Genomic DNA, 70842 nt, shown 5'->3' with positions numbered 1-70842 from the left:
CCACCAGGGAAACCCTGTGTGTGTGTGTGTGTGTGCAATTTTTCTAGACTGTATGAGAGTCAGTCGCAAACCTTTACCACTTAATACTTCAGTTCTGGTTCCGTTTCAATGTGTTCCATGAATATCAGTTCCATGGGACTATCTTCCCAGAGGCAGTGGCGTACCAAGGGGTGAGGGTAGAGGGAACAGTCAGCCCGGCAGGAGTAACATCTTGCCACTCAGCATTGTGATTATAGAAAGCGGACCACTTCTAGGTGGTCTGATAACCGCTTTACCTTTCTTCGCAATTATTGCCATTCCCAAGGCAGACTAGTAAATAGTCAAGTGCCAACAACAACAAAAAATAGGCTCAGGACGACAAAGGAAATAGCATTAAGTTGGAGAAAATAAATGAAAGAACCCAGAAGGAGTGAAAAAATGACAATTGTTCATGCATGTGGGTGAATCTTTCTAAGTTCATCACAAGGTGAGTGAGAAGTGTTGGGTGTAACCACCAGCAGTCATTAGACATGGGGAAGGGCACAGAACACAGGGTGCTGAGAGCATGTGGTGGGGAGTTTGGCATCAGTGTGGGCACGATTGTCGCAATGTCAAAGATGGCCAGGAGTCAGCACTTCAAGGCAGGATGCTAGAAGATTCTGTGGCTAAAATTCTTTTTTTTTTTTTTTTAATGAAACAAAGCTTTAATTTTTATTTTATATATTTATACATAAAACTTTCAAGGAACCCTCTGAATCCAACAAAATGTTAATAGCACATCTAAAATTGAACTTCAGGTAGTCAACATTCACAAAATGTTGAAAACTGATTAAAATATACATATAACAGAGAGCTACAACTTCACTAGGAGGCAGGCATGCTTTTATTTGACTTGGATAGCACCATCATTTACAGTTCTTCTTTAAAACTACAGTGAAGAATGACAGCAGTCGATCGTAAACTACTGCTCCAAGTCAAAATCTCTAAACAAATAAAAATAAAGTTAAAACCCCTCTCTTGGATTAACCATGACTCGTGGTGGTGTAAGTACTGTACTTTTTTTGGTAAAAATATAAATTCTTGTAGCAAGTGATGTGGGCTTCTGTGCCAGGTGAGGATCTGGGTTTGCAAATATCAAAACTGGCTCTGGCTAATTTAAGCAGGATTTCCTGAAGACCAGGATTTCCTGAAGACCCCTTGCAGCTGAAAGGGCTGGTGGTGTGGCAACATGAGCTCCAGGCTGGGACCCCATCCCTACTTTGAGGCACTTGATGGACCCCTGCCCAGGGTGACATGCCGGATGCTATGAAGTTGGATCCTAACCCAGCACCCTCACTGTTTGGGAAGGCGAGCCTTCAGGCCCTCTGCAGTGGAGGAAGGAGGATTCCCCACGCAATGGGGCAGCCATAGCTCCTGGCAGACAGCACAGATGCCAAGCAGCCAAACAGCACATAAGTAAGGAAATGGCAACCTGCTCCAGTATTCCTGCCAGGATAATCCCACGGACAGAGGAGCCTGGCAGACTACAGTCCATGGGGTCGCAAAGAGTCAGAGGCGACTTAGCAACCGAACAACAAATCTGCCAGCCAGGGTTCCCCAGGGAGCTCAAGAATCTGCCTTCCAATGCAGGAGACTCAGGAGACTTGGGTTCAATCCCTGGGTCGGGAAGATCCCCTGAAGAAGGAAATGGCAACCCACTCTAGTATTCTTGCCCATGGACAGAGGAGCCTGGTGGGCCACAGTCCGTGGGGTTGCAAAGAGTTGGACATGACTGAACAACTAACACTGCCACTACTATCTGCCAGCCAGGGGTTCAAGGGCTCTTCAAATGCACCAGCATGAGAGAGGGGGGCTAGCAGCCCAGCAGAGCCTGGTGCTGGGTCTGAGTGGCTTGTCCCAGTGTCGACGAAACCTTTTTGGAAAACGATGCCCAGGAGAACATGTGTCTGCCAAGAAGATAAGAGATTCCAGTTATTTAAAGTAGGAAGCACAGGTCACACTCCTATTCGAGGGAAGCACATCTGGGAACTGAAAGTTTAACCCTTTTTGTTAGTCCATTTGGACTCAAAAATAGCAGACTTATAAACAGCCTGCCCTCAAGAAGAGAATGTCACTTCTCCCAGCTGCCTTGAGGTGGAGATTATAACAAATTGACTTTTAACATGTGGAAGCAGGGAGCCCACGATGTTAAATAACTTCCCCAAGGTCCCCCAGCTAAGCACTAGAGCTGGGATTTGACTCTAAGTTTATCTGAGTTAAAACTTTCCCTTTTATTCTACAGTTCTAAGCCTGGCTCTCCCGTTTTTAAAGCGGGTCAAATTTCAAGAGTCTAGGCTTAAAAGAAAAGTTCATATGTATATTTACCCTCTCAGAGACTAGATTTGTATAAACATGTCTGACATAGTTCCCCTCCTTTTTTAAAAAAATATTTATTTATTTATTATTTATTTGGCCCTGTCAGGCCTTAGTTGCAGCTCACTGGCTTCTCTGGTTGTGGCATTATTTGCCCCGCAGCATGTGGAATCTTCCGGGTGCGTCTGCTAAGTCGTTTCAGTCACGTCCAACTCTTTGCAACCCCATGGACTGGGGCCCACCAGGCTCCTCTGTCCATGGGATTCTCCAGGCAAGAATACTGGAGTGGGTAGCCATGCCCTTCTCCAGAGGATCTTCCCAAGCCAGGGATCGACCCTGCATTTCTTATGTTTCCTGCATTGGCAGGCGGGTTCTTTACCACTAGGGCCACCCACAAAGTCCTGGTTCCCCTTCTGAAGCCCATTTACCTTTCCCTCACTGGGCTACGAGTTTTCTCCAAGAGCTGCCTGGGTGCATCAGGGTTCTTTAAGGCTCTGAACTCCTTGGGTCGCCAGCTGCCATGGGCTAGCCTGGCACCTCTAGCCCAGGGACAGTTGTTCCATGGGGACAAGCCAGGCCACTGAGTGCCTTTCTCCAGAGTGTTGGTACCCAGTTCACTCTGGAACTTTTGGTAAAAATGCATATGTTCCCTAGTTAGGTCTTGGTGCCTTCCAAGGGGTTATAACGCGTGGTCCCAGCTCAGAGAGACTGTTAGATGCATTTCCAGGGACACAAGTTGTTTTATCTTCATCCTTTGGCTGTTGGAGATATGATGCTTAGGCTCTCTATGCCTCAGTTTCTTCATCTGTAAAATGGGAATGACAACAGAACTGCTTCATAAGGTTATTATGGAGGTTAAATGAAATAAAGGATGCAGAGTTTCCAGGAAGGCACTCAGCCAGCATTTGATAACTGTTTTTCAAATAAATCAGGGTAGGTGCAAATCTCAGAAACTTGGTACATTTTCTGAACACAAAGGAAGTGATTTTTAATATTTTCCTTCCAAGGCACTGACAGAAAATAATAAAGAAGTTTCTCTCTTTGTTTCCTGGCAAGAGGGGCTCGTGGAGAGTGAAAGGGAAGAACACAGAAGCTATGGACTGGAGGCAGGCCCCATCCAGAGTCACTGTCCACCCTCAGGTGGTCTCTCTGGGATCTTGCCTTCCTGTGAAAGCTCTCAAGTTCCCAGAAATCTCTCAAGTGTGTTTGTGTGCAGGCGCTGTAAACAAGGACGGGAAGAGGGGGCTGCAACCAGCAGAGCTTTATTAGGGCATAACCACTTCAGTCAGGCTGGACCCCTGCCACAGCAAAGGTTCCAACCTCACGGGGCCCCAAAGGACCCAGGAGGACCCCAGCCCCCACGCTGCACCAGGCCCCCAGCAGGAAGTGGGCAGGGCCTCCTCTGTAATGAGGGAGGGAGGCTGCAGCAAGGGCAAGGAGAGGCTGTGGACCAGCTTGGTGACCTTGGGTAAGTAAGTCCATTCACTCCGTCAACCTCAGTCTCCTCATCTGTAGAATGGGGACATGTATGCCCCTGGGGAACGAAGCAGACGGGATCCATCCCAGGCACTGAGCAGTACTCAATCCTGAAGCTGACCATGGTTATCTCCAGGGAGCAGATTAGGGTAATTGTTTGTTTTCTGATCAAAAGACTTTTTCAGCAGTCAACATTCATTCATTGTATAATAATATAAATATATAGATGCATTTTTCATTTTACTTTATTTTTTTAAAATATTTATTTATCTATTTGGCTACACTGGGTCTTATTTTTGTTGTTCAGCTGCTAAGGCGTGTCTGACTCTTTTTGACCCCAGTGAACTGCAGCACACCAGACTTCCCTATCCTTCATCATCTCATGGGGTTTGCTCAAACTTTGTCCATTGAGTCGGTGATGCCATCTAACCATCTCATCCTTTGTCATCCCCTTCTCCTCTTATCTCAACTTTTCCCAGCATCAGGGTCTTTTACAGTGAGTCAGTTCTTTGAAGCAGGTGGCCAAAATATTGGAGCTTCAGCTTCAGCATCAGTCCTTCCAATGAATATTCAGGGTTGATTTCCTTTAAGATTGACTGGTTTGATCTCCTTGCAGTCCAAGGGACTCTCAAGAGTTTTCTCTAGTACCACGGTTCGAAAACATCAATTCTTCTGTGCTCAGCCTTCTTTATGGTCCAACTTTCACATGCATACATGACTACTGGAAAAATCATAGCTTTGACTAGATAGACCTTTGTCAGCAAAGTAATGTCTCTGCTTTTTAATACGCTGTCTAGGTTTGTCATAGCTTTTCTACCAGGGAGTAAGCATCTTAGTTGTAGGTTTTTTTTCATTTTAAAAGGCAGTTCCTTTCTTAAACCTGATATCTTGTCTCTGCTCAAGCCCTTTGTTCAAACCATCATTAGGGTCATGGCTAGTCTGGTGAGAAGCCTTCGGAGGACAGCTCAGGAAAACTTGGGCACAGAAATGCCCTCCAGTTGGTCACAAACCCTGTGCCCCCGAGGCCCCCTCCATATCGCTGCCATTTTGTCACCCCAGCTGTCATGCCTTCCACTGTGTCACCCCTGCTGCACACCCAAGTTTCCCTGGCCCTGTGTGAGAAGCCAGGAGCCACACACCCAGCCTGTTCTGCACTCCTCGCCTCCAGGTGCGGAGGCTTCTGCCCTCCTGATCCCGGTGCAGGGGCCAGGATGGAAGGGCACTCTCTGCCCAAAGCCTGCCAGGGGCACACAGGGGCCTCCAACCAGGAGCCTGGACCAGATCCTGCCCCCTATGTGGTCCCCAAGCGGGCATAGGATCCATCACACCTGACAGCATGGTCCTCTGGGCGCCTACAGGCTTTCGTATTATTTCTGTGAGGAGGGCATCACTGGCTCTCTCTCCCCCTGCTTCTCACTCCCCCTGCAAAGCCCTGATCCTGACGGACCACATTCCTCACTGAAAGCCCTAAAAAGACTGTGCAGGCCTGGCTGAATCCCCCACTGCCCCAACTGCCTGTGTGAGTCCCAGGGCCTCATTCCTCTCATCCATCAAGTGGCTGCTGCGAGGATTAAGTGAGATAATTCTTATAGACTCTGGGGAACATGCAGCATTTTTAATGACAGAATACATTCCAGAAAAATTTTGCGAGCATAGTACATCCTGAACCTTTTGAGAATAAGCTGCCGGCCTGAAGCTCAGTCTCCCTAAATACTTGACTGATTTCCTGGCAATGGGGACCCTCTCCTGCATCACCACAACCTTGCCATCAATGTCAGGACTGACACTGAGGCACGCCTGCTGGCCAGCACTCAAACGTTTTCAAGTTCTGCCAGTTGTCCCAGTCTGCAGCAGTTCCTCAATCATCCCTTGACTTCATAAGCTTGGCATTTTTAAAGATTCTAGGTCAATTAATTTGTGGGCTTCCCAGGTGGTGCTAGTGGTAAAGAGCCTGCCTACAATGCAGGAGATGTGAGAGACTCAGGTTCGACCCCTGGGTCAGGAAGATCCCCTGGAGAAGGGAATCCCACTCCAGTATTCTTGCCTGGAGAGAATTCCATGGACAGAGGAGCCTAGCAGGCTACAGTCCATGGGGTCACAAAGAGTCAGACACGATTGAAGTGACTTAGCACGCAGGCCAGTTCTTTCACAGAATTTCTTTCAGTTAAGGCTTGATGTTGTTTCCTTATGAGAGATTCAGGTTATACATTTTGGGTGGCTATATCACAGAAAGGGAGATTTGTTCTTTTCATTGCATCCTATGAGGCAGCCACTGGCTTTGATTGGTCCTGTTACTGAAAATGATCATTTTATTCCCTTGATTAACATGGTATCTGCCAGGGTTCTCCTCTGGAAAACTACTACTTTTTCTTTGGGAATTAATTTGTATTTCATGGAGGGTACTTTGAGATTGTGTAAATATCCCATTTCTCATCAAACACCCACTAATTTTAGCATTTGTCTATGATTCTTAGATAAATTAATTATTGGTTGCCAAATGGTAATTCTAATTCTATCATTCCTTCATTGATTAGTTTGCACTATACTGTAAGATAAAAATTTGTCCTCTCACTCTTTATTTATATCTGTGTGGATGCAGGGTTTCTAATTGTATTCAATGAGTAATAATTCATTATCATTATTTACCATGTTTAAATTATCCCAGATTTGGCCAGTGGGAACCTCATCAAGCTGCCTCCTGTATCCTTTCCATGTCTTCATCATAAACATTTCTGTGTTTTCTTGCACAATAAGCTATTACAGAATCCTCATGTATTTCCCTGCATCAGTCTGAAATCAGCCATTTTCCAAGGAGATCTGGTTCCTTTTAGCAGAGACTGGGGTCTAGAAACAAAGATCTGGGTGCCTTGTATGATCATTACTACTGGGGTGTTGCTGCCCCCAGGCCCTCTCAGTAAGCCCAACTAGGAAATATAATTTTCTGTTTTACATAATTAAATACAATACACATATATGCACACATCGATATTTATTTTTTATTTTTTTCAAATTTATTTTTATATCTGTCAATAAATATTGAAAAACATGAACTGACAGCAGTCCTCTAATTCCAATCCAACGCCACAGCATTCACCCTTCCTCTCCTTCCCTGAGAGTGAGAAATGTGTCTTCTGTTTGCAGCATATTTACTTACTGGGTGGACCCCTCCTCTTCATTTTGTTTTTTCATCTTGTTCTCCAAGGCTAAACTTGCCTGTTACTCCAGGTATATCTTTTTTTTTCTTTTTTTACTCCAGGTATATCTTGACTTCCTACTTTTGCATTCCAATCCTGGATGATGAATAGAACATTCTTTTCAGGTGTTAGTTCTAGGAGGTCTTCTAGGTCTTTGTAGAACTGATCAACTTCAGCTTCTTCAGTATCAGTGGTAAGGGCATAGACTTGGATTACTGTGATGTTGAATGGCTTGCCTTGGAAACAAAGCTAGTACTTTGGTCATCTGATGTGAACAGAAGACTCATTGGAAAAGTCCCTGATGCTGGGAAAGATTGAGGGCAGAAGGAGAAGAGAGTGACAGAGGGTGAGACAGCTGGATGGCATCACTGATGCAATGAACATGAACTTGGGCAAACTCTGGGAGATGGTGAGGGACAAGGAGGCCTGGTGTGCTGCAGTCCACGGGGTCACAGAGTCGGGCACAACTGGGCGACTGAACAGCAACAAGGATTAACCAATCTTGTCAACCCCTCCTAACCCACACAAGCCTGACTCTGAGCTGTCCCTGCCCCCTCCCCACCTCTATCTGGGAGGCAGGCAGGACACCCTACTCACTTCACTCAGCCTCCCAGAGAGAGGGAAACAGTCTCCCTCACCCAACATAGATGAGAATCATTACATTTCTGGAGGACAAATTGGCCATAGCCACCAAACAGTGAGGTTTATCCCTTCGGCCCTGCAACTTTACCTCCAAAAATTTATGGAAAAGAATAGTAGCTCAAATACAGAGATAAGTGTAAGAGGCTACTTGTTATAACTTTGTCTGTAATAATGAAAAATTGGAGACAACCTAAATTATCTTAGCTCCTGAAAGCAGAGTGTCCTGGGTAAAGTATTCTTTACCCAGAGTCATCTGCCTGAAGGACCAGACAACTGGTTTCTAATTGACGTCGCTGGAGCTCTTGGCTCCCCCTGCACTTCCTGACTGTGTTTGCACAAGAGTCCCAAGGACTCCTGTGTGTCAGAGAAGGTCTTGGAGCAGAAAGTGGACAAGGCAAGGCCTGTGTCTGAGCTGGGGTCCCCCTCCCTCCCCAGTGAGGCTGAAATCAGAGTCACGTTAGGGGAGAAGACAGAGGGCCCCAAAGGCATCTGCTATCTCCGTCCATCAGTTCAGTTCAGTTCAGTCGCTCAGTCGTGTCCGACTCTTTGTGACCCCAAGGACTGCAGCATGCCAGGCCTCCCTGTCCATCACTAACTCCCGGAGTTTACTCAAACTGATGTCCATTGAGTTTGTGATGCCATCCAGCCATCTCATCCTCTGTCAGTCCCCTTATCCTCCCGCCCTCAATCTTCCCAGCATCAGGGTCTTTTCAAATGTGTCAGTTCTTTGCATCAGGTGGCCAAAGTATTGGAGCTTCAGCTTTAACATCAGTCCTTCCAATGAATATTCAGGACTGATTACCTTTAGGATGGACTGGGTGGATCTCCTTGCAGTCCAAAGGACTCTCAAGAGTCTTCTCCAACACCACAGTTCAAAAGCATCAATTCTCCATAAATAGGGGATGGGAAAACAATTGGTGGGACATGCATATTAAGTAGCACTGTGCATGCATGTGAAAAATGGAGGCTGATTTACATATGTTGTCCTAGAGAGGCACCCAGGCAAGATATGTTGCCAAGAGAAACCTGTAAGGAACATAATAGCAGGGAGGGTTGGATCCCAGGCACGTAAATGACTAGGTGTTTTTTGCTTTTTTTTTTTTTTAAGTAGGTGGGATTTTTAAAAAATTTTTTTAATAATTTGAATTTTGCCTTCTGTTTTATTTATTTTGGCTGTATCAATTCTTAGTTGGAGAATGCAAGCTCTCTAGTTTTGGCACAAGGGCTCAGTAGACCTGCAATATATGGGATCTTATTTTCCCGACCAGGGATCGAACCCACATCCCCTGCACTGGAAGGCAGATTCTTAACCCCTGGACCACCAGGGAAGTCCCACTTAGGTGGGATTTTTATGCCCAGAAAATTATTGAAGAACATGTGTCAATCAAGCAACAGTGATCATTTCTAGAGTGAGATTATAAGGGACTCCTACTTCCTGGTAATATATTTTTGTGTTGTTTGTATTTTCAGCAATGTGTATTGCTTGAAGTGAAGTGAAATGAAGTTGCTCAGTCGTGTCCGACTCTTTGCGACCCCATGGACTGTAACCTACCAGGCTCCTCTGTCCGTGGGATTTTCCAGGCAAGAATACTGGAGTGGGTTGCCATTTCCTTCTCCAAGAGATCTTCCTGACCTAGGGATTGAACCTGGGTCTCCTGCATTGTAGGCATACGCTTTACTGTCTGAGCCACCAATCAATTAAGTATTTAAAGAAGCCTGTGGAATCTGCTGAAATAGCTGTTGACCAACTAAGGGAGGAGCAGATAAGAATGGTCAGGCAGCTCTTTGCCGCATCTACTGCGAGAATGAAGACCATTCTCAGCAATCAGACTGTCGACATCCCAGAAAATGTCGACATTACCTTGAAGGGACGGACAGTTATTGTGAAGGGCCCCAGAGGCACCCTGCGGAGGGACTTCAATCACATCAATGTAGAACTCAGTCTCCTTGGAAAGAAAAAGAAGAGGCTCCGTGTTGACAAATGGTGGGGAAACAGAAAGGAACTGGCCACTGTTCGCACAATCTGTAGCCACGTACAGAACATGATCAAGGGTGTTACACTGGGCTTCCGTTACAAGATGAGGTCAGTGTATGCCCACTTCCCCATCAACGTTGTTATTCAGGAGAATGGTTCTCTTGTGGAAATCCGAAATTTTTTGGGTGAAAAATACATACGCAGGGTTCGAATGAGGCCAGGGGTTGCCTGTTCAGTATCTCAAGCCCAGAAAGATGAGTTGATTCTTGAAGGAAATGACATTGAACTTGTGTCAAATTCAGCTGCTTTGATTCAGCAAGCCACCACAGTTAAAAACAAGGATATCAGAAAATTTTTGGATGGTATCTATGTTTCTGAAAAAGGAACAGTTCAGCAGGCTGATGAATAAGATCTCAGTGATCCTGCTGCAGAAACAAGATAGCAGATGGTTCTGTGGACTCAATTGTGATATTTTAAAGAGACAATAAAAACTCTTGATTTGAAAAAAAAAAAAAAAAAGAATGGTCAGGCAGAGGAGGGGAGGGATGTTCGAATGAGGGCAAGTGTTGGGGTGGCAGTGGGCCTTTCAGCAAGGAAGGAGGATACAGGAGACCTGATGTGGGATGGGTTTGATCACCATAACAGACCAAATCAGCACCCTGCTTTTATCTCTTGAAAGCATCTGCAAATTCAGCAACTACGCACTAACAGTTTCCTTAATCTCTGTCTGCCTGAGGGCGTTCTTCTGCATGTTAGTGTCTTTAGGATGTTCAGGTTTAGGTCAGAAGTGTCAGGGACTTAACTCCCCAGGAACAACTCTCCTACAGAAGGGTGGGAATGGATGAATAAATGCCCCATGTGATAGGCAGCCTCCAATATGGCCCCAGTGAGCCTTGCTTCCTGGTATTCACATCCCAAATGGGTATATATGTACAATGGAATATTAATCAGTCACAAAAAAGGATTGAAGTACAGATACATGCTATGTATAGCTCGACTGACCCTTGAAAAATGAAAGAAGCCAGTTATGAAAATCCACATATTATATGATTCTATTCATATGAAATGGCCAGAATAGGCAAATCTACATATACTGAAAGTAGATTAGTGGTTGTGTAGGCTGAGGTGGGGTGGTGGTAGATAGGGGTTAAATGGGTGCAATTCCTTTTTGAGGCTCTGAAAACCTTTTGAAATTGACCATGGTGATGGTTGCACATATCTGTAAAAAATTTTTAAAAACACTGAGTTGTATGCTATTAATGGGTGAATTGTATGGTGTAGCTGTTATATCTTAAAACTTAAAATAACAAATACAGCACAGCTTCCTTTCCCCCTGGTGAAATAACTGAGGCATGTTCCACAGAGCCTATCAGAGGGTTCCTAGTAGGACTGAACCCCAGTTTCCCAAAGCCAGAAGTGACTTATAAATATACACCTGTGATTTTCTTTCCTTTTGTTGTCTCATTCTTCTACCCCATGCTTTTGGGGATCACATTCCAAACAAAGTACTTTACCCAATTCTCATCTCAAGGTTTGCTTTTGAGGGAACCCAAACAAAAGCAATCATGCTCTTCAGGTTGAAGGTCAAGGTCCCTCAGGGCGGTGCTGATTCTGAGCTCCATCCATAGGGAACTCAGCTGGGGGGGTCTGTACCCTGGCTGACTGTCCAGGGCAAAGGCTTGAACCAAAGTCCAGAATAGTCACAGAGCTGGCCTTCAAACCCCCAACATGCTTGACATGACCCTGGTGTGATTTGCACACATGCTAACACACGCACACAGTTTAAGGCCTGGGAACAGCGGTGAGACCATCCAACAAGCAGGGCCTATCTCTGCCTTTTATTGGAGGCAGGATGTGTGGGAGTCTTCCGTTTCCCCTTGGGCTTATTTTGCCTGTCTGTGTGGCTGGGTGTCATGTGACCACACAAACCACCAAGATGTAGAAGCAGGAGGTTATGAAGGGCTGTGGGGTCAGAGTTCAGCAGACTCTGTGGGAAGAGTCAGATCCTCCATTGTGATCTTACAGTATCTGATTAAGAAAAAGCCAAGATTGCACAGCCAAGACTTACAACTAGGGAGCCAGTAACTCCTCTAGAGGCCCCACAGCCAAAGGGGCCAACAGCGTGAGGCATCTCCTGCCCAAGGAGGCCCAGGTCACTTCGGTCGTGAACCTCGCTGATATTCACTGAGAACAGGCTGAGAGTCAAACAGCAGAAGGGAGCGGTCCAGGCTCCATCCGCCTTCTCACACCAGCCTCCAGGCCTGGACTGGGAAACAAGTGCCAGGAATTTTATTCTTTCCCAAATTCAGACCTGCTCAGTGTCAGTCAAATGCCTTCATTTTCAAGCAAAAGTTAGGTGATACCCCCAAAACACACAGAGTTGCCCAGAGCAAGAGTCCAGGTTGGCTTACAGGTTTCATTATCATTCTATGTCTCTCTCTGATCTATCTATCCATCCATCTACCTACCTCCCTGTCTATCATTTACTTCCTGTTGGTTCTATTTTCCTAGAGAGCCCTGATTGATGCATCTACTGTCAGTGGAAGGCAAGTTCGAGAGGTGCTGAATGGCACAATGTCAAGGATGAAGGGTCTACCATTCAGGGGGTACGAGAGTCTCTCCTGGAAGAGACAACCCCCCAAGGTCATAGAGAAGCAGGTAGGAAATTTGCTGAGACTTGTTTTGCAGCTCTGCACGCATAAAATAAATCCCACTGTCAGTTTAACCAAGTTGGCCAGAAAACCAAAAATAACACTATCCCAAGACAACACTGCAAACGGAAAATTACAGAAACCACTCAAAGGACTCACAAAGTTCAGGTCCCATAGCCGGCTTCCTTATAAATCAAACCAGATCATGCCACTGTCCTGCTGAAAATCCTGTTAAGGCTCTTAGAATAAACCCCAGCTTAAGTCAGCATGCAGCTCAGCTTCGCTCAGCTGTGTTCATCTTCTCCTCTGTGCTTGGCTGGACCACTCCCTGAGACCTCAGGGCCTTTGCACATGCTCTTTATTCTACTATAACTTTCTCTCCCTGGTTCCTTCCCTGGCACCTTCTTATCTTTCAGAGCTCTGAGATGACCTCCCCAACCACACATTTTGGCATGCCCCCCTCCACTCCCAAACCTTCTGCTACATCCCCTATTTATGCCCTTCATGGAACTTACTGCAGCCTGAGACAATCTTATTGGTTCATTTTCTTGTTCATTGCCTATCTCCTCAATCTGGTCTGCAGGTTCCAGGAGAACTTGACCATCTCATTCTCTTGTATCTTCCTGATACCAGGTCATAAGAGACAGCACCTGATATTGGGTTTTTTGGTCATGCCACCTGTCTTACAGGATTTTATTTCCCTGATCAGTGATCAAACTCATGCCCCTTGCAGTTTTGTTTTGTTTTTGTTTTTGTTCACTCACTCAGTTGTGTCTGACTCTTTGAGACCCCGTGGACTGCAGCACACCAGGCTTCCCTGTCTTTCACTATCTCCTGGAGTTTGTTCAAATGCATGTTCATTGAATCAGCGATGCTATCTAACCATCTTATCCTCTGCCAGCCCTCTTTTCTTTTGCCTTCAATCTGTCCCAGCATCAGGGTCTTTTGCAATGAGTTGGCTCTTCACATCAGGTGGCCTTGTAGTAGAAGCATCACATGCTTACCACTGTACCATCAGGGAATTCCCCTGATACATAGTTAAGAAATGAATGATCCCTCAGCTTCTAAGCTCATCCATGTTCAGGCAGGAGCCCTTCTCACGTTCCGACAGGGGCTGACCCTATCGGGTCCTTGGGGGTTGACAGTAGAGCAGTGGAATTCAGTGGTGCAGTGGTTTGGGTCCCTGACTGGAGGGTGGAGGGCTTGATACGGTGAACAGGGTTGGACCTAAAAAGAAAGGCTTGCTGCTGAACAAGATGGAACTGAACTGAGCCCTGAAGAGTATTCCAGGCAGAGCGAACAGCAGGGGAAGGGCCGTGGAGCAGTGCCCTCTGTAACTGAGAGGAAGCCAGATAGCCTCCCCTATGAGCCAGGAGGACAGCAGCGTGAGCCGAGGACAGGGAGGAGGGCAGGGTCCGGGAGCAGACTCTGGGACCGGGGGAAGCGTCTTCAGCAGGAAAATGTCGCGGTCTGGTTCACAGGTAGAAAACCCAGAGATTATTTCTGGGCTGAGCGGGTGGGAAGTAGGGGTTAGAGGGAGGCTTATTTTTCACTGTATTACCAGCTACACTGCTAGATTTTTTTTTTTCACTCTGTAAAGAAAGTGCCTTAAAATTTAAGCAAACAATCACTCTGGCTGCTACATGGAGTCTGGACTGGAAGAGACAGAAGGGATTTGGGTTGGGACCTGCGACAGAGACTCAGACTGCCCACCTCATATACTTTCTTCTTTTCCCCTCTTTCCTCACTCACAGATCCTGGATTCTTTGCCTTTCCAATGACCTTGTTTTTTAACTTTTTTTTTTTTTGGCTACACCAGGTCTGAGTTGAGGCATGCAGGATCTTCGTTGCCGTGTGCAGGACCTTCCATGCGGCAGGCCGGCTCTTAGTTGCAGCTTGTGCGATCTAATTCCCTAACTGGGGATCAAACCCAGGTCCCCTGCAATGGGAACACAGAGTCCTAACCACTAGACCACCATGGAAGTCCCCCAAGTGACCATTTATACAGCATGTATCCAGCTAAATGATGACATTTCCTAAACAGGAGCTACTCTTGAGTAGAAGTTGTTGAGTGAGACTCATGAGAAAATCCCCCCCCCCTTTTTTTTTGGCTGCACTACAAGGCATGTGGGATTTTAGTGCTAGACCAGAGGATCAAACCCATGTCCCCTGCAGTAGACATGTAGGGTCCTACCTACATGGGTCCCTACCCACAAGGGACCACCAGGGAATTCCACTTTATTTTATTCAGCGTCTCCATGTGTAATCATTTCTTATATGGTCTTACGTTCTTGTTTCTCTCTAGCACACAGTTTAACAATTAACTGTGTACCATTTCTTAAAATTACCTCAGTGTGTATATTTTATCTCCCCGTGCATGCATACTAAGTTGCTTCCTCGTGTCTGACTCTTTGCAACCCTATGGACTGCACCCTGCCAGGCTCTTCTATCCATGGGATTCTCCAGGCAAGAATACTGAATACCGGGGGAATCTTCCCAACCCAGGGATCGAACCCGCATCTCCTATTGTCTCCTGCACTGGCAAGCGGGTTCTTTACCACTAGCACCACCTGGAAAGCCCCCAGCTATATGTACTGTTCCCTGTTACAGGCTGCATTGTGTCCCCACAAACTTCATCTGTTGAAATCCTAACCCCCCAGTTAGCATGACTAGACATGGAGATAGGATCTTTAAAGAGATGGTTAAGCTTAAATGAGGTCACCGGAAGGCCCTGATCCAATATGACTGGTGTCTTTATGAGAAGATGAGATTAGCACACAGATGGAAGACCACACAAAGACACAGAGAGAAGATGGCCATCTGCAAGCCAAACGGGAAAGCCTCAGAAGCAACCAAACATGATGACACCTTGATCTTGCACTTCCGGCTTTCAGAACTGCAAGAAAATTAATTTCTGTTGTTCAAGACAAGGTGGGACCGTCTCCACCTTGTGACCTGGGCCTCTGCCTGCCCTCTGCAGGCTCATCTGCTCACTCCCCAGGAGTGGTCCTCACCAGTGTTCCCTAATCCCTTCCACGAACAGCATCCAGGCTTAGCCCTTCCCAATGGCCTTCTGGACCTGTCCACTGGCTGGAGTCCTCCCATCACCTTGAATATGAACAAAATTTTCATATCTCCGGCTCCAGGTACCAGGCCTGTTCTCCCAGCTGGCTGGGCTTTGACTTCTCCCTGTCTTCAACATCCATCAGCCACCAGGTCCTGTTGATTCAGCCTTCACACTGTCTCCCACATTTGCCTTCTACTCCAACCCCGGCGTCCCCACTCAGGCAGGGCCCCTTCTCCCCTGAATGTCCTTCTTAGAAGAACTTGGGAGGGTTTGCTGAGGAAGTGAAAAGAAAGAAGGGCAGAGTAATGGCTCCAAGGAGAGCAAGGTACCCCCTCCACCATCAGAGGGCAGGAGGGGGAGGGAGAGAGGAGATCCATGGGTCTGAGGGCAGAGGGACCCATCTCCTGTGTCCTGGCAGTGCCCCTGGGGAGCAGCAGGACCAAGAGAGGGAGGGCACTAACTGGGTGCCCCCCGGCTGAGGGGCCCAGGGTGGCATCAGGTAGCAGCCCCAGCTCAAGCGCAGCCGCACGCTGTGGGAGCAGCCACCCTCCAGGGTTGCGCAGAGACAGGAGGAGCCTTGCAACCACAGGCTGGGTTCTTGCCGGAAGACCCTCAGCTCTCCACCCCCAACCCACCCCCAGCTCTGTGGCATGGGGTTGGGGTGAGGCCTGGAGTAGGAAGAGAGTGGGGCAGGGAAGGGCTGAGCTGAAGCCCGTCAGGGTGGGGGTGAGGAGCTGAAACCAGACAAGCAAGCTGAGCTTTATACCCTCTAAAGCTCAGCGATGAACTTGATTTGGAAATTTCTGACATTCGTAGGCTTTTCCCTCCCCACCTCACCCCCCATTTACTTCCTAAAGGCGAAGGGCTCCGGTTCCAGACCAGACTTCGGGCAACTCCGGGCCCGGGTCAGGGCTGCAGAGACCTCCCAGAGCAACCAGCCAGGCCCCCAGCCCCGCGTGCACACGCTCGCCCCTCAAAGGGCCCCTCTGCTCAGATCCGCGGCAGTCCGGCTGGAGGTGGGGGCGTGGGGCGCAGTGGGGAGGACCACGGGGGACCAGGGGCGCCTATGTCCGGCTCCCAAGTCGTGTTTTTAATGGCCCCCACATCACTGAAGCCGGCGTTGGGGGTTGGGGGGTGGGTGGTCAGGGCACACGCCCCTTCCTGTATCCATCTGAGTCACCGAACTGCCGATTGTAACCCCTGAGTTTCTAAGCTCGCAAGGCCAGCTTGGGGCCCAAGGAACCAGTGTTTCTAACAGGGTCCCATGTGAGGCGGATGCTGCGGGCCAGGACCGCTCTTCCAGGACTGCGGCTGCGGAAGTTCGGTAACCTGGGTTCCAATCGCAAATCTGCCCCCTGCTGGCAAGTGGCTGCCCTGCTGCTGCTGCTGCTGCTAAGTCACTTCAGTCGTGTCCGACTCTGTGTGACCCCATAGACTGCAGCCCACCAGGCTCTGCCGTCCCTGGAATTCTCCAGGCAAGAACACTGGAGTGGGTTGCCATTTCCTTCTCCAATGCTTGAAAGTGAAAAGTGAAAGTGAAGTCGCTCAGTCGTGTCCGACTCTTCGTGACCCCATGGACTGCAGCCCACCAGACACCTCCGGCCAAAGAAATCAGTTCTCGAGCTTAAATTTCTTCTCCACTAGGGAGATAAATAATAATATTTACCTCCTGAGGTGGTGGTAAGTTGAGATACCCTGGGTCAGTTGTTTAGCACAATTCCTGGCACGTGGTAAGACTGGAGATAAGTTCTTTCTCAGTTGATTGAGGTGTGGGAATTTGGCTAAAGGAAGCTGCTGTTTAGGGAGGTGGGGGTGGGGGGAGTGTTTTACAAACCTTAAAGAATTGTTTGACTTTTAAAAACATGTACCTGTGTGACCTTGTTTAAAATGAAATTTTAATTTGAAAAGTTGCATGAGATTTAATATCATTAAAAAAGAGAGCGTTCAAAAGCAGTTTAATAGTTTCAACATGGAAAACCTCTGCAGACAATTGTATTATTGTTCCCAATTATTCACGCTCCCTTCCTGAAGAGGATTATACAACTCCACCCACTGCGTGTGACCTGTGGCACCTTCTCTGGCAGGACTAGTGGCCCCACCCCACTGACCTTGGCCTTGACCCCATGACTGCCTTTGCAAATGGCCTGTGTGAGGACAAAACTTGCGGCAGAGACTTTAAGAGTCATTGCTTATTTCCACCTGCTCACTCCCCTCTGTCTTCTGCCACAAAACTGACGTGTCCCCAGGGCTATTCCTTTGGCTTGAACAGAGAATTAGAGCCACAGCCAACCCAGCCCATAGGAGCGAATCCTCAACTATGCTGTGAAGGAAATATAAGAAGGACAAGAACCGAGCCTTGATAATTATGAGCCCCTGAGATGTGGGGATATGTTGTTACTGCAGCTATACCTAGTGAAAACTGACTGAAAAACATCCCACACAGGTGCCTGGTTAAATAAAGTACAGTGTATCTAAATGATGGGAATGCAGCTATTCAATGTAAAGTTATATGTTCAATTAAAATTTATATTTAAATATATTCAGCTATTAACATTATATTTAAGGCTATAGGAAATTGCTTAAAGTATCATTTTAAATAAGTGAACAATGGAAAAGCTTCAAATTGAAAGTACAGCAAGACCCCAATTTAAAAATATAAATATATGTGTGTGTGTGTGTGTGTACCACACATACTGAGGTAAGCTGTTGTTCAGTCACTAAGTTGTGTCCAACTCTTTGTGACCGCATGGACTGCAGCACACCAGGCTCCCGGTACTTCACTATCTCCCAGAGTTTGCTCAAACTCATGTCCATTGAGTCAGTGATGCCATCCAACTATCTCATCCTTTGTCACCTCCTTCTCCTCCTGCTCTCAATCTTTCCCAGCATCAGGGTATTTTCTAATGAGTCAGCTCTTCTCATCAGGTGGCCCAAGTATTGCAGCTTCAGCTTCAGCATCAGTCCTTCCAATGAATATTCAGGGGTGACTTCCTTTAGGATTGACTGGTTTGATCTCCTTGCTGTCCAAGGGACTCTTAAGAGTCTTCTCCAGCACCACAGTTCAAAAAGCATCAATTCTTCAGTGCTCAGCCTTCTTTCTGGTCCAGCTCTCACCTCTGTACATGACTACTGGAAAATCTAGAGCTTTGACTAGACGAACCTTTGTTGGCAAAGTAATGTCTCTGCTCTTTAATACACTGTCTAGGTTTGTCATAGCTTTTCTTCCAAGGAGCAAGAGTCTTTTAATTTCATGGCTGTGATTTTGGAGCCCAAGAAAATAAAATCTTTCACCGTAGCCATTTTCCCCCAACTATTTGCCATGAAGTGATAGGACTGGGTGCCATGATCTTCTTTTTTTGAATGTTGAGTTTTAAGCCAGCTTTTTCACTCTCCTCTTTCACTTTCATCAAGAGGCTCTTTAGTTCCTCTTTGCTTTCTGTCATTAGGGTGGTGTCATCTGCATATCTGAGGTTGTGGATATTTCTCCTGGCAATTTTGATTCCACTCTGGGATTCATCCAGTCCCAGCATTTTGCATGATATACTTTGCATATAAATTAAATAAGCAGGGTGACAATATACAGCCTTGACATACTCCTTTCCCAATTTGAACCAGTCCGTTGTCCCATGTCCAGTTCTAACTGTTGCTCCTTGACCTGCATACAGATTTCTCAGGAGGCAAGTAAGATGGTCTGGTATTCTCATCTCTTTAAGAATTTTCCACAGTTTGTTATGATCCACACAAAGGCTTTAGTGTAGTCAATGAAGCAGAAGTAGATGTTCTTCTGCAATTCCCTTGCTTTTTCTGTGATCCAACGGATATTGGCAATTTGATCTCTGGTTCCTCTGCCTTTTCTAAGTCCAGCTTGTACATCTGGAAGTTCTTAGTTCACATATTGTTGAAGCTTAGCTTGGAGGATTTTGAGCATTACCTTGCTAGTGAAATGAGTGCAATTGTGCTGTAGTTTGAACATTTTTTGACATTGCCTTTCTTTGTGATTGGAATGAAAACTGGCCTTTTTCAACCACTGCTGAATTTTCCAAATTTGCTGGCATATGAGTGCAGCACTTTAACAACATCCTCTTTTAAGATTTTAAATAGCTCAGCTGAAGTTCTATCACCTCCACTAGCTTTGTTCATGTAATGCTTCCTAAGGCCCACTTGACTTCAGACTCCATGATGTCTGGCTCTAGGTGAGTGATCACACCATCGTGGTTATCCATGTTATTAAGACCTTTTCTTGTGTGGTTCTTCTGTGTATTCTTGTCACCTCTTCTTAATCTATTCTGTTCTGTTAGGTCCTTGCCATTTCTGTCCTTTATTGTGCCAATCTTTGCATGAAATGTTACCTTGGTATCTCTGATTTTCTTAAAGATTTCTCTAGTCTTTCTCATTTTATTGTTTTCCTCTATTTCTTTGCATTGTTCATTTAAGAACACTTTCTTTTCTCTCCTTGCTATTCTCTGGAACTCTGCATTCAGTTGGTTATATCTTTCCCTTTCTCCTTTGCCTTTTGCTTATCTTCTCAGGTTTTTGCAAGTCCTCCTCAGACAATCACTTTGCCTTCTTGCATTTCTTTTTCTTGGGGATAGTTATGGTCAGCACCTCATGTACAAGGTTATGAACCTCCATCCATAGTTCTTCAGGCACTCTACCAAATCTAATCCCTTGAATCTATTCATCACCTCCACTGTATAATCATAATGGATTTGAAGCCCATAATGGTCTGGGCTTCCCTGGTGGCTCAGACAGTGAAGAATCTGCCTGCAATGCAGGAGACCTGGGTTCAATCCCTGGGTCAGGAAGATCCCCTGGAAAAGGAAATGGCAACCCCCTCTGGTATTCTTGCCTGGGAAATCCCATAGACAGAGGGGCCTGGCAGGCTATGGTTCATGGGGTCCCACACAGTTGAACATGACTGAGCCACTAACACACACACACACACACACACACACACCCCTGAATGGTATAGTGGTTTTCCCCACTTTCTTCAATTTAAGCCTGAATTTTGCAATAAGGAGCTCACGTTCTCACAATCAGCCCCAGGTATTGTTTCTCTAACTATATCGATCTTCCCCATCTTCAGCTGCAAAGAATATCTCTTTTAGTTATCTGGTGATGTCCATGTGTAGAGTTATCTCTTGTGTTGTTGAAAGAGGGTGTTTGCTATGACCAGTATGTTCTTTTGACAAAACCCTGTTAGTCTTTGCCCAGATTCATTTTGTACTCCAAGGTCAAACTTGCCTGTTATTCCAGATATCTCTTGACTTCCTGCTTTTGTATTCCAGTCCCCAAGAACCTGGGTCTCCTGCATTGCATACTAATTCTTTACCGTCTGAGCGGCCACGGAAGCCCAGTGGTGAAGAATTTGCCTGCCAGTTACAGGAGACGCAAGAGACTTGTGTTCTATACTTGGGTCAGAAAGATCCCCCGGAGAAGGAAATAGCTACCCACTCTCCAGTATTCTTGCTTGGAAAATCCCATGAACAGAGGAGCCTGGCGAGCTACAGTCCATGGGGTTGCAAAGAGTCAAACACAACTGAGTGAGCATGCACGCACGGAGTCAGTGGTTGGTAATGATCCACAGTCCCCTGTCCCTGGATACCTTGTGGTGTCACAGTGAATGTGTAGCTTTTAGAGTGGGAGTTGGAGTGAGGCATGGAGTGCAATCCTCTTCCTCACTCCGTCCCGTGGGTGGGAAGGATGCCACCTACAGAGCCAGGAGCCTGCATAAAGAATAAAGGATGGGCAGCCTCCTGCAGTGCCACAGAACCAGCGCGAGGGGGCAGCCGAGAGCCAGGTCAGGTAGGGAGGACACCAGGGAGGTGCCCCACATCAGCTGCTCTCGCTGGCGTTCCCTGTCCCTGACGCTCCCAAGGCAACCAAGACTAACGAAGACAGTCATTTCAGCTGGGTTTTCAAAAGATGGTGCCACTTCTCAAGAGGGAATTGCTTTTCAAGCAAACCCATGTGTTTCACCAGCTCCTTCCAGTGGGATATTCAAAAATACCCCAGATAGGTCAGTGTTCACGTTTGATACATTCTGTCTTTCAAAACATTTCCAGTTTCTCTCTAGCCAATCTATGGCTAATTTCAGAGACCAATCTAATAAACCTCACATCCTGTTGTTGTGGGGTATCAGTTTAAGATTTTTCACCTCATATTAATGGGCTTCCCAGGTGGCACAGCGGTAAAAGAATCCGCCTGCCAGTGCAGGAGACACAAGAGATGCGGGTTCAATCTCTGGGTCGGGAAGATCCCCTGGAGAAGGAAATGGCAACCCACTACAGTATTCTTGCCTGGAAATTTCCATGGACAGAGGAGTCTGGCGGGCTACAGTCCATGGGGTCACACAGAGTTGGACACAGCTGAGCACACATGCACCTGATATTCATCATGCTAATATCTTTAAAAGGCTAGAAAATTTTAATAGTAAAACTGGTGACAAAGATGTTCCCCAAAGTACTGAGAAGGCTGACTTGGTACAGGCTGGGGGCTGAATGGTCCAGACAGCCCCACACACATGTCTGGCGTTTGGCAGGGGTGACGAAGGCAACTAGGCCACACAAATCTCATTATCAAGCTGGCCAGACTCCTTCACTTGGCAGCTGGGCTCCAAAAGAAGAGAAGCCAAGCCCCAGTGCACAAACACTTTTTAAGCCTCTGCTGGTGTCATGTTTCCTTTTGTCCCCTTGACCGATGCAAGTCACATGGCTAAGCCCTGATTCAGCGGCTGGAGAAAATAGACTCCTTTTGACAGGAGGAGCTGCAAGATGATGTGACCTTCAAAAAATACCTGCTACATCTTCTTTCTTCTCTCCTGTTGTACCAAAGACATCCTTATACAGGCATGGATGGATGACAGCCACCTGCTCACTGACAGTGGCCCCTGCCACCCCCTATCCCTGGGGTCAAGTTCAAGGCAATTAAATTTGCATCTCCCCAGGTGTGTCAGTGCAAAAGGTGTTTGTGTTCTCCCCACAACTCCACTGCAAACTCGTGTGTTGAAGCTCTAATGTGACTATACTTAGAAATACTTTTAAGGAGGTAATCAAGATTAAATGAGGTCGAAAGCATAGGACCCTAATCCAGCAAGACTCATGTCCTTATAAAAAGAGAAAGAGACACTGGAACTCTCGTGTTCTCGCTGACTCTCTCTCTGTATGTATGCACAGAAAGGAGGCCAGGTGAGGGCACAGTGAGAAGGCAGCCGTCTGCAAGGCAGGAAAAGAGACCTCCCCGGAGCCAACCTTGCCAGCACCTTGATCTCGGACTCCAGACTGTAGGAAACAAATGTTAGTTGTCTAAGCCACTCAGTCTGTGGTATTTTGTTTGGCAGCCCAAGCTGACTAATATATGAGTGTTCCTTGGTCAAATAAGCGTGGGAAATGTGTGTTCAATACTGGTTGCCCCCACCTTAAAAACTCAAAGGGCTCTGTCGCCTATCAAAGGCTCTGAGATGTTCCTCAGCAAAGAAACCTCTAGTTTGACACACACTCGGTTGCTTCTGTTGTGTCCAACCCTTTGCCGCCCTATGGACGATAGCCCACCAGGCTCCTCTGTCCGTGGGATTCTCCAGGCAAGAATGCTGGAGTGGGTTGCCACACCCTCCTCTAGGAGATCTTCCTGACTCAGGGATTGAACTCACGTCTCCTGCATTGCAGGTAGACTCTTTACTGCTGAGCCACCGGGGAAGCCCAGTGTTTCCGAAATTCATTTACACGTGTGATCCTTTCCCAACACCTGTGATCACCATAGGAAGCTGTATTCACCTCTAGGGTTGTCATAACAAACTACTGCAAACTTTTGTTTTTTTTAATTTTTATTGGAGTATAGTTAATTGACAATATTCTGCTAGCTTCTGCTGTACATCAAAGTGAATCAGTTATATATATACATATGTCCACTCTTTTTTAGATTCTTTTCCCATCCAGGCAATTACAGATCATTGATTGGAGTCCCCTGAGATACACAGCAGCTTCTTATTAGTTATCTATTTTATATGTGCAAACTTATAAAGATGGCCTTTTCCTCTCACAGTTCTGGAATCCTGAAGTTAGAAATTGTCAACAGGATTGGTTCTCTCTGGAGGCCCTGAGGGAGAACGTGTCCCATGCCCCTCTCTGGCATCTGTTTGCCGCTGGTGACCCTTAGTGTTCCTTGGCCCCCATTTCCCTCCGTCTTCACGTGGCCTCCCCCTCTGTGCCTCACTCCCAGCATCTTCCCCCTTGCTCTTACAAGGACCTAGTCATTGGAGTGAGGGCCCACCCTAAATCCAGGATGATCTCATCTGGGGATGAGCTTAATTTTATGTCTGCAAATTCCAAATAAGTCCCCATTCTGAGGTTGCAGGTGGACATGTTTTTTGAGCGCCACAATTCAATCCACTACAGAAGCCAAGGGACACCCAAGGTGGCTGGCTGAGTGTGGACACAAAGTGGGAGGTGGGGTGAGTGGGATCTGTCTAGGTGTCTGCAAGCTGGCGGTCCCTCCCCTCCAGGGGACACACTGGGGACATCACCTTCTCACCTTGACAATGTTGTCCACCCCCAAACTCCAGTTTCCTAAGCTCCTTGCTGATCGTCCCCCGTGAACACATGCCTGTTTGGGGCAGGTCGAGACTTTCTGTTCTATTCACTCAAAACCTGATTGGGCCCCCTGCCCTGCTGTTCCTGCTTTGTTCTGAAAGACAGAGCCTGTCTTTCTGGGGAATGTTTGCAAAATGCTTGTTCATGCTGCAGTGTGGCAGGCAGGCTCTTACAGAGCTGGGCTCCTAGTGGCTTCTTCCCCAAACCTTCCCAAAGCTTTGCTTCCTCCATACCTCTCCCCTGGCCTCCAGGAGAAAGTGAGATCTTCTGCCTCAGGGACAGGCTTCCTTCCAGCATCAGTCAGGGTGCTCCCACTGCCTCCTCACAGGCCCCCTCTTGCTGCTTTGGTGCCTTCCACCAGGATTCCATCCCTGACCACCCTTCCCTCCACTTGTGCACAGCCCTGGGCCGACCAGTCACTTGGCAGGTGGATTTTGGGGGTCTGCTGGTCCCTGGAATGCAAATAACCAGACACAGCTCAGATCTTAGAGGTGGTTGTTGTTGTTCATTCGCTAAGTTGTGTCCAACTCTTTGCAACCCAATGAACTTGATAGTCTGCCAGGCTCCTCTGTCCATGGAATTCTCCAGACAAGAATACTGGAGTGGGTTGCCATTTCCTTTGTCTGGGGAGTGGCCCATATCTTTCACCACTTCTCCAAATTGTTCCTTCCAGACTAGGGAGGCTAAAACCATTAGTTTAGAGCTAAGGCTCAGTAACTCTTCCTTAGAGCAATACCTCTGGGGAAACCCACCTGAGGTGGAAGAACCACTCTCCCCACTCCTTCTGAGTTGAGGGCCCCTGATGGGAGGAGAAAAGGGGCAGAAGTGAGTCCCGGTCGTGGGAAACAGATTGTCCAGACAGGTCACCATCCCCAGGCTGCCCTAGGGGTGGAGCAAAGCTGGGTCAACGCAGGGAGCAGGAGGTGGCTCAGGGCTCTGCCCCCACTCCGTATCCCACCTTACTGCCCTCCAGCTCCCATAGGAGACTAGTAGATCTCTGGAACCAGAAGAGAGCTGGGAAGGCTGAGGTCACCAAACCCTGTGACCTCACCACCGTGGTTTGACCTCTAGCCTGTTAAGTCTTCCCAGCATCCCAAACCCAGGGAACCTGTACACTTTGGGGAATGTGCATTCGACCTACTAGGCCACCTTGTGACAGCAGATTAGTGACCTGTCTCTCAAATTAGATGATAAATTCTTTGCCATTAGATACCTGTCTTTAATCTCTTTGTGATTTAAAAAAAAAAATAAACTTACGTATTTTTGGCTGTGATGGGGCTTCCTTGCTGTGCGGGCTTTTCTCTAGTTGTGACAAGCGGGGGCTACTCTCTAGTTGCCATGCACAGGCTTCTTATTGCCGTGGCTTCTCTTGTTGCAGCCACTGAACTCTAGGGCATGCGGGCTTCAGTATTTGTGACACATGGGCTCAGTAGTTGTGGCTCCCGGGCTTAGCTGCTCCATGGCATATGGGAGCCTCCTGGATCAGGGATCGAACCCGTGTGTCTCCTGCATTGGCAGGCAGATTCTTTATTACTGAGCACCAGGGAATCCCTCTCTGTGATTCTATTGGAGGGCCTAATCCTATGCTCAGGAGTACCATGTCTTTCAGCTTGGCTGCCAGAACAAAGTACCACAGATGAGGGGGTGCTTAAGCAACAGAACTGCAGGCAGAAGTCAGAAATCAAGATGTTGGCAGCGTCTACTCCTTCCGAGAGCCATGAAGGAAGGTGCTGTCCCCAGCTGCTCTCCTTGGTTTATGGGTGGCCGTCTTCATGTTCACATGACTTTCTCTGTGTGTGTGTCTGCATCCACATTTCCTCTTCTTAAAAGGACACCAGTCATACTGAGCTAGGGCTCACCTGATGATCCTCTTCTAACTTAATTACCTCCTTAAAGGCCTGTCTTCTAATATAGTCACATTCTGAAGTATGGACACCCAGGAGCAATACAAGAAGAATGGATGGAGGGATGCATGGGCAGAGTTCTGGTCTCTCAAGGCTGGTCTGCACAAGCGTCCCTTCAGCACCCCACCCAGGCCACCCCACAGCCACCAACCAGACCTCTGAGGGACTTGAGTTCTCTCACAGCCGCTGGCCAGCCAAACCTGAGAGTAGGGAGAGATGGGGGTAGACCCTGGAGATGGAGATGGAGCAAAGGCATCCTAGGAATTGCAGCAGTCCAAGGGGTATGTGTGTGTGTGCGCGAGTGTGTGTGTGGGGGGGGGGGGCTGAAGTACGCCCTTTGTTTTGCAGAGGGAGGTGTGAGGGTGGCCCCTCAGTTTGAGTCCCTTCCCACTCAGAGTGGGTGTTTGGGTGGCCCCAGGAATCCTATCTACATTCAGGGCCCAGGCTTCTGGAAGGAATTTATCTTAACTTGCAAATTTGTTCTAATGCTTCAAGTGGTTTTTACCCATTGTTGAAAGGGCAAATGAATTGTATAAATTTTATGTGCAAGAGCTTGAAAGAAAAAACTTGCCCACAATCCACCACAACAAAAAAAGTCTCTGATACAGGCTATTCATTTGTTATTTGACCAAACCATGTGCTTTTAACTTTTAGAATCTTTTCTTAATGCAAGTAAGAGATATTACTAGAGAAACATCAGAAAATGAAGTTTGCTCCCCCTCAAAAATTAAGTCACTTATCATCCCACTACCCAAAGATATCTTGTTTTGCTTTCTTTTTTAATTTTGTATTTCTTTGACCACTAGTACTTCTGAATTTTGTCTCATGGCTATTAGTTATTTAGATTTCTTTGGTGAGTGGTCTGTTCTCATCCTTTGCATATTGTGTTATTTGGAATATAATGTTGTCTTTTCAATCTGGGATCTTTATACAGTATAGATATTAACCCTGTAGGGTATTTGTAGCAAATATTTTTTATTTGTGGCTTGTTCTTAAAATTTTTTTAAATTACTTTTTGACATCTTTTTATTTTTTAAGAAAAATTAATTTATTTATTTGGCCGTGCCAGGTCTTAGTTGAGGCATGTGGGATCTAGTTCCCTAACCAGGGGTCAAACCCGGGCACCCTGCATTGGCAGCACAGATTCTTAGGCCACTGGATCACCAGGAAGTCCTTGACCTATTTTTAGACTGATTTTTCCCCCTTGGAATTTCTTTACTGGCTGCTATATTTAGAAAGTACTTCTTCCCCAAATTAAGTATTTACAGTTTACTTATGACCTCTCTCTCTCTCTCTCTCTCTCTGTAGTTTTCATCCCCAAGTGAGAGTGAGAAACTAACCCACTGTTTTTCCAATACTTAACCGATTGTCCCAGCACCGTTTTGTAGCTCAGCACCCCACTGTCCCTGTTCTGCATCCCCAGGGCAGTCTGCTCTGTGCCAACCTACAGGAGAAAGCCCTACCCTCCCGCTCCTCGGGGCCTGCACGTCTCTGGCCGCCGGCGCTCACACAAAAGCACTGGCAAACAAGGCCTGATTTCTGATGTTGTGGAGGTGAGGGGTTTACCTTGGAGACCTCAACACAAACAATTTTAAAATTCCCTCTAGATGTTTCTGTTCTCCCCAAGCCTCACCTGCTCCACCCCTAGAGAGGCCTGACCTTTCTCCCCTTCTCGGTGCAGCCAAGGAACTTCAAAGCCCTCACCCCCTCTCTCCCGCAGAACAGCCTGGCTGTAGGGCTCCCAGCCCAAACCCAGCTCTTTCCAAACAAAGCCTCTCCTCTCCAGATAACCACGTTCACCTCCTTAGAAAGCAGGGTGACGTCCTTTGTCATTTGAGAATGAATGCCTTTGGGGTCTCAGCGTCCATCCCATGGGGCTTATTAACCTGCTTCTCCCAAACAAATCCAGTGTAGGTTCTAAGTGGAATTCCCACACCACCCGCTAATGGTTGGAGCTCCGACTCCTTAAGTGTTTTCAACACGCACGAAGTGGGAATCCTGGCAAGAGGCAAAAACTGCAGTCTCCCCTTAGAACACTGGTGTTCAGGGTGGCTGCCCTGGGAGTGAGAGCTACGACGGAGCACCCACCAAAGACTCAGGCCCCAAGGTGGTCTCACATGCAGGTGGGGGCCGCGGGCACCCCCCTCGTCATGGACAGGGCCCCAGGGGATTCTTGCAGACAAGAGCTGCAGGCCCACACTTGCAGGAACCCTGGTGGAAGGCTGGGGAGTGGCCCGATCCTGGTGGCCACCTCAAGGTGGCAGCACCGAGCAGTGCCCGTGGCAAAGGCGCCCATCCCAGGGGGTTTGGAAAACCTGTGGAAATGTCAGGTACTGGGGCAATGGGGGTGGGGGCGTTGCCCCAGAAATGATCACACAGGTTTGTGGAAACAAAGTTCTGACCTGCTCCAAAGGGGTGCTGGCTGCTAAATGTCAGTTGGCCTGATCATGCAGGGGTGAAGAGTGTGGGCTCAAACCAGACAGCCTGGCTCATACCCAGGTCTTCCTCTATCTGAGCTGCAGTCTCCCCATCCGTACAAGGTGGTAACAGTACTTAACCACGAGACGTCATTGGAGGACAAGTACATGGTGTCTGAGCACGTGCTGAGAGTGATAACAACTGGACATCACCATCACCGTGGGAGGCTATCTTAGTTTCCCTCGGCTGCTGAGGTAAATAACCATGGACTGGGTGTCTGACAACAACACAGAGTCATTCTCTCATGGTTCTGGAGGCCCAAGTACAAAGTCAAGCTGTCAACAGGGCCACACTCCCCTCTCAAGGCTCTGGGAAGGCCCTCCTTGCCTCTTCTATCTTCTGGGGGTCTCCAGGCCTTCCTTGACTTCCTTATTCAGTTGCATCAACTCTTAGTTACAGCATGTGGAATCTTTAGCTGTGGCAAGTGAACTCTTAGTTGTGGCATGTGCCATCTAGTTCTCTAACCAGGGATCGAACCCAGGCCCCCTGTATTGGGATCACTGAGTCTTATCCACTGGACCACCTGGGAAGTTCCTACAGTATAGATATTAACCCTATATGATATTTGTGTGAGTGTGCTGTGTAACAGGCTTCCCACTCACTCAGTCTACCATATTGCTTAGGGTGTTGTTATTTTTATTGCTATTTACCTGATTTTGCTTATATGTATTTCCGATTTTGTCACAATAATCAGAGTCTCTTCTGAACATTTTGCTTCATTACCTGCCAGGCTTTTCCCCAATAAATAGACTTTCTTTAGATGTCTATAATCACCATAGAGTGGATCTTTTCTGTGTTTCTTGACCAGCATCCATTTTGCCTTCTTTTGGTAATGGCACCCAATTTCCTTTGGAGACCAACCTGATTTCCACTTACAGGCCTTGTGTTTCAGTGGGGCTGACCCCGAGCCCCATTCCAGGCCTGACCAACCAGGGTGTGGTCCCCAAGCTGTGTTGACTCCTTCAGAGAAGGCCCGAGACTCAGGGCCTGATGTTTGCCATTACTTACCAAGGACCAGGGTTTCTGCACTAGCCTGAAGGTGCTAGCAACCTGCACCCAGAGGAATCTTCCCAAAAATCTAGCTATCAATGAGGAAGGGGAAACAGAGAGAAGGAGAGAAAGAAGACTGAATCTTGAAGGCATCACTAAACTCTGTCTGTGCAGAAACTTTCCCTTAGACTTTAGGCTTTTGTGAGCAACTAGCAGTCTTCCCAAAAATTCTTTCACAAAGTATAAGGTTGTCCCACCCGCAACAAACTTGGGTTTGCCTTGTGACCTCTCAGATGGCCGCAGAGCATTCATGGGGAGAAGAAATAGTTTTGAGCCTGGTGCTGGGAGAATTGGCAGCAACTGTTACCTACTGATGTGGCTGGATTATGGTAGGCCTCTCTCTGCATTAGCCAGTATCCTTACCATGCTGGTCATTCAATATTTTAATATCCCTTCTGTGTATAAAATAATGCTGGAGAACTTGACTTCTGAAGCCAGACAGGGTTCAAATCAGATTCAGTGCTTATTGATATGTGCCTTTGAATAAGTCACTTATTCCCTCTGAAGTTTAGCTTCCCCCTGTATAGAATGAGTATAATAATGGATGGCACCTACCTAGAGATGACAGGGTAGTTGGAAGGATTAGATGTTTAGCTCCTTCTTCTGCCCATGATAAAAGTGAAAGTGAAGTCACTCAGTCGTGTCTGACCCTTTGCGACCCCATGGACTATAGCCTACCATGCTCCTCCGTCCATGGGATTTTCCAGGCAAGAGTACTAGAGTGGGTTGCCATTTCCTTCTCCAGAGGATCTTCCCAACTCAGGGATCAAACCTGGGTCTCCCGCATTGTAGTCAGACGCTTTACCATCTGAGCCACCAGGGAAGTCACATATCTGCCCATGATAAGCAGTCACTAAATATTAGCTGATAACCCCAGGGGAAGCAAGACACAACAGATTGGAACCTTCACTCCAACCACCTTCTTAATGAAGAGCACAAGCTCGAATAGGTTTATCTGGGTCCACACATTTCCAGAGAACACTGGAGGGTTTATAGATCCTTTGTTATTCTCTGCCCTCTCAGCCTAGTTAAGCAGGGAGAAGATGGAGACTGTTTATTCTATATCACAGGGTTAACCCCTGTATCAGCACATTTGGGCTGCAGATTCAGTGTCCAGTGAGGCCTGCTTCCTGGTTCATAGATAGCTGTTTTCTAGCTGCATTTCACATGGAGAAGGGGGCACTTTGTGTGGTCCCTTTTATAAGGGCATTTATAATGGGGACCCTTATAATGGGTCCCTAATCCCATTCATGAAGGTGCCACCCTCATGACCCAATCACTTCCCAAAGTCTCCGCCTCCAAGTACTATAGCTTTCAACCATACAAACTTTGCGGTGAAACACAAACCTTAAGTCTATAGCTCCCCACAACCAAGACAGTCAGGGCTGGGAGCTGCCCAAGCCCCTCCCCTTCCCTTCTTCCTACTCACCACTGCTGCGAAACCGAGTCTCTGCAGAAGGACTGGCCAAATGAGTCACCGGTGTGGACAGAGAGGTGCTGGGAGTGGTCCCTTATAACATTTACTACAAATCGGCATCTGCATCCCATCCTTCTGTGAGAGCCACAGCATCCTGATTCCTGGTGGGCACCTGCCCCTGTATACAACCTCCCTGCTTTTCCAAGACACTTGCCTGTGTCTCCTTAGACATCTGCAAACACGGCTACAAACAGTCCCACAGACTCAGCCCACTAGGGCAGCCACTCCAGAGGTGCAGGGACCTTGCTCTGCCAGTACCTGTGACATCGCCAGCTTTGACAGTCCCCTGTGACCTCACCATCTGGGGAGCTCAGCCCAGCAGGGCCATGGCCACTCTCTCAACCAGCACAAGTAACAAAGGGCCTAGATGACCACCGTGCCCTTGGGAGAGGCCGGAGCCACCAACAACCCTCTACATGGTGACAGCAGGTCTACAGACATCCCAGCAGTGGGGTCCCAAAGTGAGGTCCCCCTCCTTGCAGATGACCCAGCATCTCTTAACGCTATAACGTCAGCTGAACGGCAGGATGTAGATCATGCCTCCATTGAGCCAGCCACCTCGGGGGCCACGTCAGAGTCTGGGGACGCAGATAAGCATGAAGTTGCCGAGGGGGACGCCCAGGAGCCCAGAGAGGCCACAGCCCTGCCTGCTGATCCGGCCCCAGATATCCTGAAAAATTCCCTGGACTTCCAGAACCTAGTGCAGAAAGTGCTGGTGCAAGATTCCAGCGGGACTCAGAATCCTCAGATTTTCCAAGTTATCTCCCTGGTTAAGGAAGCGACGCCACAAGCAGTGGCCACCCCAGACAGAGAGCAGGAGCCAGCAACAGCCACCCCAAGTGCCGAGGTACAGTCCCCCCAGAACGTGGAGGCTCAGCCGGTCGTGAGCACCGCCAACCCCAAGGACCAGCTTGACCCTGGGACTGCTGACACCCCTGAAGCTGTTGAAGAGAAGCCGGAGGGTCCCGAAGCCTTGAACCCTGACCCTGACTCCTCGCCATCAGCCCCTGCCTCGCCGGGCCCTGGAGCACCAGCCCCACAGATGGGTCCCCTGGACTCCACGGCTGGCGAGGAGAACAGCTACATGCGCTCCATGACCAGCTTGCTGGGCGGGGGCGAGGGGTCCATCAGCTCCCTGGCAGACATCCTGGTGTGGTCCGATGCCACCATGGGCCTGGCCACGGGCTTCCTGGCCACCGGCCGTGGCTCCATGTCAGACCTGTTGCACAGCCCGGGGCCCAGCCTGCGCTCTGTCTCCAGCATCCTGGGGAGAGCCAGCTCTGCCCTGTCCTCCAGGCTGGTGGTGAGGACCAGATCAGCCCTACGCTCCGTCACCCACGTGCTGGAATCGGTGGAGCAGAGGACCGTCGAGGGCATCCGTTCGGCCATGCGCTACCTGACCAGCCATCTCACCCCACACTAGGCCCAAGCCCACCCCTGCTGGGACTGGGCCCCATGTTCGGCAGCTTCTCGAGACCCCAGGGACACTCCTGCCCCGCTTTCTCACCCACCCCTGCTCTGGACAGCTCTCCCCAGACTGGGCAATAAATCACTGGCCAGCGTTTATTTTCCAAGCGCCGGCTTCCTCCCTTGTATGTGCAGTGGGCACAGGGTGAAGAGACAGGTTGGGGCTAGGGTGTTCTGGAGACGGAAAGGTGCCCTCCTGAGGGCTTCTCAGCTTGTCCCACTCAGGAGCCGGGAGCCAAAGTGCAGAAAGAGACCTGCCATGGGACTTCCCGAGTGATCCAGAGGCTAAGACTCTGAGCCTTCTAATGTAGGGGGCACAGGTTCAATCCCCAGTCTGGGAACCAAGATCCTGCATGCAGTGTGGCATGACTGATGCAATTTTAAAAATTAAAATTAAAAAAAAAGAAAGAGAAGGGCCTGGGCAGGCCTGGGAGGCCAGGTGTGGGGAGCTGTGCATGCTCAGTCGCTCAATCGTGCCTGACTCTTTGCGACCCCATGGACTATAGCCCACCAGGCTCCTATGTCCATGGAATTTTCCAGGCAAGAATACTGGGGTGGGTTGCCATTTCCTCCTCCAGGGGATCTTCCCAATCCAGGGATGGCACCCGCATCTCCTGGGTCTCTTGCACTGGCAGGCGGATTCTTTACCACTGCAAAAATTGATCTGGTCTGGACCTCTAACCAGGTAAGTGCGTTTCTGAGGAAGCGAGACCTGGCCCTTCTCTGGGGCTTCCTGGCTTAGCAGGCTCAGGCCAGCTTGCCAGGCTCTCTTGTAGTGGGGTTGAGAATGCAGAGCAATACCAATGTGGGTTCAAATCCTAGCACCCCTACCGGCCATGGGCCAATCTCTTCACCCTCCTGAACCTCCAATTCTCCTCCATATAACCAACAGCAAACCCATACCATGAAGCTATTCTAAGACATAAGGAGAACAACGCAGGTCTAACACATGATGTCTGGCAGTTAATGAGTTCACACGTGTCACCTGCCACGATTATTATCCTCCAGCAGACGGTGGACACAGTGGGAAGAGGGATCCTGGTAGGGTGACCAACCACCCTGCTTTGCCTGGGGTTCCTGGGATGTGAGACTTTCAGATTTAAAACCAAGAAAATCCCAGGCAAACCAGGATAAGTTGGTCACTCTAGACCCAGGTCTCTTGATGTGGTTTTTATTTATTTTTTTTTTCTTAATGTGGTTTTGACCCTTGTCTGTGATTCTGTCCACCTTGACAAGGGAGCCACCTGCTTTGGAAGGCCACCAGACCACCCTCTGGCTGGAACACAGTGCAAACCTGGCCACGTGACTTGGTGAGTGATCTGGCTGGCATCAGCCCCGACTCTCGCCCTTGGCTGGGCCACAACCCACACACCTTCTCTACAGCCCTGGCCATGGAGTCCTTCATTCACCCATCCTTTGTTCCCAGCAGAGTCTCCAAATGGGAGACCTTGGCAGGAACCAGCCCACTGATGGATTGTTTGCCCTTCACAGTAGTTCTTTCTTTTTAATTTATTTTATTTTCCACTGCGCTGGTCTTCATTCCTTCACTCGGGTTTTCTCTAGTTGTGGCAAGTGGGGGCTACTTGTCATTGTGGTGGGAAGGTTTCTCATTGCAGTGGTTTCTATTGTTGCAAAGCACTGGCTCTACGGTGCATGGACTTCAGCAGTTGTGCTGCACAGGTTCAGTAAGTGTGACTTGAGGCCTCTAGAGCACGGGCTCAGTGATTGTGGTGCTCAGGCTTAGTTGCCCTGAGGCATACGGAATCTTCCCAGACCAGGAACCGAACCGAGTCCCCTGCATTGGCAGATGGATTTCTTATCCACTGCCCCACTAACGAAGTCCAAGCCAAGAGATTTTTAAATAAAAATATGAATCTCTGAGGACTTCCCTGGTGGTCCAATGGCTGAGAATCCACGCCCCCCCATGCAGGGGGCCCAGGTTCGATCCCCAGTCAGGGAACTGGATCCCACATGTCACAACTAAGAGTTTGCGTACTGCACCAAAGATTGCATGCGTACTGCACCAAATGTGCATATGGCACATTTAGCCTGTGTGCCATGGCTAAAACCTGGTGTGGCCAAATAAATAAATACTTATTAATGGACTTCTGCTTCTCTTGAGAAACCTAGGGGCCTTCTCTCTTCTGGGCAACCTGCAGCCGAGTTGCCCACTTTAGAAGGAACCACCTGCCCTACATCAGCTCTAACGTCACTTGCCTGACCCCCAGAAGTGTGCACTTACCACCCCTCCCCAGCAGATGCTTCTGGTGAGTGAGTCTGATGCCAGGCCCCAAGGGCATAAAACCAGGTGTGTCTACCCCTTCCCGCAAGGAGCTGCCACTTTCTGTAGGTGAGACGTGAGCTGCCCCTCTGGAGTGAAAGCAAGGAATCCAGAGGAGGGAGGTTGTCAGTTCAGATCCCAGGATCAGGGGTCCTTTGAGGCAGACCTAAAGAGAAGAAGGATGTGTCCCCGACAGAGGCAAGGATGACAAAAGTAGAGGCAGGCATGGTGGGTGCTTGGTGGGGAGGGTGGCCCAGCAGCTCGACCTGCCCAGAGTCCAGAACAGAGGAGACATAACTGCCACGTGGACCCCAAACGCTTCCAACAAACATTTTTTGAACCAGCCACTACTGGGCTTCCCAGATGATGTTAGTGGTAAAGAGATGATGTTAGTGGCAAAGAACCCACCTGCCAATGCAGGTAGACCTAAGAGACGCAAGTTCAATCCCTGGGTTGGGAAGATCCCCTGGAGGAGGGCACAGTGACCCACTCCAGTATTCTTACCTTGAGAATTCCATGGACAGAGAAGTCTAGCAGGCTGCAGCCCATAGAGTCTCAGAGAGTCAGACACGCCTGAAGTGACTTATCGCGCACAGACGCAAGTGCCACTCTGCTCCCCAGGAGGCTCAGTGGTAAAGAATCCACCTGCCAGTGCTGAAAATTCGGGTTCAATCCTTGAGTCAGGAAGATCCCCTGGAGGAGGAAATGGCAACCCACTCCAGTATTCTTGCCTCGGAAATCTCATGGACAGAGGAGCCTGTCCATGGCGCTAAAGTCCATGGGGTCACAGAGTCGGACCCAACTTACCAACTAAACAACAAAGCGCCACTTTAGGCCAGGCACTGCTAGATCCTGAGACTGCAAAGGTGAACGAAAGATGGAAACCGAGCTCAACCCAGCTCAGGGGAAAGGATTATCCGACTAGCACAATTGCCAAGTGCCACATGTTGGCACCCAGGCCTCAGCCATGGCCTCAGGGCTCTGTCTTTCCAGCTCGGCCCCTCCTGTGCCGGCTCCATTCTCCGGTGCTCAGACACCTTCCTGGAAAGAGGGGCTCTTGTTCCTCCTGGCTCTGGCAGGAGAATCCCAGGGGAAGACACGGCTCCGATGCCCTGCTGAGCCAATCATGGAGGCCACGGGAAATGAAATAGCTCGTTGCCTGGCGTGGGCCTCAGGTCCACCTCTGGGGCTGGGTCAGTCCAGAAATGGGGGTTCCTCACAGCAAGGGCTGCTGGACCAACACCATTTTGTGTGTTAAAGCCAGCAGAGTTTCAGACTCTCCTTGGGTTACAGTGGATAAGAATCTGCCTTACGATGCCAGGGACAGGGGTTGGATCCGCAGTCCAGGAAGATTCCACATGCCTCAGGCAACTAAAGCCTGGGTACCACAACTACTGAGCCCGTGCTCTAGTGCCTGAGAGCTGCAACTGCTGAAGCCTGCGAGCCCCAGAGCCCATGCTCCACAACAAGAGAAGCCACCGCCATGAGAGGCCCACACACCACAACTAGAGGAAAGCCTGTGCAGTAACGAAGACCTAGCACAGCCAAAATAAATAATTATTTATAAATGATTATTATAAAAATTATTATTTGTAAGTAAATAATTTTTAAAAAATAAATAAAAGCTGCCACACCCATGAAGTTAAAAAAAAAAAAAAGCCAGCTGAGTTATATAGAGCACACTTTGCCTACAATGCGGGAGACCCGGGTTCGATTCCTGAGTCGGGAAGATCCTCTGGAGAAGGAAATGGCAACCCACTCCAGTACTCTTACCTGGAAAATCCCATGGACAGAGGAGTGTGGTTGGCAACAGTCCACGGGGTCGCATAGAGTTGGACGCGACTGAGCAACTTCACCTTCACTTTCACTTTGGGGGTCAGGCTGCCTTGAGTCCTGGCTCCTTCCCCTTCTCGCTACATTACTTTCATCCCCCTGCATTGGTCTCCTCATCTGTAAAATGATGATACACCTGCCACATCAGGCTGTTGTGAGGATTAAATGAAGCAAGGGCTTGGAAATGCACCTGGCACACCGTTGAGTGCAATGTGTTAATGATCACTGTGTTTATTAGGACAGAAGAGTGCATGGAGCTGTGTGCTAAGGATGGAATTTCCCTGTCCGCTCCTGGCCTTCCCCTTTGTAGTGGGATTAACTGCAGTGTTGGCAAATACACCTGGCAACACGTTGTCTCTGCAGGTGGGACCCCCCCACCCCCACCCCAGGCATCCAGGTGCTACTGTACCTGCAAGGTCAGGGCAGCACACTCAGGACTGAGGAATCCAACACAGGGGTTAGTGGATGCACCCCAGCTCTGGCTGGAGTGAGAAAGGAAAGGCCCAGAGTCAGGGACTTGGAGAAATGCCCCATTTCACAGGCCAAGAGGAAGCAATTCATAAGAGACAGGAGCACTCAGCAAATGGGAGTGATCCAGCCTATCACAGGCACATGGGCCACTGTGTTGGATGGATAAAAACTAAACTTATTTTTTCTGGCCGCACCACACAGCTTGCAGGATCTTAGTTCCCCAACGAGGGATCAAACCCTGGGCTCTGGCAGTGAAAGTGCCGAGTGCTAACTACTGGACCACCAGGGAATTCCCTGAACAACTATTGAACTATTGGGGAGGGGCAGTTAGTAGGGACAGAGGTGGTGTGTAAGGGGAAAAAGAATGAGCCATCGTCAGAGCAACAGGGCGGCTGTATGGAGGGTACTCTTTAGTGTTGAGAATTGAGACACAACAAAGTTACAAGTTCACCCCAACAAAGCTGGTGTCTCCTGTTTCTGGTTTATATATTAGGATTAACACCTGACAGCTACCAGCATTTCTCTAGATCAACAGCAGTCTTTTCAGGTGTGTGCTCTGCCTCTGAAAGATTGACTGGTAAGCAGAGATTTTGTTTAAAGAAACATTCAGGCCGGGCTGAGAGCCATAGACACCCTCACCTCTGAGCCCGGCCAGGGTGTGGCTAAGGGCAGGACACCGACAAGTCCTGGGAGATGGCAGAGGAACACCGTAGCCTCAAGAGGAGGGCCTGGCCAGCGGGTCTCTGGATGGGCAGGGACCACAGATGCTGCACTGGCCCTCCCCGTGGAGTCCTCACAGGCACTGTGGTGCTAGATGAGGGCCAGACCTCCATTTCCTCACCTCTACAATGCCTGTGATCAAGAATGCATTAGAATTCTGTAAACCAATTATCCTTCAATTAAAAAATAAATTAATTTTTTAAAAAAGAATGCATTAGAAAAAGAATAGCATTTAACAGTGGGCCTGTGACAAATGTTAGTTTTCTTCCTTCCTTGGGGCTTTCTGCATTGTCTGTCTATATATTGGTCAGGAGTCTCTTTATTGGAAGTGACAAAAACCCACAGATTTGACAAGCTGGGCAGAAAAGGGCTGAGAAGGAACTGACTTTCGAGACGCCTGCTATCGGGAACACAAAGCTGTCAGGATACCTCCATGGCTGTGTCTTCTATCTCCCGTGGCAACTCTTCTCCTCCAGGCTTCTGCTTATGTCGGAGACAAGGCTCCTGGAGGCTCCAGGTCCACAGCCTTGCACTTCCACACCAAGAGGAAAAGTCTGTTTTCTGCTCCAGTCTGATAAATTTCAAGGGGAAGGACTCTGGTTGGTCCAACCTGGATCACATGGTGGAAAGGTCAGACCTGGTGCCTCTCTGAGCAGGCAGCTCTGGACATCCTGAGCCATGCCCCTCCCTCCCAGAGACAAAAAGCGGGAGCCGGGCAAACTGTCCTTTCCTGGCTGCCCAGGGTTCCCCACTGTGGGTGGCACAGCCCTGACCTCCCTTCCCACCCACATCTGAAGGCTCCCCCGCAGATAAAAGTTACTTTTCCCACAAAACCAGTCTGAGGCTCCAGATGAGGTCAGATGTTCGCACAAAGCCACCCAGAGCCCAGTCCGCAGCTCTAGGCCCTGAAGATGCCCACCACGACACTAGAGTTTGTCTGTGAATCCTCTGCCCACAGTCAGACTGTCTCTGAACCATGTGCTTTGGAAAGAGCTGAGGCATTCTGAAGTGTTCTTGCAACTCCATGGATTGAAAATTCTTCCTTTGGATCTCTGAATTTTAAATATCCATGAGAAAACAGGATTCGCCTAAAACACGTGGTTTTGTTTCTGACCAGCTGTATATTATTGGGTGTGTTTTAGTTGCTTAGTCGTGTCCAACTCTGCGACCCTATGGACTGCCACCTGCCGGGCTCTTCTGTCCATGGGATTCTCCAGACAAGAATACTGAAGTGGGTAGCCATTCCCTTCTCCAGAGGATGTTCCCAACCCAGGGATCGAACCTGCATCTCCTGCATTGCAGGCAGATTCTTTACCGTCTGAGCCACCAGGGAATATTAAGTGCTTGTCAAAATGCAGTTTTTGATGAAGAAAAACACCTGCCACAGTAGGCCTCCACTGCTCTGAACTTGAACAAGACAATCAAGGTGCTCTAGCAAGAGGAGGTGGTTAGGATTATTCCTGGCCAAAGACGGTTAAGTCAAGGCAGAGAGGGAGGCAGGCCATAGTGGCAGATTGCTGCTGGCCCCTGAAAGGTTCTGGGCTTGGGGATTTGGCATTGTATAATCTGCTATGGTGTGAAATGGAGATGGGGCAACCGCGGAACAACACCCACAACAGAAACTCTGGAAAGCGGTCAGGTAGGCTCTACCCTCCCCACTCCCCCCCACCCAGGGGTGGCCTGGCCAAACCGCACCCAGCACCGGCAGGCAGGCATGGAGGTGAATGTCACAGCACCAGGGGAAGGTGGAGGAGGGAACCAAGGATGGGAGCAGAGTGGTGTGAGCAGGGCCCAGTGTCTCCTCCCACAAGGCAGGTGGCCAAACACTGCTGAGATGTCCTGGGCGATGGGGGTGGGGAGTGGGGGAAATGCCCCGTGCTGCCACCTGCTCCTTGTCTCCAGAGCAGGAACCCAGGCTGGGAACCGAAAAGGGGGCAGTCAGGTGGGTGACGGTGAACAAAGGCCTCTCTGGGAGAGAGATCCCAGTTGGCGGCAGGACGCACTTTAGGCCACCACGGGGCCCTCGCCAGCCGGCCTGAGGCCAGGAGGCGCCATTTCCTCCGCTGGGGCTGGTCCCCTTCCGTCCAGGACGGACCAGGCGGGCGAGGGGCGAGGAGGACAGGGCAGCCGGGCAGGGTATCCACCGCCCTGCCCAGTCCCGCCGTCTCCATGGCGACGGCTACCTCACCGCGGAGGCGGGGAGAGCTGCAGGGTGAGTCTTTGCCGGTTGCTACGCAACGGCCCAGTGACGTCAGGCGATTGAGTTTGGTTCCCAAGGTAACTGGCTGGGCAGCTGGGCCGGGAACTATTTGCGTCTGTCCCCCGAGGGTCTGCGGAGCCTCCGGGGTCTGGCGCAGCTGCGGAAATGCGCTCCTGGCCCGCGGGCAGACAGGAGACGGAACACAGAGGCCCTTTTCAGCTCTCGGAGACCGGCGACCCCGGCGGGGCGGGGTATGCGCCCAAAGCTGGACGCCCCCACTCTGCTCCCTGGCGCCCAGGTTTTCTCCCCACTCGAGGGGCCCCGGGTCCGCCAGGCTTTGTCCTACTTATAAATGTTCAGCTGGGTGAACTCCTTGAAGTAACGCACTCCTGTTTGGAGCAGCCCGGGCCTCAGTCACCCTCGCTGGCACACAGTGGGAGCTCTTTACGCCCTTCCCATGGGACGGCGGATGTTCCCCTGAGAGAGGATATTGTTCCAACCTGGAGTGGAAGAAGGGGAGGGACAAGACACCACAGGAGCAGAAAGAGCATCAGGTGTGCAAAGACAAAGCCATGACCTAAATTTGGGCCTGAAAGCTGGCCCAGGCCCAGGAAGGCGAGGGTGAGGGGTGGAGAAGGGAGGGGAGAGTGGGTCCCCTCAGGACTCAGCCCCTAACTGGGTCTCAGGACTTAAGTGACACAGTCTGTCCAGGCCTCTCAGGCTCCTTCCTCCATATGCCACCTGTCAAAACAGAGTAACACCCAAGCTTCTCACAGTCTGTCTCCAAGGAGCTGTCCAGTGGGCTGGACTCCGGGACACAGATATCTGAACCCAGGCCAGAGGGCACCCACATCCTGGCCAATTGTTGACCCAGGAGCCAGGGCACGCTCTGCCGGTCCCACCCAAGCGAGGCCTCTACTCCATCCCTGTGGCCCTCCTGTCTCTTAGTCTCACTGATGGGGGCTCGGAAGACAGCATAGGCACCTGGCATCTCTGAAAGACCAGCCTCCGGGGCTGGCTTCCTGGGCCTGGTTCTCAACTGGGAAAAGCCTACAGCCTTCATCCTCTCCTCCCCTCTGGGTGGAGCAAGCTCCATGATCCCAGATTCACACAAAGACCTGTTCAAGGATCCCCCCCCCCCCACCCCCCCGGCCCCAGGCCCACCTCCCCCAGCCCGTGTTCTCGAGTCACTCCCAGACGGGTCCTGCAGAATGGGCCCTGGGCCCAGGAAACAGAGCCGGCAAGCAGAACAAGCTACATAATGTATGGGTCCCAAGTGAAGCGAAAATAAAAGGCCCCTTCTTCAAAAAGTATTGAGAATGTCAAGACAACAACAACAAAAACAAAAATGAAAATAAAAAAAAGGACATCAAGACAGGGACGGCGAAGCATTAAGCCAAGCCCGGAACCCCATGGGACTGCACAGGGTACAGCCTCATGAGGCCAACCCAGCTGCTGTGTCCCTGACACCAAGCAAGCCTCCTTCCTGGGCATAGCCTGCCTCTTCTCTCGGGTCCCTCTGCTGACCTCTCCCCATGCTGCTGCCGGCTGCTTCCTGGATCACTGTCCACACCATCCAATCAACACAATGTGGACATCTAGGGTGGCCTCAAAGAGGCTCACAAGATATCACATGTGTGGGCGGAGGGGTGGACCTGGTGCTTTCTTAGCAAAGGACCCAAACCACAGAACACTTCTAGAAATGCGCCTTCCTGCAAATGCTGACTGTCTGATTCCCTATTTCAAGCTGAACAACACTTGCTCTTGGAAAAATATGAGGGTTATCTACCTAAAGTGATGAAATCTGAAGTATAGCAGCTGATGGATGATAAGTTGACACTGATTAATACAACAATACAGAAGAACAAAAGCCAAGGTTGTGCCTGTGGTCTACATCCCACCCATGATTCATCCCACTCTGTCCTCAGGGAACCAAGGGAGAGAACTTCTGCCTCAGCCCATCTGGTTCATCTCCACCCTGGGATCAGGCCCGGCAAACTCCTCTGCTGGACTCCCTGCACAGCCCGCCCCCTCCACCAGCTTCGCTGATTCCTGTCCTCCTGCCAGAGTGCATACCCCCTTGGGGGCATTGTGCTGCACCATCCATTCTCCTGCAGGCTTGAAGGACTTAGGGTACCCCAGAACTGGGAGTACAGGCTTCAGACAAGGACCCTCAGCTGTCAGCCCTCTCCGGGGATCACCTGAACTGAAGAAAGTAAAATATCTTGGCCAAAGCCAAGAGCATCACCTGTTCAAGGTATCACTCTGGCTACAGGGCAGAGAATGGATTCACCACATGCACACCCTTTGGCACATGTTAGCCCTTTGGCCCAATTACTAGGTTTTAACCTCCATTTGTGCAAGATAACTAGTCTGCCACTTGACGTTGGAGCCCAGCCCTTAGACTGTATCCTTGCACAGCCTTGCACTGACTGTGTGTGTTAGTCGCTCAGTCGTGTCCAACTCTTTGAGACCCCATGGACTGTAGCCTGCTAGGCTCCTCTGTCCATGGAGTTCTCCAGGCAAGAATACTGGAGTGGGTTGCCCTTCTCCCTGACTCAGGGGATCTTCCCTACCCGGGGATCGAACCCAGGTCTCCTGCACTGCAGTCGGATTCTTTACCATCTGAGCCACCAGGGAAGCCTTGCACCGAGTAAGTGCTCTGTGAACATTTATGGCTTACAAACTGCTGACATTTCTTTTTCTGCAGTGATCTCTGGGAGTCTTGCTTCTCAGACCAGCATCAGCACCACTTGGGAGCTTGTAGGAAATAAAGAATCCCAGGCCCCACACAGACCTTCTCAATCAGAATCTGCAGCGTAATAAGGTCTCCCAGAAATTCGGATATGTGGGAAAGCTTGAGAAGCACTTCTGGTGAGTAGTATAACTATAGAGGAAGTGTGGTAAGTGGGAAGTGAGCTGGGGGCAAGCCCAGATGCATATAGAGGCTCCCTGCGGGGAGGGGAGTTGTTATCCCTTAAAGAGTGGCGCTTACCCTGAGTCACAGAGTCTGAGAAGAGATGGGACCAGTAATAAAGCTCTTAGTGGGTGCTTTCTATGTGCCAGACGCTGGTTTCTCCATCTTTTACATGCAGTAACTAATTCAGTCTCCACAACAGTCCTATAAAGTGGGATCACCGTGTCCTTACTGCAGATAGAGAAACCTAGGCCCCGTGAGGCTGAGACTGTTCCAGAATCTTCAGCAGGTACACATATTTGGCTGTACCTGGTGTTTAGGGCAGGGCCTGTTCTGATTGGTCGCTGCCTGTCCTACTGGTTATTCAATGTTTTGAGCGTCGCCCTGGTTACACAGCTGGATGGAGGAGGCAGGATCCAAACCAGCCCTCTGGTGCTGGAGCCACGCCCCAAACCAGGATCCTCTATCCATCTAGGGCCGTCACCACCCAGAAAGAGCACACCTCAGGGACGAGTTAATGTGTGTCAAAGTGCTGTGTAAGCCGTAAAGCACAGTGTAAATGCCAAATGGATTCCTCCGGGACAGAAGTGAGAGAAGCCTGGAGAAGAGGAGAAGCAGGGCTGTGAGAAGGCAGACGGGAGGCTGCTGCGGGGAAGCAGAATTCTCTCTGGTTGCTCAACTGGGTAGCTGAAGCAAGATGGAAAAGCTTCCCTGAGTGGAGCCCCAGGATCAGCCCCTGGAAGCTCTAACTTGCCAGAGCCCCCATCAGGCACCAAAAGCAGGGTAGCCCGCGTGAGTCCTCCCGGAATAACCGAGCCCTCCCGATATTTACCACGAGGGGGCGCTGCTCCCCAGCCTACGTCCCACTGGACCCCACCTGCTCTCAAGAAATTAGGCCTTGGAAGGAGTCCTGATGAGCAAGCTCCAGGGGCTTTGAGAAGTGGAAAAGGAAGTCAGGCAGGATGGAGGGAGCCTACCGAACAGCTCTCGTTCCCACTTTACAGATGAGGAATCTGAGGTCCAGAGATGTCGGATCAGATCCCCCAAACCAGGAAGTTAGGGAGAGGCCGGGTCTGGGTCATTTGATTCCAACCTCAGTTCCCAAGGAGACCACAAGTGGCTGCCAGCTCCTCTGACCCTGTCCTGTCGCTGGTGCGCCTGCTTCTACTCACCCTGTATTCTGGGAGGTGGCTGGAACTCCCAGCACAACTGTATTCCCACAATTCCAACAGCCAGACCTCAGAAAGGTAGCCCTGTTCCTAAACTTTTTGAGGTGGTGGGCTCCCTTCCCTCCGGGCTTCAAGAAGCCCCACCTGCCACCCCAACCTAGCAGCCTCCCCACTCAGGCGGACCCTGAGGTCTCTTCTCCAGAATCTGGCTCTGGGCCCCCCAAAATCATGTCCTCTTCCACGTCCCCTCCCCACCCCAGGGACCCCCCCATGGGTTCTCGTTTGCACCCTGGCGCCCCACTGCAGGCAGAAGCACCAACAAGGGGACGTTTGAGCCTGTGGCTGGGGCCAAACCAGGCACCAAGGTTTTTTTTCCTCCGCTCCCACCAACTCCTTTTATGGTCTCTGGGTCCAGTTCCTTCTTCATAATAAGTCGTAACTGGAAAGGCCTCAGAAGTCACTGAGCCCGACTCCAGCCAACACTTTCCTTTTCTAAAGAGAAAAAAAAAATCTTTAGCCTCCAAGCGTGTTCCTAAGACCAGGACCGGCAGGCGGCGTCCTGAACGGGAGGGAAACTCTAGCTCTGAGATGGTATCCTGGCACACACCTGTAAAGTAGGGGGGAGGGGGGACCCTAACCTCGGCGTCAGATTCGAAGGGTCCTCGCCTCTAGCTCCTGAGGTTCTGTCACCTGCCCTGGGGGCCGCCAAAGAAGCATCTAATCCGCCCCGCTTCTTAGGACGCTTTCCTTCCCTCTGTCCTGGGAGCTGGGGTTGGCTCGCGTGTCGGGGAGCACGTGCGTGTATATGATCATGTGTGTACAGAGGCGTGTGAGCCGCCGCACACGCGTCCGCGCCCTGGCCTGGGGGTGGGGGAGAGGTGTCTGCGCGCCCCCTAGAGGCCGGCCACCACCCGCTGTCGCAGCTGCCCAGTGGCCGTGTGCAGCCCGCGTGTACCCGGCGCGCACCAGGCCGGCTACCCTCCAGTCCCGGCCGAGAGCACGGGGGTGTGCTGGCGGAGCCAGGATGCACGCCGCCCCCGGAGCCAGGGTACTTCGGGTTCTCGGTTCCCAGGCCGCCCCTTCCCGCCCGGCATTCTCTGTTTTCCCGGGTCTCCCCCCTCTGCCCGCGAGAAGCGCTCCCGGGGCGGGATCCGAGAGCAGCCCCGCCCGGGCAGGCCGGCGAGGGTGGCGGGGCGGCCGGACGCGCTCCGCCCCTCCCCTGTCGCGCCCGCCCCGGCGCCCCGATGGGTTTTTCCATGACTGCATCCGGCCGCGGGCCGTCTTTGTTCCCGCCATCCGCGGCCGTGCCTGCGAGCTGGCCCGCCTCTCTCCTGCGCGCCGGGGTTTTTCCAGGGCTCAACTGGAGCATGGAGGAGCCGCCTCCCCGCCCCCGGCCCGCGGGACCCTGCGATCCCAGACGCACCGCACCGTCCGTTCCGTCCCCGCCGCCAAGGCTCGCGGCCCCTGAGCCCGTGTTTGTGCGCCAAGTTGACTGTCACCCGGCCTGAGCGCTCCTGCGTTTCGTTACGCGCTCTTGGCGCCCCGAGTCCCTCCTGGGCTGCACCTCGGGGGCCGAGGGTCGGGCCGGTGCAGTGTCTGCAGAGCCTCCAGCTTGTGTTGGGGGCTCACATTTCTCCCCAAGGGCAGGCGGCCCAGAGGGGCACCCGGGCGCGCGCCAACGGCCCCTGATATCACAGCGAGAGATCGCCGTGTGTGCCCAGCGCGCGCCGACAGCTCGCGAGCAGAAATGCGCCCGCCCCCACGGGAAAATGGGCACGCTCGCGGGCAGCAAGCGCCAAAGCGCGGGGGACTCCTCTGTCCGCCCCCCCCGCCCCAAGGAAGGGGAAACAGGCAGGCGGAAAGGGGGAGATGGGAGATGCGGGGGTGGGGGGTGGTGTTCGAGGGAGTGAGGACAGGCATGCGGTTTCCATGTGCCCCGTGGGGACTATGTCTGCAGCCTGGTTCTGCACTGAGCTGCCTTCATTTTGTGTCTCCGAACCGGCGGAGCCTCCTGGCTATTACCCCGCCATGTTGGCGGGGAAAATGTAAGAAACACTGTTTCTTTTTTTTTTTTTTTGCTAAGCCCTGCGGAGAAGCCAGACTCCCATGGTGGCCTGCAGGCTGGGGTACAAGGATGATGGGGCATCTGGGCAGAGGAAGGGGTTCTGAATTAAGAGGGTATCTGACTCTGTGAGAGTCTGGGGACTCTGACGGGTCCCCTCCCCACAGCCCCGACAGGAGGCAGCCTCAGAGGGCTAAAGATCTGGAGGTGAGGGCAGGAGAAGGATGCAGGGACCCTCAGTAAGGGACCCCCAGATCTGCAGAGACCCAGAGCCTCCTGGCTGTGAGGAGTGAAAGGGAGGGTCCCTAGACCCCTCTGAGTGCCAGCCTCTTCCCCCGTCCCTGCTGCATCATCTTGTTTGCTGAACAGTCTTGGGGAGGCCAGCTGTTCTGAAAGGGCCCTTTCTCCAGGTGTATCTCTGTTGGTTGAGCCCACTCTATCCAGCCCATTCCCCTCTTCTCTGCTCTCAGAGGCTGAACTTCGGCCACCTCTATCCACTAGTCATCCCAGGACCACAAAGTCTTGGTTCCTGGGCTTCCTCTTGCTCACAGGTTAACACAGATGCCCTTGCCCTTGTGGAACTAGTGGAAGGTTCCAGAAGCTGAGACAGGGCCCCTTGCCCTGCACCACAGGGTTTTTGGCTGTCCTTGGCCAGGGTCAGCAATGGGGACCCCAGGTTAGAGAATCTGCTAGCACTAGCATCCTATTTGCTTTTACCTTGCCCTCAATTATCTTGTCCACCACTAACCCTTCGGGCTTCCCAGGTGGCACTAGTGGTAAAAAAATCCACTTGCCAATGCAGGAGACACAGGAGACCACTGGTTCAATCCCTGGGTCAGGAAAATCCCCTGGAAAAGGAAATGACAACCCACTCCAATGTTCCTGCCTGGAAAAATCCCATGGACAGAGGAGGCTGGCAGGCTACAGACCATGAGGTCGCAAAGAGCTGGACACAACTTACCGACTGAGCAGTCAGGCACAACCCTTCAATCTCCATGATCTTGCTTAAGTTGAGAATCTTAGGCCCTGCTTAATCATCCCTTAGTTTTCTTATCTATAAATGGGTTAATAATGGTGCCTACTCTCCTGGGTGTTTATATGGGTTAAATGAATGTAATGAATTTAATGTATGTTAAAAGCCTGGCATATGGTGGTAGTGGTGGTTTAGTCCCTAAGTCATGTCCGACTCTTACGACCCTATGGACTGTAGCCTGCCAGCCTCCTCTGTCCGCGGGATGGTCCCAGCAAGAATACTGGAGTGGGTTCCTATTTCCTTCTCCAAGAAATCTTCCCGACCCAGGGATCGAACCGGAGTTGCCTGCATTGCAGGCTGCCTCCTACGTTGCAAGCGGATTCTTTACCACTGAGTCACCAGGGAAGCCCAAGCCTGGTACGTAGCAGATACTAAACAAGCATTTGCTGTCCTTATTGGAAGTTAAGTAACTTGTCCAAGGTTATACAGTCAGTGACTAAGCTTGATGCCATGTGACCTCAGAGCCCAGAGTTTCATACTGTGCTAGTGAAACTTTGCACTAACTATATCTATAATGTAGGGGAAAACAATAGGTGCTGGGGGTTAAGAGACATTTTTCCAGGGAAGGGCCAAATTCATAATAGTGATATCTGACCTAGAGAAGGCAATGGCAACCCTCTCCAGTACTCTTGCCTGGAAAATCCCATGGACGGAGGAGCCTGGTAGGCTGCAGTCCGTGGGGTCACGAAGAGTCGGACACAACTGAAGTGACTTAGCAGCAGCAGATATCTGACCTAGTTCCCACTTTATGACTACTACCTTTGTTTTATGTTTGTCAATCAAGAAATTTATGACAATCAGATAATCACATTGATGGTAGAAGACTCTCAGTCTTTCTAGCAGTAATGTGAATCCTATAATATGTCTTCATCTCATAGTTATCAACTTAATCTGTGCCCCACATTGCAGTGAATGCTGTGGGGGCAGGGAGAGCATTCTTAGCAGGAACTGTTTGCTCACTTCACTGTGTATGTCTATGTGACCTGATGCTCTTATTTGCCAAAAGGAGTAGTTCAATTAGAGAGCGGTTACTACCCGATGAGGACTTGCAGTGAACAGATTTGAGGTGGCCCCATGAGCCTTCCTCCTGGGTGTGAGAGGGAGGCATGGGTGTGTGGCACTTGTTCTAACCAGTAACATAGGGCAAAGGTGATGAGTTGTGTGGTTGTGTGTGTGTGTGATTGTGTTATGCTAGATGGTAACAACCATCTTGCTAGGGGACCTCCTTACTGACTTTGAAGAAGCAAGCTGCCATGCTGTGGACTGCCTGTAGAGTGGGTAGGATCCTAGCTGGCACCAAGCAAGAAACTGAGGCTTCTGCCTGTCGCCTGTAAAGAACTGAATTCTGCCAACAGCCACGTGAGTTTGCAAGCAGATTCTTCCTCAGTCAAACCTCAGATGAGACCCCAGCCCTGGCCAGCACCTTGACTGAAGCCCTGCTAAAGAGCTCAGACTCCCGTGATAAACTGAATAATAAAGGCGTATTGTCTTAAGATGCCATGTTTGTTGTGTTTTGCGGCAACAGAGAATTAACACAGGACCTAGGGTAAAGAGTGCTACATGGGGCTGTTACAGGGCCCCATGTTACAAAAAAGGTATAAGGAACCCAGCACTTAAGGAGCTTCCTGGCAGTCAGGCTGAGAAAGGAAACAGCATGGTTTCACTATTGGACAAAAAGAAAGTAATGTTTCTAAAGAGGCAACTTGGCTCCTGATGCTAAGAAGAGCTTGTCATGTGGACAGTGGACTCTTAAGAGCATAGAGTCTACAGGGCCTGGACCTTCCTGTATTTCAAGATCCTTCTTCATCCTGCCTTCCTTCCTTCCTGACCTCTTGAGACATCACACCCTCCCATTCGCTACCCTCTTCCTGGACTGCCCTTCTCCCTTTTCTGCCTGTTGACTCCTACGTTGAAGGACCAGCTTGATTCTGTGGCCTCATCTGTGAAGGCTTCTTCAGTTCCCTAGCAGAATTCACTGCTTCCTCCTGATTTCTCAAATGTTTGTTATCAGAGGCATGTCATATTATTCACTGTAATTATTTATTGAGCACCTATTAAGCGTTAGGGCTCCTGTTAGGTGCAAGATATAATCACAAATACAGCACAGGGCTGTCTTTGGAGCCTACAGCCTGGTGGTGGCACGGCTGTCATGGGCCTCTCCTGTCCTCTACTTAGGGCCAGGACCTTTCAGCATCCTTAGAGCACACCACAGGACACTGCAGCCACAAGTCTCCGTGGTGGTTAAGTGAGTGACCAAGCCTGGGCAAGTCTTCCTCTGAGTATCCGCTGGTGGGTTGCTGACCTCTCAACAAGCTTTGGGGCATGAGTTAGCTGTAAAATATGCCCCCGAATAGTTGAAGCTGTTGGATATTATGATTTAGTGATGTCCATCAACATTCAACATGTTGACAGTGAAACTGACTTAGTTTACCTGTAATTGACTTGGGGCTTTTGGGGCTGAAGGTCATTAATCAGTAGGTTCAGCAGTATTTTAAGTTTGATCAGTTCTCAGCAGTAGTCATGTACCGATGTGAGAACTGGACCATAAAGAAAGCTGAGCGTTGATGCTTTTGAACTGTGTTGCTGGAGGAGACTCTCGAGAGTCCCTTGGACAGCGAGAAGATCAAACCAGTCAATCCTAAGGGAAATCAACCCTGAATAGTCATTGGAAGGACTGATACTGAAGCTGAAGCTCCAATACTTTGGCCAGCTGATGCAAAGAGTCAACTCACTGGAAAAGACCCTGATGCTGGGAAAGACTGAGGGCAAGAGGGGAAAGGGGCAACAGAGGATGACATAGTTGCTCAATGGACGTGAGTTTGAGCAAACTCAGACAGATAGTGAAGGACAGGGAAGCCTGGCGTGCTGCAGTTTATGGGGTCACAAAGAGTCAGATGTGACTTAGCGACTGAACAACAACAACAACAACAGTTCTCAGCAGTATGGAAGGAGATAGGGAACATCCTGTGCCCGTGATAAGAGATTTATGCATCTAATTTATCTTAAAAATGAAGGTCTTAGGAATTTGAATTCCCTGGTGGTCCAGTGGTTAGGATTCCACGCTTCCACTGCTGACGGCACAGATTCAGTCCTTGGTCGAGGATCTAAGATCCCACAAGCCATGTGGTGCAGCCAAAAAAATATTAAAAATAAATTTAAAAAATAAAAAATTGAAGACTTTTAGCAGCAAGTTAAAAAGAAAGGGGACCAAGTCGTGGCCTTGTTAATCCTTGTGGCTCATCACCACACTTAGGTGTTTACAAGGTGGGATATGCAATTCCTTCGCAACTAGTGGCAGCCCTCTTAATGACTTCAAAAAGGACTGCCCACCTGCATTGTCAGGTGGAGGCTTGTAAATGTCTGAGGGCCACGGAGGGCACAGATGTGGGATTCAGCTGTTGCCACAGGGAGCATCCCACTCCATCCTCCGCTACCCGTCCCCTAGTTTCCTGACCAGTCCAGGCAAGGCGTGGCCTCCTTGTGCTCAGCTTCCTGAAGAGTCTCTCTTCCCAAGTATCCAGCCCTCAAGGAGGGGGTGGGATGCGGCCTCCATTTCCCCCAGCACTGGGGTCCTGCCAGCCTTTTCCAGGGCTGCCCACTGGGTCCTGCATTTGCTTTGTGTCTTGGATGGATTTTCCTGGTTGTGGCCCATTCTTGCACCTGAGCCCTCCATTATCTCTGCCCAGAATCTTCAAGCCACGGCAAACTCCTCCAATGGGAACCTCCGCCCCACTCCCAGACACTGACCGGGGCCTCTCGGGGCCTTTCTGCAGCCTGACGAGGTTCCTGGAATCCGCCTGGAGCGCTGCCTCACTCCCTGGAACTTGTTTACCACAGCCTCCCTCGGGGGCTTGTGGGCGCCTTTTCCCCAGTGTCTGGGAACCTGTTTGTGCTTGTTTCCTGCCTTCCCCAGTTTGCCTGCCTTCCTTCCTGGGCAGAGCGGCTGTCCCCTTTTAACATATGCTGCAGGGGAAATGGTCTTGGGAATGACCTAAAGCGTTGCCCCTCAGCCCCGTAATCTAGAAGCTCCTCCTGTGAACCTTGTACCCTGTTCTGTACACCTCCGCCTCTCCCATCCTCCCTGGAGCTGCGCCATTTGGGGTGTCCTGTCTTCACATCCATGTTTCTGATCCTTGGGGTTTGATGACCCGAGTTTTGGGCTGACACCTTGGCTCGGGGCCTGTCATTACTGTGGGTCCCCTCTCAGACTTGGCATGGAGTTCTAGCAGGACTGCCCTCCTGCTCTGCGCTCTGTCCACCCTCAGGCTCCACCCCTGCCCAGCCTCCACCCCATTCCCCAGGATGTCGCTCCACTGTGGCCACTGCGAGGACACAACTCTAGGCTCTGATCACTTCCTCAACCGGCAGCTCAGCCCGGGCAGTTTCCAGCTGATGGTATGGGTTTAATAAACATGGAAGGAAGTCTTTATTCCTAAAAAAAGCAAGTTCTCTTTTTAAAAAAAATAATGATACACGTGATAAAAAATTCAAAAAGTAAAAGAGAAACTCAGACACCCTTGTGCTCCACTTCCACCCTGCATGGGTAACTATTTGGGGTTTCTTGTTTCTTCCAAACATGTTTTAAGCACTACTCTCCTCACCGCCCTGGCCACCCAACAAAAAGGCCTGGTTTGTACAGCTTGCCAGTTTTCCTGGTATAAATACTCCCACCATGGCTGATGTCAAATGACCAACATGATGTCAGGGAATGTGGAGTTGAGAAGATGTGCTCCCAACTGGTGAGGGGTGAGAACCAGCTCCAGCTCACCACTGTGAAGTTATGTGCATGTCATCAGACATGACAGCTTGCTTCTTTCTTTGTACCTAACCAACTTCTCAGTAAGATGAAGCCAAATACAGCAAGAACCACAGTGGAACTGATGCATCCGACCTGCCTCATATAAGACTATAGATTGGGAGGGTCTGTCCCACAACCTCCGAGAAGTGTGTGGCAGGGCTTCCCTGGTGGGCCAGTGGTTAAGAATCTGTCTTGAGTGGACTGAGTGGACAGTCTAGAAGCTGCAAGCTGCAACTACTGAAGCCCAAGGGCCTAGAGCCTGTGCTCCACAACAAGAGAGAAGTCCCCACAGTGAGAAGCCAGTGCACCGCAATGAAGAGAAGCCCCTTGCTTGCTGCAACTAGAGAAAGGCTGAGTGCAGCAATGAAGACCCACCACAGCCAAAGAATAGAAAAAAAGAAGTGTGTATGGCAGAAAACTAGGAAGGGTCATCAGGTCAATTATGGGGTAAGTGATTTTAAGAAGCTAATTAGTGGAATGTCATTTTTGAAGAATTAAAAACTTTGTTTTGAAGAAGCAATATCTTAATTTTTAATCGAGTAGTTAGGAGTTAATTCAAGATAGGATTTAGACTGCCAGAAAAAAAAAAAAAAAAAAGATCTTCACCAAACTCCTTTTAAAACTTCAGATGATCAAATCTCCCAGTCAGAATTTAGGAATCTACAAAGCCTGGAGAATCAAGCCTAAGGAGAGAGGTCACAGGCAGGTGTGTGACCGTGAACTTCCCAGGTTCCCTTCAGAAGCCACGGATGGCCCAGGCTGATATTGCCAAATGATCCGCCTTGGCGGCTGCCCAGGAAACCCTCCAAGCTCAGTTACGAAACATTTGTTTTCTTAAAAAAACATAAGCACTTGAGAAGAGGACTTCAGCTCCCTGGGTTTCTGGTGGCCTCCTCTGTGGTTGGCCTGCCACTCTGCCTCCCGGCTTCTGTGTCCGACCTTTCGAGTTTCTAGCTGTCTGTCACAAGGAGGGCAACTAGCACTGGTGTCCAGCTGGGCTCTCTCTGTCTGGGTTATTCTCCGGAAGGCTGCTTCTCCTAGACAGCTCTGGGTGCTCTTCAGGTGCCAGAAGGTGACTCATGGGACCCACGCCATGCTGGCCTCTGTGAACCCCTCCTCTCCCTTCTCAGCCCCAGGAGTGGGTGGACAAAGGGGCACAGGGTTGAGCATTAGAAGCACACTCTTGTGCTGTGTGCTAAGTCACTTCAGTCATGTCCAACCCTTTAAAACCCATGGACTGTAGCCAGCCAGCTTCCTCTGTCCATGGGATTCTCCTGGCAAGAATACTGGAGTGGGTTGCCATTTCCTCCTCCAGGGGATCTTCCCCACCCAGGGATCAAACCCGCGTCTCTTACATTTCCTGCATTGGCAGGCAGGTTCTTTGCCACTAGCACCAACTGAGAAGCCCCAGCACACATAGTTCATGGGAAGCTGTGAGTCTCACACTTAGGAGCACGGGACTCATTCCAGATGCTGAGGGTGTCAGGGTCCCTGGATGCATCCTGCCAGCCACTGTTCTATGGCAGGAGGTCATGGATGACTCTGCTGACAGCTTTTGGGGTTCCCGTGTGAAGCAAGTGACTGAGCCTCTGTGGGAAGCAATTCTTTGCACCCTATCATTTCCAGTGATACATCCCAGCAAAGCCACTGCCACACAGCATAGGGGAGTATACAAAATGGACATAAACGGCTAACAGGTACCCACAAAGTTCAAAAGACTGTTGGGTTGGAACCAGATAACTGAGAATCTCTTTGACTTAAGATAGATCCCTGGAAGCAACCTAGATGCTCATCAGCAGACCAATGGATAAGGAAGCTCTGGTACACATACACTATGGAATATTACTCAGCCATTAAAAAGAATTCATTTGAATCAGCTCTAATGAGATGGATGAAACTGGAGCCCATTTTACAGAGTGCAGTAAGCCAGAAAGATAAAGACCAATACAGTATACTAACACATATATATGGAATTTTAAAAGATGGTAACGATAACCCTATATGCAAAACAGAAAAAGAGACACAGATGTACAGAACAGACTTTTAGACTTTGTGGGAGAAGGCGAGGGTGGGATGTTCAGAGAGAACAGCATTGAAACAAGTATACTATCAAGGGTGAAACAGATCACCAGCCCAGGTTGGATACATGAGACAAGTGCTCAGGGCTGGTGCACTGGGAAGACCCAGAGTGATGGGATGGAGAGGGAGGCAGGAAGGGGGATCGGGACGAGGAACACATGTAAATCCATGGCTGATTCATGTCAATGTATGGCACAAACCACTACAATATTGTAAAATAATTAGCCTCCAACTAATAAAAATAAATGAAAAAAAAAAAAAAAAAGATAGATCCCTGAAGACAATGTCATTTCAGTCTGTTTAGGGAGCAGCAGGAGAGATGTCATTATGAGTGCCAGGTAATCAGAGATGACCCCTTGTGGTGAGGAAGCCCACTGCTTTAATGGAATCTTCAAAGGGAGGTTGAGAAACCTAGAACAGAAAATTTGGTGTCTAAAAGCCACAGGCTGATAAAGAAATGAGGCTTCTCCTGGGAAGAAGTATCAGCCTTTGGATTTATTCCTCCATCCCGCCACGTTGCAGGATAGTTTCATTCACTGGCAGGTTATGTGTTTCAGAATAGCCTTGGGGACAGGAAACATAAAGCCAGTTATACTTTTGGCCTGATTTACTTGCATCATCAGGGTTAGACACGCCTCATTTATTTAGGCTGAAGGGTGGTGATGCAGAGGACTTCACTTACCTGGCGGGAGCCTTGCCACATGTCCTTGGCGTGGCCTCAGTGGGGAGAGCAGGGCTTCAGAACCATACAGGGGAAGGGCCGCTGCAGGTCAAACTCCACAGAGAGGGAACCTGCGGAAGGAGGATAGCAGAGCATGGAAGGCCCTAGGTGGGCCTTCCTCGGGCCCTGATCCTCGGGGTCAGGATGGAGGGAAGGCCCCAGCCAGGTAACGTTTAATAAAAGACTGGGAGCAAACAGAGAAGGAGAAATACTATTTGACATTCCTTATACTTGAAACCTAAAAGGAAATGATACAAATGAACTTACTTACAAAGCACAGACTCACAGACTTAGGACACGAACTTATGGTTTCTAGGGGGAAGGGATAGTTAGGGACTTTGGGAAGGCCATGGACACACTGCTATGTTTAAAATGGTACCCAACAAGAACCTATTGTATAGCACATGGAATTCTGCTCAATGTTATGTGCCAGCCTGGATGGGAGAGGGGTTTAGGGGAGAACGGATATGTATAAATGTATGGCTGACTCCCTTCACTGTTTCACCTGAAACTACCGCAATGTTGTTAATCGACTACACGTGCATCGTGCTAAGTCACTTCAGTCATATCCGACTCTTTGCAACCCCATAGACTGCAGCCCACCAGGCTCCTCTGTCCATGGGATCCTCCAGGCAAGAATACTGGAGTGGGTTGCCATGCCCTCTTCCAGGGGATCTCCCTGACCCAGGGATCAAACTCTCGTCTCCTGCGGCTCCTGCATTGCAGGCAGATTCTTTACCGCTGAGCCACCGGGGAAGCCAGTTAACTGGCAATACCCCAACACAAAATAAAAGGCTTCTAGTTTAAAAAAGAGAGAGAGAGAGAGAAAGACTGGGAGGGCTTCCCTGGTGGCTCAGTGGTAAAGAATCCACCTGTCAATGCAGGAGACACGGGTTCAATTCCTGATCCCGGAAGATCCCACATGCCTCAGAGCAACTAAGGCCATGTGCCACAACATCTCAGCCTGTGCTCTAGAGCCTGGGAGCCACAACCACTGAGCCCACGTGTCTCAGCTATTAAAGCCCTCACACCCTACAGCCCATGCCCCATAACAAGAGAGTAGCCCCTACTCGCCACAGCTAGAGAAAAGCTGGCGCCACAATGAAGACCCAGCACAGCCAAAACTAAATAAATAAAATTATTTAAAAAAAAAAAAGACTGGGAGCAGAAGAGATGGACTCAAAATATGGAAGGAAAATCATACAAAAAAAAAGTAAATGTGAATAAACAGATGCTGCTGAGGAAGGAGGGAGGGAGATAAAAATTCTTTTAAACCCAGAGGTACCTGTGGACTAGGTGACGGTCCTAGTAAACTAAAGGTGTGCACAGCCCAGACCCAGCTGTGGGCTCCCCCTCAGAAGTCTCCCCAGCAAGGTCCTTGGCACAGGTGCCCCAGAAAACAAATACAAAGATATTCACTGAAGGACTGTTTGTAACAGAAAAAAAAGAAAAAAAAGTGAAAACAATCTGCGTCTCAACAAAAGAAAGGACAAAATGAACTCTTGTTCACGGGAGGTGTTCTCTGCTGCAGTTAGAATGAATGAACCAGACTTTCATGTATCAACATGTATAATCTCAAAACCATATTGAGTGGAAAAAGCAAGTTACAGAGTGCTACACAGTGATTCCTTTTACATAAAGTTTCAAAACATGTCAAAAATAGAACTGTTTAGAAATGCATTTTTAATATGTAGCGAAGCACAGAAACATACCAGGTGGGTTATTTTCACCAACTTCTGAGGAGAGGAGGAATGAAAAACAACATAGGGCTCTAGCTATTTCTAAAGCTTTATTTCTCAAAAAAAAAAAAAAAAATAATGGAAACAAGGCAACATATTAGTATCTGTTTACTCTTGGTGGTAGATACAGATGCTTATCCAGATTACATTTTGTACCTGTGGTGGGCTGAATAATGGCCCCCAGAAATGTCCTAGTCCCCAGAACCTTATGTTACCTGATATGTTTAAAGAGACATTGCATATGTGTTAAGTGAAAGAAAGCGTTAGTCGCTCAGTCATGTCCAACTCTTTTTGACCCCATGGACTGTAGCCCACCAGGCTCCTCTGTCCATGGAATTGGAGGGGTTGTCATTCCCTTCTCCTGAGGATCTTCCCAACCCAGAGATTGAACCTGGGTCTCCTGCATTGCAGGCAGATCCTTTACCATCTGAACCACCAAGGAAACCGTAATGAAATTATCCTGAACTACAGGAGCGGGTTTAATGTAACCGTGAGGGTCTTTATAAGAGGGAGACAGGAGAGCCATCAGAGCCAGCAAGAGGAGACAGGACAGTGGAAGAAGAGGGTGGAGGGTTGCCCTCTGGAGATGGAAGAAGGAAGGGCCCAGAGTTGAGGAATGCACAAGGTCCTTAGAAGCTGAAAAAGGCAAGAAAACAGATCTTCCCCTGAAGCCTCCAGAAGGAACACAGCGCTGCCAAAACCTCGATCTTAGGCTTCTGACCTCGAGGGCTGTAAGAGAACAGATCGGCATTGTTTCAGCCACTGAATTCGTGGTAAGTTGGTATGGCGGCAAGAGGAAACGAATCCAGTTCTTCTGGGGGACGTTTCATAATCCAAGCCTGTTTGCTTTCATTTTATGATACTGAGTTAGGAGAATGGTGGTTAAGGCCTCAGTCCTGTCTTCCTGTTCCTCCCCCTTCACAAGAGGCAGAGCTATTTGGGAACTTTGAGGAGAGGGTGGTATCTAAGAGGCGGGGCCTTGGGGTTTCAGGTTGTCAGAACAAGTCCCGGGCACTGGGGAAGCGGCTCCCTCCCTCCCAGGGTAGGGAAAGCTATGGAAGGGAAGCTCCCAGATGTCTGAGGGTGACTGCAGAGGTGCCCTTTAGGCCCTGCACAGACAGCTCCCCAAGACGCTCTGGGCCCTGCATGCATCTCCTGAAGGCTCAGCCCATGTTGCAGGGTTTTGCCTGGGAGTGGAGACTCCAGATGTCGGATGGCCAGGCCCTACTCCAAGGCCACAGCTCTTCTGTCCCTGTGCACTGTGCTAACAGGAGCCTCCACCACTCGACCTGGGTTGGTGCCCTCTCAGCGAGGATGCAGCCTGAGGTCAGCCTGGATGTATGGTATTCAGGGAGGGAGCCCACTCGGTGAAGAAGTTGGGCTTGAGAGAGAGAGGGCTGAAGGGAGATTGGGTTTAAAGGCATGTAAGGAAAAAATAAAAACTTAAAAATTAAAAAAATTAAAAAAAAATAAAGGCATGTAAGGATCCGGAAAAAGATGATTTTTCAGGAAGAGAAACACCTGTATATATTTGTGTGTGTGTGTGCATGTATGTACACACAGAGGTCCTAGGTAAGAGGCTATCAAGGGGAAAGAAGCTGGAATGAGACAGGTATGGTATGAACAGCTGTGGGGGAGGCTGCAGGGTCCAGATCACGGCACAAACAGAAGAGCTGTTTTGGGAGAGAGGAAGGATGGTTCTTTTTTTCTCCAGGTCTAGAAACTAGCTAGGGAATCCATGGACAAGGGTCTGGAAGGACAGCCCACTTGCCCTGGAGTTACCCCAGTGTGGGACTGTGGAGGTGGGGAGGATGAAGGCTCTTCACTGCATCTGGATCACCTGAACTGTTTTACAATGGAGATGTGCTCCTATGTCATTTGTGAAATTAAAAATCATCTTAAATAAGTTGCTCAGTCATGTCCGACTCTTTGTAACTCCACAGACTGTAGCCCGCCAGGCTCCTCTGTCCATGGACTTCTCCAGGCAAGAATACTGGAGTGGGTTGCCATTTCGTTTCTCCAGGGGAATCTTCCCAACCCAGAAATTGAACCCACATCTCTTTTTGTCTCCTGCATTGGCAGGCAGATTCTTTACCATCTGAACCACTAGAGAACACCCTAAATAAATCAGACCCTCTGAGCGGCACAGAAAGAGCTAGTTACTCAGAGAAGGGTGAGGCAGGTTTAGGAGTCACCGAGTGGAGTGGGTGAGCTGGATGGGATTTGACCAGGTGAAGGGGCACCTTGGGGAAGAGTTGAGAAAGAAAGGGAAGGTGTGGCAGGTTGTGAAGGCAGCAAGACCCCTACGGCCGGCGAGAGGTGCCTGTTGGAGAGGAACTGAGCCCTGAGGAGATGCCTCCCTGAGCAGCTGCTTCAGGGTTTCTGGGAGGCGTGTTCAAAAGCAGAGGTACTCAACCACACAGGCGTGTACCCACACGCACGCACGCACACACTCAGCCTGGTCTCTCTCTCTCTCACACACACACACTCAGCCTGGTTTCTCTCTCTCTCTCTCTCACACACACACACACACTTGGCCTGGTCTCTCTCTCTCTCTTTCTCACACACACATACACACACACACAGAGCCTGGCCCAGGCTCCGGGCTCCGGAATTCCTGTTTGTTCAGTTCCTCAGCTGATTCTGATGGTAATAGTAACGTGTTCACCTCTATAAGGATTTTCCTCTGGGGATGGGGGGAGGGGTTGGTGTCTCATCCTGCCCCCCCACCCCACCCCAACCAGGGCAGCTCAGCATTTATGTTTTGCATGGGGGCAGCCAAAACCGGGGTCCTACAGCTAAAAATAAAAGTGTGAACACCACTAGCCTAGAATAAGAAAATGCAAGTGGTTGTGTCAACTCTGAAGTAAACTGAACTCAGCCTGACCACGTTTCTGAGCAGACAGGCAGCACCTGAGACAGTGCGGACCCTAGGGAAGGAGGGCTGGGATGAGGAGGACTGGTGGAAAAGAAATGGCCAAGAGACATTTAGTTGAAGGAATCAGAGGAAATTCCTGACTCTACGAGGGGCACACGAAGGGCAGTGAGAAAGCTGGCCTCTATTACGCAGACCTGACTGGAGGCAGCCATATTGGGCAGAAGGTTCCTAGTGCGGAGAAGACGGCAACGGCCATTCAGACCCCCACCCACCCCCGGGGCCAGGCGGAATCTGCTTTCGAGGCCACCTTGAGGATGCGGCTGTCTTGCTGGGGAGAGGGTCTCTGGAGCGTCCTGGCCATGTGAGGGAGCTGCCGGAGGGCAGCCAGAGGAGGGAACTTGGAGGACTCATAGAGGAAAGTTCAAGGGATGTGGCAGCTTTCCCATAAAAGGGTTTTCTCTGTGTTCCCTTTCTTTTCCAAGAGACCTTCACCCTAGGAAGGCCTGGGACAGCCCGATGCCATGCTGACAGAGGGTGGGTGATGGGGGAGGCAGAGGGTGTGATGTCCAAAGGCAGCCTGTTGACCCCAGCCCCTCCTGGAAAGGGCTTCTCACTCCAGACAGTGAAATCAGCATCATGGCTCCCGCTCCAACTGCCTGTAATTCAACCACCACGCTTCTTCCCAAGAGCCTCCCTCCTGCTTTTCCGGCAGCTGCCCTCCACACAGCATCCTTGCAGGTCTCCTGGGCTTTATTCATCCCCAGGTCCACCCGCCTCAGAGCAGAAAGGCGAAGGCGAAGACCCTTTCCACAGGTCACAGGACCCACGGGGGACTGAGTTAGCCCCCAGATTCACCCTGGCTCAGAATATTCTATCAACTGCATTATTTAAGTTAGGGTACTGAAATACAAAGCAATGTTCTGGCACGGCATGTTCAGAATTTAAATAAATTTAACATAAGACAGGCCCAGGAGCATTGGGTATACAATCAAGAAAGTGAGGATGAAATTATAAATGGTTTTTTTTTCTTTTTAAGAACCGCACTGCAACAAGTATTTTTGTAGTTATGCATTTTGGACACCTTAAAGATTCCTTCTAGGATACTTCCAGAGGTAGAAATGACAGTTCAAAAGGTATCGGCTAATTTTCAGGCTTAATTTTTCCTCAAAAAAGGCTCTTCCAATTATTGGGCATTCTTAGAAGTAATTAAAGCGGAAGCCCCAGCTCAACAGTGGGGATTCATTTGCTAGTTTGAGATGTAATAAGGGGAAATGTTATCACAAAGGGGGTGTGTGTGTGTGTGTGTTGTGTGTGTGTGTGTGTTGCTTTGAGTATTCCGGAGAGTGAAATTTTTCTTATTAACCATTTGTTTCATCCTTCTGATGAATCTGTCTGCTCACATCTCCCATCTTTCTTTAGTGCCCTATGCTTTACAAAAGTCTTTTGTATATTAAGAGTATTTGCCTCTGTTACCGTATTTATCTGGAAAATATATTTTTCAAGTTTGTCTTTTGCCATCAATTTGTTTTGTTTGTGCGTTTTGTTTTTTTTTTCCTGGCACGCATTTAGTGATTGTTTAGTTCAGAATTTCTTTTCTTTCTTTTTTTTTTATATTGTAGTGGTTTTTGTCATACATTGACATGAATCAGCCATGGATTTACATGTGTTCCCCATCCCGATCCCCCCTCCCACCTCCCTCTCCACACGATTCCTCTGGGTCTTCCCAGTGCACCAGGCCCAAGCACTTGCCTCATGCATCCAGCCTGGGCTGGTGATCTGTTTCACCCTAGATAATATACATGTTTTGATGCTGTTCTCTCGAAACATCCCACCCTCGCCTTCTCCCACAGAGTCCAAAATTCTGTTCTGTACATCTGTGTCTCTTTTTCTGTTTTGCATATGTGCGTTTTGACATGCAGAAATTTTTCATTAAACATGTTGCCTCTAATTTTTTTTTTTTTTTGCTTCCTTTCTGTCTTGGGTGAGGCACTGATTAATATCTCAAACACTGAGGTATAAACAGTAAGAACAGGAGAGACTGAGTGAGGCAAGGTCCCAGCTCACTAAAGGTAGCCACCAGGCTCACCCAGAAATTCCTGTTGTTGGTTAGGGAAGGAGGGAGGGAGAGGGAGGAAAGAACAGAGGAAGTTTCTGGACAGTAGGTCAGGGCCAGCCAGACCCAGTGTGTAGATCCGAAGCTGTCTCCAAGTAGGTCCAGCCCTGTCATGGGACTGGAGAGAGGCCCAGCTGCCCAGGGAGAATAGCTTCTCTCAAACAAAAACCAACTTACTGTCTGAAACATCCCAGTAAGGGGACAGAATCTATACAAGGGGCTGTCTTTGGACCCAGCTGAGGTCATACTGTCCCTTAGACAGGCAGTCTACACACCACACTAGGGACTTCCCTGGTGGTCCAGTGGCTAAAACTTCACACTCCCAATGCAGGGGGCCCGGGTTCGATTCCTGGTCAGGGAACTAGATCCCACCTGCCACAACTGAGAGTTCTTATGATGCAACAAAGATTGACAATCACGCATGGTGTGACCAAGACCCAGTGCAGTCAAATAAACAGATATTTTAAAAATACACAAACACCACCCCGCAAATTCTGCCTAATCACAGATGAAGCCTGAGTGTGAAAACTAGATGGAGGTCAAGTCCTCATTTCACCCATTCCTAGTTAGTGAGGGGCGCGGTCCAGAAGGGGTCTTTTCCTGTTGTTCACGCTGCACTTTCAGAGACTCCAGAGCTGCTGCTGCTGCTGCTTTCCTGTTTACCAGGGTGGAATTTTTAGAATCGTTAAAAAGTTGGTAAACTTGCCTTTCCCCTGCCTCCAAAAGAGGAAAAGAAACTTCAGGCGCCGGTTTGTGAATTTCAAATTTTAAAAATCGTCCTCTAAGTTTTCACATTGTGTGTTCAGTGTTCGCATAGTTGAATTTGAAAACCAACGTCAGAGGCATTCTTTGTAACTTGCAGACATTTCAAAAGAACAATCTCTGACTAATGCTAAGAAGTTACAGAAATAGATTGTTTGGTCACTGGCTGATTACAATGGAAAAGCCAAAGGTTTTTTTTCGAGAGGAAACAAAAGGAGGTGAGGCTTCTAGATTCTGGCCACTCAGAAGAGTGCCTTGTGTCACCGAGCTATGACCGGAAGTATGGGGGGGTTGCCCCAGCACTGTCTAAATCTGGGTAAGCGTTTTGGGGAGTGAGCAGGCTCTTTAGTCACACAGCTGTTTCTGACTTGAAGGGTATGACAGAGCATATTCATGTGGTAAGAGGCCATGCGAGGGGCAGCCGGGTTCATGCTGTCTGCCTGTGCAGAAACAATGCATGCGTCATCCCAGGGCTGGTGTGTGTCCCTGAGTCTGTCATTCCCTGTTGCTGGGCAACCCAGTATGTCTGGGTGTGTCCCCTTAGCATGCTGTGCTCCCTCCTGCTAAAGTTCAGGGGTACAGCCTGCACATGAGCATCTGGGCTGTGACCATCCCCACAGGAATCAGGTCTGTGACAGCCCCTGTCCACTGGTCTCGGAATAAAAGTGCTGCCTGGATGATGTTCTCCCTAATTGCCGCCTCCGATTGTTGTTTTTTGGTTGCTAAGTTTTGTCCAACTCTTGGGACCCCATGGACAGTAGCCCTTCAGGCTGCTCTGTCCATAGAATTTCCCAGGCAAAAATACCCAAGTGGGTTGCTATTAACTTCTCCAGGGAATCTTCCCGACCCAGGGATCGAACCCATGTCTCCTGTATCTCCTGCGTTGGCAAGTGGATTCTTTACCACTGAGCCACCAGTGAAGCCCACTTCCTCTGAAGTTGGGGTTTAAAACTGGAAGTTTCCGTTTGGCCGTGAGTGTGCAGACCCCTCTAGGTGGCGGACTCTTTAAGGCCCTGGCAGGACTCTGCTTATGGCTGAGGGTTTGCAAAGTGGACTGGCTGCTCCAGGCACCTCTCACCATCCTCCCAGGAATCTTTGAATTCAGTCTTTGGAACCAGCCCAAAGCCTCTCAGTACCATGGGCAGTGATCCCTTCAGGCAGAAACGTCTGGAAAACACAACCAGGCAGACTTGTGAGTGCCTGAAACTGGTTCTAAAGGAATTTTTCAGGGAAGAAAAAAAAAAAAACTTTAAAAATATTTTGCACAATGAAAGCAACCTTTTTGGAATAGAGAAGTTTCTGGGGGTGATCCCTGTAGAGTTCTGTTCTATTTTGCTTTTCAAGAGATCTATTGTTACTACTGTAAAGGTGGAAAAGTGGGTTCAGGAAAGGAGCTGATTCGCTCAGGCCACACAGGGAGGTGGAGACAGCTGAAACTGGGCCTGAGTTGGAAGGGTTTTCCCAGTGTTTGTTTCTGTTTACATCTGCGAGTCTCTGGGCGCGGCCCCTCCTGGGTGGTGATGGACAGGCAGGCTCTGGGTGTGTCCCACCTCGGGGCAGCTCTGCCAGTGGGGTGATTTCTCCAGGACTGGGAAATTCCAGGGGGCAGATCCTGCTGCAGCTGCGGTGAGACATTATTTCCTTGGGAGGAAACCAGCTCTCAGCAGCCAGAAGCGAAACAGTTTCCACTCCGGGAGAGAGGAGGGAGGAGGGAGGTGGGGAGTGGAAGGCCAAGATGAAGGGGGCCGGCCCAGAAGGGGGCCGGCCCAGAAGGGAGCCGCCCCAGGGCCCAGGCCCCCCAGCTCTCTGAGGCCCCCAGACAGTTTAAATTTAGACCTTCTATTCTGGTCACTGCCGTTCTGCTCTGCCCTGTAGCCGTAGAACTGGCCAGTTTCCCTGAGCACAACAGCTCCTCAAAGTAAGCTCCTCTCCTGGAAGCGGGTCCTCAGAGTTGTTCTGTGGAAGCCTGAGGCAGGGAGGCGTGGAAGACAGATGAAGGGCAGGAAAGTCCACCACCCTAACTCACATTTCCAAATCTGGGGCCCTTCTGTCCACATTTTGGTCCCTGTTCACTGTGGGACAGAGAGAAGGGCTGACTGGGTACAGCACGTGGGAACGCAGCCGGAGGGGCAAAGAGCAAGGCCACTTCCTACGGTCACCACTTCCTCCCACCTCCTCTGGAATGGCCCCTCCCTGACCATCCAAATCAACACACCTCTCCCCCTCAGCCCCTACCTGCTTCCTTTTCTCAGAGTGCATGCACATCCTTATCTGACCACGGCCTGAGTTCCTCTCCAGAACGGAAGACCCAGGAGAGCAGGGACTTGATTTTGCTCAGCGCTGTATCCCCAGTGCCCAGAGAAGTTCACTGTATTAATGAACACTTGCTAGGTGTGGGGGGCACTGTATTAGGTGCTTTATTTACTTATTTTTGTATTTGGTGCTTTAAAAACATTATCTAATTTTATCCTCAGGACAATTTTACAAGGCTTTTTACCCAAGTAAGAGAATGATGCCCAGATAAGTTGAGAATCTTGGCCAGGAACACACAGTTGGACCCTGGAGTCCATGGCCCTGCATGTACCCCTTAACCGCTACACTGACCCGGCCACAGGAAGGTGACCTCGTACCTCCTCTGCTGGGAAGGCCACCCCACTCGCTCCGCCTTTGCTCGCTGAGCCAAACCCCTAGCTCCCACCAGCTCACCCCCACAGTCTGGTCTTTGGGTGAAGAGAAGAGGGGCATGTGGATAGATCCAGTACACCCCACTGTGAAGAGTTCTTTTTTGTCTTCTATTTCCCCCTGCCCACTCCCCTCATCTAGAAGCAGTGCCTCTTCAAAGCTCTGACTGTCGTATATCCCCTCCCTCCAAAGTTTTGCAGCCTCTTATCTCTGGAGAGAAGTCTACATAAATCACATGAGTAAATAGTGCCACAAAACTATCCAATCTCTCATCTATTCTCCTAAGGGCTTTTTCAAAAAAGTCAGTTATTTTCACATAAATGCCTTTTTCCATCTCCCCTTCCCCTCCTAAGATGATATATATGTGTGTGTGTGTGTGTGCGTGTGTGTGCTCTGCTGTCGCTTCAGTCATGTCCGACTCTTAGCAACCCCCATGGATTGTAGCCGGCCAGGCTCCTCTGTCCATGAGGCTCTCCAGACAAGAATGCTGGAGTGGGTTGCCATGCCCTCCTCCAGGGATCTTCCCGACCCAGGGATCAAACCCAGGTCTCCTGCATCTCCTGCCTTGCAAGTGGATTCTTTACCACTGAGCCACCGGGGAAGCCTTCCTAAGTTGATATATAAGACCTCTAATTCTAAAAAAAAAAACAAGACCTCTAATTCTAACCACTGCCTGGAGTCACATTTTTCTGTGAATTTCCATGCATGCATGTAAATTAAACATCTGTCTTTTCTCTTGTGAATCTGTATTTTGCCAGATTAATTTGCAGGTTCAGAGGTACTGAACCTAACAGGGTAGAGAAAAAGGTCATTATCTCCCAGATAATGCCGAGTTAGATCTGGAGGGAAAAACACTCCAGATGGAACGGGGCCTGTGGATCCCTGGCTGCTTCTTGATTGTCAGAATGGATTTGTGCTGGTTTTTATTCTACCTGGTCGCTGTGGGGAATTCACCACAGTCTGCAGTGCAGCCCTTGGCTCTGTGGTCCAGAGGGGATCCCTTTCAGCAGGACTGACTCACACTAATCAAACTCACCAAGTACTGATGTAAAAATCAGAATGCTATCTTCCAAGTTTGCAGAGAAGCCTGTTTGGCCAGCAAGATGCTCACATTAGCAGATCTGGACAGTGTCTCTCTCTCACAGTGTGTGAGTCTGACAGGAAACTGCACTCCAGTGAGAAGGTTGCTGGGTGGGCCTGGGAGCTGGCAGGAAAAAGAAGCTGGTAAAGTTTGAGGCCAAGGCCCAGGGAGGGAGAGAAACTCACCATATTCTCTTCTCAACTTTTGACACTTGTTCCAAGCGCTCCCGTATCAATTCAAGGAACAATTTGTCTTTAAGTTTTCACTTGGCTTGATAGTCAATTGCAGAGGCTCCTGCCTCTAGCTCTTGGACCCAGTTCTGTGCTCTGCTGCTAACCTGCTCCCAGGTCTTCATCACAGGTCAGGCGAGCACCACATGTCTGTGCCCGGGACTCAGGGACCCTGGCAAGCAAGCGGGTGCAGGGAATGGCACAAGGGGTCCCCTAGCAAGAGTTTGGGGCACATATCTTCATGTATTCCTCACAAGGCCCAGAAGGAATAGGAGGACCACAGCACCTCACAAAGCCAACAGGTGCCATATGGGCCAACCCCAGAAGACGGCTTGTGGCCAGGCTTCCAAGGAGGGGGCCAGCCACACATAGCACACAGGAGTGGGGACTTGAACCCCAGAGAGAGGGCTGGCAGGGTAACTGTGAGAGCAGGAGGAGCCCCAGGCAGGCTGGGTGGGCTTCCTCATCTTCTCTCTGTCACAGGACCCTCGAGTCTGGTGAAGCCACCAGACCCCTCTCACATTGAGAGTTTTAAATGCATAAAGTAAAATACCCAGGATTACCAAGGAAGCAAGTTATATTGAAATACAATGACCATATGTGATTGGTTAAGGTCCGTTCAGTTTTCAGTTGCTCAGTAGTGTCTGACTCTTTGTAGCCTCATGGACTGCTGCACACCAGGCTTCACTGTCCATCACCAACTCCCGAAACTTGCTCAAAGTCATGTCCATCGAATTGGTGATGCCATCCAACCATCTCATCCTCTGTTGTCCCCGTCTCCTCCTGCCTTCAATCTTTCCCGGCATCAGGGTCTTTTCCAATGAGTCAGTTCTTTGCATCAGGTGGCCCAAGTATTGGAGCTTCAGCTTCAGCATCAGTCCTTCCAATGAATATTCAGGACTGATTTCCTTTAGGATGGACTGGTTGGATCTCCTTGCAGTCCAAGGGACTCTCAACAGTCTTCTCCAACACCACAGTTCAAAAGCATCAATTCTTCAGCATTCAGCTTTCTTTATGGCCCAACTCTCACATCTATACATGACTATTGGAAAGACCATAGCTTTGACTATATGGATTTTTGTCGGGAAAGTAATGTCTGCTTTTTAACATGCTGTCTAGGTTTGTCATAGTTTTCCTTCCAAGGTAATTGTGATTGTAATTCTTTATTGATGTATTAAATCAGGACCAGATCTGGTGGTAGGCTTAATAACTTCTATGATTTTTAAGTCATGATGAAGGTAGACAGTTTTCGAAATATCTGCACCAACTGTGTTGTGATATGAAAATAGCTATGACTTCTATTGTGACGAGATCCCAGGAACTGCCTATACTACATGTGGTAAGATGCCTACAGGCACAAGAAAAGGAAGTGCTAGATTTCAACGAAAGATTATTGAAAATAGACATGAAAAATTTTCCCGTCCAAGTTCACCAACTCCTAAAAACTTAACCGCAGGCTAAGAATCTGAGTGAAGGTTTGGAGGGCACCAAGTGGGGAATAAAAGATGGGTTTCTAGACCGTCTCACCCAACCAGAATTCATTTCTGCCATTCAAATTGAGACTGGAAGGCACAGGAGGGGCAGGGGAGATGGGGAGGCCAGGGAGGCCGGCGGCTCATCAAGCTGCTGCCAGCGCACTTTGCCCTGATTGAAAGCAGCCATGGAGTCTGCATGGGATGCGTGCCCTGTCCCAGCCTCCAGGCCTTCTGGTGACCAAAGGAAATCAGGGCTCCTGTCCTCCTCATTCCTCTGCCCCCCATCCAAGGCCACCCTGGTTCACTTCAGGGGGAGATGGAAAAGAACCCAGAGCCCCTCTTCCTCCCCTGAGAGCCCCTCTTCCTCCCCTGAGGCTCACTTCCTCTCAATACGGGGACAACAACGAGGAAGGGGGAAGTCCATCTACTCTGCTATGCCTCCACCTGAACCGGTGCTGTGGGTCTGAATCTACAGACAGGAGACCAGACACTCCATTTGTCTCGATGATCCCTTTTTACATCTGTGGGCTTGGCATATATATGAAAGTGAAAGTGAAGTCGCTCAGTCATGTCCGACTCTTTGTGACTCCATGGACTGTAGCCTACCAGGTTCCTCCATCCATGGGATTTTCCAGGCAAGAGCACTGGAGTGGGTTGCCATTTCCTTCTTCAGGGGATCTTTCCAACCCAGGGATCGAACCTGGGTCCATGTATATTTATATATTTTTTAGTTTGTTTTTTTGGTTTGCTTTTCCACTTTGTGTTTCAAACTTTGTTTTAACATACATAAAAGTGGATAAAATGGACTCCTGTGTTCTACAGCTATCAACCTTTCGCAACACTCCCTTTATTTGTCCCTTTCCAGCATAATAGTGGTCACTCCCAAAAGTCCTAGCTTGAACAACTACATGCAATACCTGATCTTAGACAGGATCCTACACTGGAGGGGAAAAAAAAATCTATTAAGGACATCTCGAGGTCAGTTGATAAAAGCTGGGATACAAACAGTAGTGCGGGGGTTCCCTGGTGGTCCTGTGGTTAGGACTCAGTGCTTTCACTGCCGAGGCCTAGGTTCAGTCCCTGGTAGGGGAACTAAGACGCTGTAAGATGCATGGTGTGGCCAAACAACAACAAGAAGAGTGGTGCAAATAGAAATATTATCTCAAAGTTATATTCACTCAAGTTGGTTTTAAAAATTACGGTTATGTAAGACAGACTCCTTATTCTTAGGAAATAAATAAGAGTAAGGAGTAAGTATATGCAATTGACTTTCAAATGTTTCAGAAAGAAAAGTGTACACATATGTACATTTAAACATATGTGTATACACATATATATATAAAGAGAAAATTGAAAATAAATAGGGAAAATGTTAAGATAGGTGAATCTGAGTAAAAGACATAGGAGTGTTCTTACACTATTTGTATTCTTGCAACTATTCTGTAGGTTTGGGTTTTCAGAAAAAACTTATCAAAAAACATTACCTAACCAGTGAGGAGCACTAGTATGGACAATACATTGTACAACTACACAGTTCATTTAAATAGTCTACAACAGCCAATACGGCTTGACTGGGAGGTGGGTCCTGGGGTTCAGGATTTAAGGAGTTCCGGTTCACAGTTCTGTGTTTATTCTCTGCCCCCGCACATGTTTGCATCTGTCTGAGAGGCTACAGAGAGTACCCATAAAACCAGCACTGCTGCTGAACAAGGACTAGTTGCAGGACACTGGGGCCAGGGCAGCAGGGCCCAAGACTGGATATGGGCTGTGAGCAGGTGGACAGCGTTAGGGGCCATCCTGTTGGGCAGAGAGCTCTTCTACCCCAGGTTTGTCCCTGCCAGTGGGGGCCCTGGAGACCCTCCAGGGCTGGAGTTCCACAGGCTGCCCCCCACACCCCCCCTCACCTGTGCCCTGGCCTGCAGCAAGCTCCTGCTGGGGGCGTCCCTCCACCTCATTGACACTGATGCCCAGTAGAACAAACCAGAACAAGAGCCGACTGTCCACACCCTCACCAATCACCTTGGTTTTTGTCTAGAGTCCCTGAGAATTCCAAGAAAAGGTCTCCTAGGCAGAAGCTTTCTGCTCCATCATGTAATTTTCTGTACCCCTCTCTGGGCTGGAATTTAACATATTAACTCTAATCTCCCAGACGTCTTTGCGTCAACTCGCATGCCCCTCCCTCTGCACTCTTCTCACACCCTTGAAACACACATGTGTAACAAAATCAACAGCTGCCATTTACTAACACTTTTTGTGCATCTGATCATTTACTCATCCCAAGGAAGTAAGTACTGTTATTCCATTCTGAACAGTTTGGTAAATATTAACCAAGTTTACCTAGCTAGAAAGTTATGGAGCAGATCTTCCATCACAGAAAGGCCTGGAAGGGGCAGGGCAGGCAGGCTGCACGTGGAAGGTGTCTCCACCTCAACCCAGAGGTTGAACTGTCCATTCTGGAAAGCCCACATGGGTGAGGCACAGTCCAAGATTTATGAATCTCCATGAATATAGCTGGGTATCCTGAGTACAGACTTGGGAACTGGCTGCTTGGATTCAAACCCCAGCTTAGCTGACCGCCAGCTGGGTGACTTCAGGCAAGTGTCTTAACCTTTCTGGACCTCAGTTTCCTCCTCTGTAAAATGGGGATAACAATAGTCCTTCATGGGGTGGCTGTGAGGATTAATGAGTTACACACATAGAGATTGTAGGTCAGAATAAGTTCTTTTTACAAAATGCTGCCACTGTGCATCTCTCCCTTAAAACCACTAGATTCAGAGGACTCACCAACTTTTTGAAAATCAGTTAATGAGTTTAGCCAATAGAGGGGTGATCACTAAAGTAATTATGTCTTAAGAAGAAAGTGCAAAATCTGAGAAAGAGAAGACTTAGGTCAAGGTGGGAAGATTTCAGGAATTGTGTGTGTGTGTGTGGCCCCCCCCTTTTTTTTTTTACTAAATCAAAATCTTTAATGTAGAGTAGCAGCTTTCACAAAATAAAACAAACTTAGTTCCATACAATTGTATGCATACAGCCAATTTTATTCCCAGAGTCCCAGAGTCTTGTACTATCAAAATAAAAGTATCTTTGTCTTGTAAAAAGTCTGATGAAGGCACCAAAATCCTATTACTTATGTTCCCCCAATGATACTTAGAATGCTTTTATCATCCTTTCAAGATAACTTCAACTTATTAAGAGTTAACATTCTAAAGATATATAAGGAAGTGCCAGCCTCATCTGCATTAGCAGGGTCCTTTCTATTAATATAGCATGGGTTGGCCTGTTCATTCACCTCTGACTC

At 49.4% G+C, this 70842-nt stretch overlaps 2 protein-coding genes and 1 long non-coding RNA gene across 4 annotated transcripts; all 3 read left to right on the top strand.

Annotated features, from left to right (window-relative positions):
• Positions 1-9418: 9418 nt before the first annotated feature.
• LOC122698549 (60S ribosomal protein L9) lies at positions 9419-10137 on the top strand. Its single transcript, XM_043909698.1, has one exon. The coding sequence runs from the start codon at positions 9449-9451 to the stop codon at positions 10025-10027; it is 579 nt and encodes a 192-aa protein (XP_043765633.1). The 5' UTR covers positions 9419-9448; the 3' UTR covers positions 10028-10137.
• Positions 10138-31200: 21063 nt separating this feature from the next.
• Positions 31201-32256, top strand: TEX44 (testis expressed 44). The gene has a single exon (XM_043908878.1). It carries the CDS (start codon positions 31201-31203, stop codon positions 32254-32256), a length of 1056 nt encoding a protein of 351 aa, XP_043764813.1.
• A 7416-nt stretch (positions 32257-39672) lies between these two features.
• On the top strand, positions 39673-48521 carry LOC122698548. 2 transcript variants are annotated; one of them, XR_006342362.1, is made up of 3 exons: positions 39673-39817; positions 42516-42679; positions 48342-48521. It is a non-coding gene; the product is annotated as an uncharacterized LOC122698548 (long non-coding RNA). The 2 variants fall into 2 exon arrangements; XR_006342363.1 differs by lacking the exon at positions 48342-48521 and adding an exon at positions 43198-44467.
• The last annotated feature ends 22321 nt before the right edge of the window (positions 48522-70842 follow it).

The sequence above is a fragment of the Cervus elaphus genome, chromosome 8 (assembly GCF_910594005.1).
Source record: "Cervus elaphus chromosome 8, mCerEla1.1, whole genome shotgun sequence".
Taxonomy (NCBI): domain Eukaryota; kingdom Metazoa; phylum Chordata; class Mammalia; order Artiodactyla; family Cervidae; genus Cervus; species Cervus elaphus.
This window is presented reverse-complemented; position numbering and strand designations above follow the sequence as displayed.

Excerpts from the sequence above, each read along its gene's own strand:
- LOC122698549 (XM_043909698.1), top strand. The coding sequence starts at position 9,449 with ATGAAGACCATTCTCAGCAATCAGACTGTCGACATCCCAGAAAATGTC.
- TEX44 (XM_043908878.1), top strand. The coding sequence starts at position 31,201 with ATGACCACCGTGCCCTTGGGAGAGGCCGGAGCCACCAACAACCCTCTA.